Source organism: Mytilus californianus, unplaced genomic scaffold (assembly GCF_021869535.1).
Source record: "Mytilus californianus isolate M0D057914Y unplaced genomic scaffold, xbMytCali1.0.p SCAF_19, whole genome shotgun sequence".
Lineage (NCBI taxonomy): Eukaryota > Metazoa > Mollusca > Bivalvia > Mytilida > Mytilidae > Mytilus > Mytilus californianus.
In genome coordinates, this window is record NW_026262667.1 from 2,296,106 (window position 1) to 2,368,194 (window position 72,089).

General features: G+C 32.5%; 1 protein-coding gene and 1 long non-coding RNA gene across 6 annotated transcripts; both read left to right on the forward strand.

The window, feature by feature from the left end:
- Positions 1 to 6,068: 6,068 nt before the first annotated feature.
- Positions 6,069 to 44,886, forward strand: LOC127727058 (helicase with zinc finger domain 2-like). Of its 2 annotated transcripts, XM_052234471.1 has the most exons (18): positions 6,069 to 6,270; positions 14,714 to 15,048; positions 16,537 to 16,576; positions 16,821 to 16,927; positions 17,200 to 17,409; positions 18,751 to 18,787; positions 19,789 to 19,931; positions 20,824 to 20,958; positions 21,562 to 21,619; positions 23,233 to 26,869; positions 27,330 to 27,415; positions 32,113 to 32,250; positions 33,052 to 33,189; positions 33,348 to 33,946; positions 34,350 to 34,571; positions 38,677 to 38,836; positions 40,768 to 40,935; positions 41,813 to 44,886. In XM_052234471.1, exons 2-18 carry the CDS (start codon positions 14,746 to 14,748, stop codon positions 42,013 to 42,015), a joined length of 6,384 nt encoding a protein of 2,127 aa, XP_052090431.1. In that variant the 5' UTR covers positions 6,069 to 6,270; positions 14,714 to 14,745; the 3' UTR covers positions 42,016 to 44,886. The 2 variants fall into 2 exon arrangements, with proteins under 2 accessions (XP_052090431.1, XP_052090430.1); XM_052234470.1 differs by lacking the exon at positions 6,069 to 6,270 and having other exon boundaries at positions 14,441 to 15,048.
- Positions 44,887 to 68,497: 23,611 nt separating this feature from the next.
- On the forward strand, positions 68,498 to 70,268 carry LOC127727067 (uncharacterized). Of its 4 annotated transcripts, none has more exons than XR_007993751.1 (4): positions 68,498 to 68,514; positions 69,340 to 69,524; positions 69,693 to 70,028; positions 70,197 to 70,268. It is a non-coding gene; the product is annotated as an uncharacterized LOC127727067 (long non-coding RNA). The 4 variants fall into 4 exon arrangements; XR_007993752.1 differs by lacking the exon at positions 68,498 to 68,514 and adding an exon at positions 68,666 to 68,682; XR_007993753.1 differs by lacking the exon at positions 68,498 to 68,514 and adding an exon at positions 68,833 to 68,849.
- The last annotated feature ends 1,821 nt before the right edge of the window (positions 70,269 to 72,089 follow it).

The following is a 72,089-nucleotide window of genomic DNA, read 5'->3' on the forward strand; positions in this document are numbered from 1 at the left end:
GCTGCTGAAATTTTGCTACATAGAAATGGAAAGTTCACAAATGGGAAGCTGAAATCATCTCTTTTGTCGTAAAGTTTTGTTTTGAACCCACCCTCATTGTCAACTTATAGATGTAAGTCAAGATAGGAGGCATACTTATCTGTTGTATCATTTATCTTAAGTTCGATGGGATAGAACAAATTTTGAATTATGTAGTCAGAGAACATTATGTATATATTGGAGAGTGAGGTTAATGGATACTTCTAACCTTTTTTTTTCTTCATAAGAAGTTCCTGTTTAAAGTCACCCTTATATGAATAAAGGAACAATTTGCCAAGAAGAGGAGCACAGTTGGTTCCAAGGGGAATACCGATTGATTGTTGAAAAACACGTCTTCCGTAACACATATGATGTCAATCAAGAAATCAATCATCTAGATAATTTCAGTTTCAGAGAATTTTTTGTTTGAATGAGAGTGATTTTTTAGAAATTAAGATGTTTCCCTCACTAACACCAGATACTTGTATCTATGTTAGCCATTCTTTTTTATGAAACACAGCAGGACGAACTCTTTCAATTTATCTATGAGTTTGGAATGGACAATACTTGTGTAAAGTGTAGAAAGTCAATTGTTTGAAAACTATTGCATTCTTAGTCTTCGAATGTATGTACTCTAAAAAAATTCTTTGGATTTTTTTAGTATCCACATCTGATTCACGCCACCTCTAGAATAGATAGTTTCACAAAAACTTTGAAGCCTGACTTTGATTGCTGATAATATTTGATGGATCAGCATATAAAGATTTTGTTTTATATCGTTTGTTTAATAATTCATATTCTTTCTTCAACTTCATGAAAAAAAAACTATAAGCCAAGATTTATAAAAGAACATTCAGCTTCCAATGAGTTATACTTCCCTTCAAAGTAATGGTGTATCTTAAAATATGAATAAGTGTACAAAAGTTAATTAAAAACTATATGAAAGATTTTATTTACAAAAATCTGTTTTAACAAAATACATTTGATAAAGTTATTTGAAAAATATGATTTGGTAGGTTTTGACAAAACATCTGTTCAATTTTGTAACGAGATCTTTGATATCCTCAATACACAATTAAGGATGTTGTTTATTTATTTTCGTACAATGAGCAGCTATACAATTTATTTTTCTTATACTTTCTTTTTTCGAATATCTAATTTAATTTCAGATACATATTACAACTTCTATTTTGTTTATAATATGCTTAATGACAAGATGATGCAGATCTCTTATTTATTTGGCTAGTCTAGTCCAATATACTGATTTATTATTTTCGTGTCAAATCAAATATTTAAATTTAATACGAAATTATAATATTCCGATCATAACTATTTTATCTTATAACCTACCAAATGTTACCCGGTAAGTAAATCCATATATTACTTTATTTGGCTTCTTTTACTTTTTTTATTCGAGCGTCACTGATGAATCTTTTGCAGACGAAAAGCACGTCTGACGTAAACAACTTTTAATCCCGGTATCTATGATGAGGTTATTTGTAAAAGTGTTTTTTATTCTAATTATTTTACTCGGAATGATATTTAGTCAACGCAAATGTTCTTATGTTCCATATAGAAATTGCAAGCTTTTAATCAACAGATGTTTTCCATCAATTTGATGTGCATGAACTTTTGATTTTGCCATTCGATAAAGGACTTTTTATTTTAAATTTTCCTTGGAGTTCGTTTTTTTTTATATTTAATTTTTTTGTACCGATGTTTTTAATGAAAATTTTGTTTTTTTTATTTTCTTTAAGATATATTACGATTCTGGTAGAAAGAAGTCAAATTTGCTTTTTGATTTCAATACGAATGTGTTATATATTCATCAGATACTGTGCTATTAAAACTTATAGATAAAGATAATGGAATATAAGCACCCATGAAACTTTTCTAGTTTTTTTTTTATAAGAATAAATCAATAAGTTTTTGCCGTTTACTTAAATAGTAGGTAATTAGCTACTGATACTATAGGACCATTAAATAACTTCAGATCTTGACACTTCTACTTGAAAATAAATTTTTGCTAAACGGCCATAAAATTGTGCGGTACTTGAAAACTCAAGTCTACCATATTCAATGATTTAAAAAAGTATGTTAAGGTATTTTAATATTCTTGGCTTTCACATATTGGGGTTTGAGCGTCCATAATGAAGGTTAATCATTTTAAATTTAAATTGCAGCTTGAAGTTTTTGATCGATTGTCATCGTTAATCAAAAAACATGTCAGGCATACCCAATTTGGTGCGTTCCATACAATTTTCCACATCTAAAAGTATTTGTTGCAAAATGCACACTCTCCCTTTTAGACTTTGTAACTAGATGTTCCGATGTGTCACATTTCAGTTTATATGGATTATCAGTCAATCTAAGTACCATCATTGAAAAACAGTGTAATCCAGTAGAAATACAATTATTCTAAAATAAGACACATATTTCGATAGAAAAAGCTCAACATCATGTCGTAATCACCCCAAAGAGACGCACATTAATGTTGAAACCTTTCCAACTATACAACAAACACAATTAAAAAAAAAAGACATAAAAGAACAGTATCACATATGTGAATGTTTAAAAGTAAATTTTTAGTTTAGCCATCAGTAGTTTACTGATTTTTGAATAACTTAAATTGATTTGCACATCGAGGTTACAAATAAAAACAGAGGGTATTGCACATATCCAAAATGAAGCACATGGTTCGACGACGGGATGACCGTCACGTACTACACATAAATTATCTGCCATGTACAACCACCACACTAAGTCAAAATATAACAATCGGGAATAGGACACAATAGGTAAAATTTCAGATGAGATGAGATAAGATCGCAAAAATAACTCAGTCGAACTTCCCTAGAACTCTGCTGGAACAGTTTTTGTGTAAGAGGAACAGACTTTTAATGAAAATGTATTACTGAAACATACATGTGCATAGAGTATCTACTGAAAAATGTAAACGCCAAACGACGGGTCAAAGGGTTTGTTACTGCTGAGAAATGGAATGTTGGCAATTGGAAAATTGAAATATCACGTTTGTCATAGAATCTTTTTTTGAAGTCTGTCTGCTTCAATATCAGAGAAAGAATCAAGACAGGACGCAGACAGGCCTTCTAAATTCGGTAGTAGCCTTTATCTAAAGTTCACTGGTATATATGAGATGCAATCACTTACTGAAATAAGAGATATAGATTGACAAAACAAAATGAAAATTACAGAACTTTCAAAGATGCATTTTTTGTCGTTGAGAAAGTTCTATATGCACTGTGTCATATGCGTACATAAAAATAGACAGCCAGTAGGATTGCACAAAAAAATACCTTATTGTAATATAGAAGTTGCATTGAAATAGCAATTCCCCTAACTCAACAAATATGTCATCGAGTAAAACGTCCATCGCTTTAAATTTAATAATTGTCGGCGTTTTTGTTTTTACAATCTTTTGGTTCTTCACAAAGTAAGATTTTTTTATGAATCAAAGCAATCAATTTGTATCTACATTTCCCATTTTTGTAGAATAAGCTACTTTTGATAAGATGATGTAGTCGATCTTTCCAATTGAGCATTAGTAATAATAGTGTAAAGCGTAGAAAAATCAAATGTTTTGCTGTAAATTTTTAAAGATTGCGATTGAAGATTTTGGAGTAGATCTTTAGAATTTTTAAGGATTCACTTCTTATGAACACCGCTGCTTAATCATAAAAACAGAGACTATCAAAGCTCTGACGTCAATATACTTTTTCACTGTGGACAAAACATAATGATATAACCAGGACAAACCAGGGTATGATCATGCCATGGAAAGGCTGATGAACTATCGAAGAGTCAAAATAGTTTTAATGCGTTAAAACTGTTCCTTTATAATATCGATTAGTATTATAACAATGTTGAATACTAAAATAAAAATCAGATTAGAAAACTTACCTTAACTTGCTGCTACTGCTGCTGATGAATATGACCGTGATGGTGAGGATGATGATGATGGTGATGATGGTTATGGTGATGGTGGTAGTGATGGTGATGATGATGGCTGTAATAGGGTACTGAAGAATGATAATATTCCATATCTACGGATAGGAACGTATATCTAGAAGTTATCCTCGGTCTAAGTCTGAATTGAGAATTTATAGGGAAATTTCAGCTACAAAGTGTGATATGAAAGAAACGTTTTATTTTTATTATTTCAGAAAAGTTTTATTGCAAGTATGAAATTTGACTTATTTTAACGGGGTTTTGGTAAAACCTCACAAATAATTAGATATAAGTCTTTTTTTTTTAATCCAGAGACAGACAAACTAAAATAAAACATACCTAGTTCAGTACTCCCGTTCATTGACGACATGGTAGCCAAGTGATTCATTCATTAAAATAAATGCCAATGATCGGCATAATAGGATAAAAACGTTTGTGGATTACATATTTAATTACAGATATCATGGGTAATCTACAGAATTCAATGTTTCACTGGGAACAACCAAGGAACAATGAAAAACTTGCATGAGGATCCACGGGGTAGTAGGCAGCAACACCCGGGTATATGAGTTAACAAGACACGGGCCTTTGGGGTTTTTAACGCCGTTTTCATTAGCAAATCGAAATCCAAGAAATATACCAAGCCGGGGATAATATTATTTTTTGCAAATATTTCATGAAAATTAAATCCCATTTTACCGATCAAATTAAAGTGGGATATCTTCTCTATTGCGATAAGGTATAAATACACTCAACGGCTCAATTAGGTGCAATAATACTCATTAGTCTAGATATAAATGTTAGTAATCACTGTTCAATTACATTACAAAAACTGTCACTGTAAATGCATGAAGCAAGAAAAAAATAAATGTTTACGGTAAATTACAAATTCTAGTCACTTGGTAAGTAGTTTATTCTACAAACTTTATAAAAGGGGATGCTATAAAAATCAATAAAGTTTATTATCCCCTACCCCCTTGATTTACGTCGCTGTTCACTTTTAGAAACGAGAATAAAAAATCACGAAATGTCACAAAGAGCCCAAAATCGTACATTAAAAACGGGAAAACGGACATCCATAGGTCATAATACGATTTCCAAAAAAATGCGTATCAACAAGATTGTACACTTTTGATTTTTTTACTATACCGACACATAAATGATACAATTTGGCTTGTAATAAAAAGTGTTGTAAAAAGTTGTTCATTATTAAATTTATGTCACAAAACGTCTCGTCATTGTAGCGATGAATTATCAAACCTTCAGAATAATTGTTTCAAACATTAAACTCTGCGTTAACGACGTTTTTTTTTAATTTTGCATTTCGGTCTTACAAACGGAGGAAACATCTAAAGACTTTTAAAGACGGAAAATGGTACAGTAAAATTATAGTTGGAAACAACACCAATTACTTTGTTTGCATTTTAATCAATAAAAATATTGACTTACACAAGTCATTATTTTTTGTTTGCCTTGACGCTCGTTTCAGTGAAATTTGGTGTGGTCCGGGTTGATTATTTAAAAACAATGAGCTATCGTTCTGAAAGGTAATAGCTTCATACAGGTATATAATACATTATGATAAAAATGAAAAATAACCTATCTCAAAAATGCTGTTTTACTTAGATATTCTGCAATGATATTTATGCCCAAGACTCAATTTCCTTTTCCCAATGCATTAGAATAGAAAAAAAAAACAGTAGTGTAGATGATAGTGGCCGACGTCTAAAGGGATTTGACGACCGCAAATATTCGTTTTACAGAATCCACTACGCGTCGCCAGGAATACTGTATTTGGGGTACTAAAAAAATGGCGCCGATGGAATTTCCAGTAACCGCGAATTTCACAAACCATAATAAAACACATAACATCAAATAAATCACACTTTTATCGGTCATTTTAAATGACAAAATATATCTACTTTACGATAAAACTTAACAATTCATTTTGAAAATATGTGGTTAATTCATTGAGTAGTTTTCAGTCAGACGTTTCCAAAATAAATAAATCTCGCGAAGTTTCGTAAAGTTCGGGATTTAATCAATTTTATACTGAAAAGTCTATCAGATTCATTTCTTTTGATCTATACTACTATATAACGTGTTTCGTTTCATGTACAATATTTTTAAAGATTTCGTGGAAATCATTCTTATTTTAAAGATGACAATTACATAATTGACTAGTTGACACCGAGGGAATTCCCATATATTTATTTCTGAATAAATACATACAATGCATACTATTTTAAACAGAATGAAATATGCATTGAAGCAGGTAAGAAGGTATATATTTATTGATTTATGAAATACAAAATGTCCATATGAAGCTTTTGTTTTCGTCGTTTTTGTTCTTTAAACTAAAAAGAAGTTTTTAACTGAATGTGAATGGACATTTAAAGCATATTTGTTAAATGAAATAATCAGCACAGGTGATGCAGCAGAGTGGGTTATTTGTCCCTTTTTCAGAGGTCGGGAAGGACGTTTATGCTATACATTTACCACATTGATAACTATTTTAAATTTACAAGCCGTAATAAAAATTTGGATACTGTATATTGGGTTTGATATTCCCAGGAATCAAAACAAGTTGTTTTTCTTATAATCATGTCATTGTAAAAATTATGTAGCAGTAAATAAATCAATAAATAAATAAATAAATAAGTAAAAAGATAAATAAATGAATAAAAAAATAAATAAACAATAAATAAAAAAATAAATAAACAAACAAACAAACAAACAAACAAACAAACAAACAAACAAATAAATAGATAAATAAATAAATAAATAAATAAATAAATAAATAAATAAATAATAAATAAATTTGTGACATCTATGTTTCTTTTATTAAAGTGTGACTAAGTTATAACAATTATAATAAATGAGGGACCGAGGCCTACAATGCAATTTCCAAAAAACGAATGTATTGAACCAGATATATTACTGTTGGAAAAATGCCAAAACAGGTAGATACAGGTAGATATCAATATAGATATTTTATATATTGATATGTAAATTTAGAAAGTCAAACATAATCAATATGTTATAGTTTAAAAATGGAAAAATAATTGAACTCGTGTTTTCAGAAAACTAAAAGTGAAACTGATAGTGAAACTACCTAGGTTCAGGTCCACCCAAGAGCGTTGTATTGTTATAAAAACGGCTTCGTGTTAGAAATAAAGATATATATAAGAATACATGAATATCACAACTATATAAAAGACAATCGAACATAAAAGACATATAGTGGTTTAACAATTGTCTGTACCATATGTAGCGTTATAAATAAATTCATCATAGACACCAGGTTCGAAACCAGTACGCCAGATGCACGTCCTGTCCACAAAAGACCCATAGTGACGGTCGACACTCCCCCCTCCCCCTAAAAAAAAAGGCTAAAGAAAGTACAAAGTTGAAAAGCACTGAGGACCCAAAATTTTTAAAAGATATACTAAATATAGCTACGATAACATTTTCCTAGGGTAGAAATCCTTAGTATTTCGAAAAATTTAAAGTTTTGTTAACAGTTCATTTATAAATATGACCAAATCAATAATAATTCAATTTAACACAGAAGTAAATCTAGACAAGCCTTGAATGAATTTAACGGATACTACCATACATACAGACACTAACTGAAGATTACCTTTAATGTTGAAATGAAATATAAAAAAAACGTATTTCAAATACACATATGCTTATAACAATAACGGTACCAATTTTGCTGCACCAGATACTCATTTCGGCAATAAATGTCTCTTCGGTGATGCTAGAGGCTGAATATTAAAAAAATCCAAAAACTTATCCAAAAAGAACCTAAAGTGTCACAAAATTCGGACAAGACATCAGAGCTTTGCATGAAGGAGGTTTTATTTGAAAAAAAAATAACATAATTTCATAACAGCAAATTTCAATCAGACAATATCTGTACTTTTGCTGGGCTGATGATATCCTCAGGGGCTTACAGACCACTAGCACAGGCATCGAATGAGTGGTAGTAATAACATCAACAGTACATATTAACTGCACCAGAAGCTCATTTCGGCAGTAAATAATGTATTTATAAAAATACCGAACTCCATAGTAAATAAAAAGAATTGAAAAGTCCATTAAAAATTACAAAACCAAATGCTCAACTAAATCAAGAAACGGAACTAGTGGAAAACTGTCATAGACTTGGTTCAGGCATTTTCCGAAAAATAAAAACAGTTGGTTAAACTTGGTATAGTAAGATAAACCTTTCCACTTGAATGTCTCTTCAATATGACAGTTGTTATCCATTCGTTTGATGTGTTTGAGCTTTTGATTTTGCCATTTCATTAGGGACTTTCCGTTTTGAATTTTCCTCGGAGTTCAGTATTTTTGTGATTTTACTTTTTTCTGTGATGTTCGAGGCCGAAATATTCGAAAAAGCAAAAAACAGAAAACAATGATTACGGCATCCTCTAAACCAATTATATTACGTCTAATGAAGCATCTTCAATTGGACTATTTGAACAAAAATTTATCGTTTCTTTTAAAACAATGAAGTTGTTAGGTTGCATTGCAAATTTATAGTGCACACTTTTTGTACACACATTGATATTGAGTAATATTTAACGCAGAAAAACTGTTTTTTCTTCAAAAGATAGCCAAGTAGTGGAACATAATTCTAATTTAAAAGTTCCTGAATTTAGCAGAATGTAATACCAGGAACATAACAGGAACTACTTACAATTCCGGAGCACCATCACTTACCTCTGGTTTGGAGTAAATGTTGCTTAAATTATTAACTTCTGAGTACTGCTTTGATTCCACTTTTCTAGCTTCTCCTTGTTACTTATCAATCGGAAATTCTAACTATAATTCGTCTATTGGTAAGACGGATCGGTATATTTTCTACCAAATCAGTTTTTATTATGGCAGTTAAAAAAACTGATTAAAAAAAGATTTTATTTTGGAAAATCTTCACCTAAATACTAGCATTTACAATATATGAGTGGTTGGGATGATGAAATATGTCTTTATTATGCTTTATGAAGTATGATAAGGTTGGCAAAACTCATCAAAGATACCAAGCTTCTTAAAACTATGCAAGTAAAAGGGAGAGGAAATTTAAACATGTATAAATTTATTTATGATGCTAGGTAAAGTTTCAACAACAAATCATATCTATTTATACATCTGATATTGGTAGAATTCAATTCAATTATCTAGTTAGATTATTCCATTATATTGTCAATGGCTCTACGTTTGCTTTTTTGAAGAAATAAAAATAAGAAAACGATATTGTATACATTAAAATCTTTTTGTTTCATTCTTGATTATTCCTTTTTAATACGTACTACTGCTTGTCAGTGGTTTGTGTATATTCATGGGAGATCTTTTGTAATATATATCTTTTATAGTTATTCAAAAAGTCTGTACTGTAAAGGATAATGGCACAAAGTAACACTTGTCGATTGATGGAAACACTGAAGCTGCTTTCCGACAAAGCACTGTGTTTTCCCTCTTAATGTTTATATTTGTGTTTATCTTGACAAAAGTATCTATACACATAAAGTGATAAACCTATTTATTAATTTTACATTGTCTAATCAATTGTTCTTAGAAAAGTTTGTTCAAAATGGTGGTATCTAACCTGTCAGTTGTCTAACTGGTAAGAATTAAACATGTATATTGTTCTTTATTTTTTGTTTAAAAGAGAGGCAAACGATACAAAAGGGAAATTCAAACTCATAAGTCGAATACAAACTAACAACGCCATAGCAAAATACAAAAACAAACGACCAAAAGAAAAACAACAGAATACAAAGCACAACATACAAAACTAAAGACTGATCAAAACGAATCTCACTAAAAACCGGGAGTTATTTAATGTGCTTTGGAAGAGTAGGCAGATCCTGCTCCGCATGTTACAGTTACATTTATATTTTGCTGAAACAAGGCACTAAAACTAATTTTCAGACACATTGATCCTAGTTCTTCACTCAATTCTATAGGTTGAAAGGATTTTTTTAAATAAAGTTAGTGCTTTCCGCCGACTCAGATGTAAATCCCTTGGTTATTTTCATTCGAGAAATACATACAACTTGTTTTCAAAGGGCCTTAAATGAAAAGCTGACATTCAATAAAAAATTATGGTTCATTTTGAAATATTTTTTTTTATTATATACAAAGTTTAAAAAACGTCCAAAAAAGGGAAGCACGAGAATTGTTTCAAGTCACATGTACTGATTATTGTGCCGTCAGTTTTTTTTTTATAAATCCTTGCAAACTAACTGCGTTAATAATTTAGAACTTTTATAAGACACGTACCACTTCGGTTAATTTGGTTGGACATGTGTTTGAATTTCCCTAAACTGAAAAAGAAATGATTGCCATTGTTTTCACTGTAAATGCAGTAAAAGTAAGAAAGGTAATCCAAAATGCAATAAATAAGGCCCTATTTAGTCAACAAACAGCAAAAGTAATTAAATCAATAATGATCAGGAATTTTATTTAATTCAACAAGGACGCCAAAAAAAAATCAAGGCCTGTAAGGACCATGTGATTTATTTTTTGGCGTTTGTACCAGCACCGTACTGCAAAAACAAAAACAAGAAGTCAAAAGACAAAAAAGTAAAGATATCATAAATTTCATATTTTCATTATGTTCACATTTATTAAAAATTCTGAAATAAGAAATGATAGAACTATCCAGATACAATAAATTTATGCTTAAAACAATTGTTGAAACATTTTTACTTCTGATTTTTCGCGATGAGGGTAAGGTCGAATTCCATTGATATCAATCTATAGTCTGCAAAGAAATCAATAAATTCAGAGAGTCGATATGAGTTTCGTCACCTTACACTAAAAAACCACAATGCTTGACAAAACCAAACCATTCACTACATTGAAAGCAATCTTTATATTTGATTTGTTCTCGTTTGCTTATTTTTGTTAGTTTTATATAATATATATTTAAATTGTATTTCTTTTTCTGCTTTCATGGTATTTCAAAGCTAGGTTCGTGAATGGGAAATACTTTGACTTTGAATAATAGTACAGTTATGTGCGGGATGTATTAAATACACAATTCATCCTGAAAGAGTGCCATGCTGTTAGTATGCTGATAATACGAAAGCGACATCTCCATAATCATTTATACGTTTGATCCATATCATTTCCATTACCAGAAATACTCTTTTACTATACGCCGATTTCTCACGTCATTAGCATGATATGCTTACCCTTCCTTTTCGACTTATGAGTTTGAATGTCCCTCTGGTTTTTTTTGCCTCTCTTTTAAACGTTTTATGGACTAACTGGATCACTGCATCTTTGAACTGATAAAGTAAATGTGACTGCTTTACATTTTCAAACACCCGTCTTTAGTCTTATGTACATAATCCAACCCTGCCTAAATAAATATATTAATTCTATAATTTAAAAACAGTTATCGAAGCGGTCATAAGGAAGTTATCCCCATTAGAATATTCATCCTTTAGCTCAACGTACTCACGTAGATTTTATGCCCAACAAACGCACGAATGACGCACCTAAAACCAAACATTTTCACGGAGAGATAACGATTGGAATCAAGCGTATTGGAGGTAGACTTATTTGCGGCTATTGCTGAAACTAATCCTGTTAACCCTACACAGCTCGTCATGTGTGTTTTCATTATTTTGATTTTGTATTCACTTCCCAGTTTCATTTCATTTCGTGTTCATGTTCATTTCATTCATTGCATGTTCAGCGTTCTAAAATATGTTTCTTTAATATATCTTTTTCTTGTAAAATGTATTAAAATTATAATTCTTTATTTTGTAAACAAAAAACAATTTTGGTTATAGCAATACAGACACAAAACAAACATAAGAAAAACTCAGCAATAATTATATACATATTAAAACAGTTATTGGCCTCCTTTCTTCAGTTCTAACGACTCTTTAATAAACGAAAGAACTGTTTTTATATCACTGGGTGTTGATGGATTTAGTATAATCGCGAGTTTATCGGTTAAGTTAAGTGTATTGAAATTGACAAATTTTCAATATAATATTTTAAAAAGGTTTCTCTATTACTGTTATTCATTTTACATTAAAAGAAAAAATGGAATTCATTGTCTAAGATATTATATATTTTACATTTTCTTTCCTTTCTTGGTATTTTTATGCCCCACCTAGGGGCAATATGTTTTTCGTTCTGTGCGTCCGTTTGTCCGTTCGTCCGTCCGTCTGTCCCGCTTCAGGTAAAAGTTTTTGGTCAAGGTAGTTTTTGATGAAGTTGAAGTCCAATCAACTTGAAACTTAGTACACTTGTTCCCTATGATATGATCTTTCTAATTTTAATGCCAAATTAGAGTTTTGACCTCAATTTTACTGAACATAGAAAATGATAGTGCGAGTGGGGCATCCGTGTACTATGGACACATTCATGTTGTATATCTTCTAGTTTCTAAAAGACAAGGACCGCTTATTCTAAATTGGGTTAACATTTTTCTTGCTTTTTTGTTTGGGTGAGATAGGTAGTATTCCATTTGTTTATTTATGTTAGATTTATGATATTTATATAGATATATTATATTATTTTCATTCAGATAGTTTATGCTATGATTAATAAGAGTTTGATAATAGTTAGTAGAACATTTTTTTAATCGAGGTTTTAATTTTCTAGTCTGTTTTAAAGTGTTAGTTTCTTCAATAAGTTTGATGTCGATATTTATTTCATGTGACACATTGTTTGCAAAAGTATACCAAGAGTGTGTTCCTTCTAAATTTTAGTAAGGTTAAATGCTTCATTAAGAAGTGGGTTTAGATTTTCATTATTAAATCTAGATAAATTGTAGGTACATCAAAAGTTTCTAATGGCAGAAGTCCAAGTTAATTTCTAACAGCTATATTTGTTGAGCGTCTTTTTATTCCCAGTGCTTGTTTTCCGAAATGCAGCTGGGTTTTTTTCCTAAAATAGCTTTATCAATAAAACGAATGACTGGTGTTAAGTTACTTTTGTTAGCTCGCTGATTAGCTTTATAAAATTTAATATAAGTGTCCGAATAACATATTTCTCTATTATATGTTAGTAAAGGATTAACCAATGTTTAAAAAAGGTTGCAAGACACTCACCCATGAAGTTGTCGAAAACATGTTGAGTAAGAATTTATAGCAAATAAAACTATAAAAAAATAAAAGATCTGAACTACAACTAGTTAAACTGCCATTAGATGTTATAACACATCCAAGGTATTATTTTACTTTAAATTTAAAGAAGTATTTATTTTACTGTGGTTATTTAATCACAATATTCAGAGAGATTATTCAAGCTATTTTGCAGACCATTTTCGCTGTCTGATAATATAATCAAATCATCTTCAAATAGGAGACTTCCTATGTCTGAATTTATAAGTTTTACAGGATTACAGTTTTGTTTTTCAAATATCTGACTTAAGTCATTAATAAAAATATTAAAAAGTGCGGAGCTTAAAGAATCTCCTTGTCTTACACCTTTATCTGTAATAAAATGTCTAGACTCTGACTTTTTATGTTTAAACAAACCAAGAGTATGATTGAGTTGTGCTTTAATGATGTTGAAAATGTGTTTACCAACTCCTAGTTTACACAATTTATTAATTAGTCCTAGCCTCCAAAGAGAGTCGAAGGCTTTTTTTAAAGTCTATGAAGCAAATATATATTTTATTTTTATTTTTATGAAGGTATAAATTTGTGATAGATTTAAGGATAAATAAGCTATCAGAAGTTCTATGATTCTCTTGAATTCCAAACTGTGAGTGGTTATTTTTGGATTCCATAAGTTTATTGATTCTATTTTTCAACAATGCACTAAATTCTTTTTTAGACAAACAGCTCATTAATGCAATTCCTCAATAGTTATTTAAATCATATTTGCCTCCTGATTTATAAATTGGAATTATATATGATTTTTTTTCAAAATTTGGAATAGTATCAAGATTTTAGTATAGCATTGCAAAGTTTTGTAAAGAATTTAAGTGTAACAGGGCTACTGAATTTACTAATTTTATTTAAAATTTTATCAGGTCCTGAAGATTTACCTGTTTTTAATTTATCAATAACAATTTTAACTTCTGACAGTTTAAAAGGTTTGTCAGTGATTCTATATATAGCATTTTTTCTTCAATGTTTTTAAATTCTATTTCTATATGTTTTTGAAATTCTTTGTTGACAGTAGAGCAGTTTCCTTGGTTTTGAAAATGTTGTTATAGCTCTTCTAAGTTTTTAAATATTTCTCCAGAGTTATCTTCATGTTTTAAGGTCTTTTTCATTTCTTTAAGAATTTTCCAATATTCTTTGAATCATTTTTATAGCAGAAGCTTTATAGTTTTCAAGTTTTTTAAATTCTTAGCTTTTTTTTTGGTTTAACCATCTTTTTAAAAGTTTTTAGAAGATTAAAATATCTAGTTTTATATGATTTATTAATGGATTTGCTTTATCATTTCTCTCGATGGCATTTATTTGATGTTTTAAATCTGTTATTGCATTATCTGTCCATGGTTTAGCAAAAATAAATTAGATCATTCATTTTAGCCAACACATGTCTCCTTTTATTCATATAACTGCATGTATATATTCTTTAACACCTGACGAAAATTTGAACAGTTCAAGCTAGAGGGAACAGTAGTTTGTCGATGTTCAAATCTCATAAAACCATTGAAAAGATACAAATAAAAAAAAAGAAGAAAAAAATGAGTGAAAAGAAAAATAATCGGCGTACTATTTTTTTTAAGATTACAGTTGAGCCTTTAGTTACCGGTTCAACATGGAGAATATCGATGACGACTTTCCCCTACCTGGGATTGAAAACCACCCTGTTAATCAAGTAAATGAAGTTAAAGAGCACGATTCATTTTCGGACATCGATCCTTATTACAGTGATGATTCAGTCACAACTGATGAAAAGAGTAATACATCTATACCAGATAAAACAACAGAATTATACGACTCCATGCAAACAGAGCAAATGGAAGAATCTGAACACCTGAAAGAAGAATCTGATATCACACTTATTGAGGTTTATCCTGACAGAAGTATGGTCAATCTGAATTCAAACGGTTTAAAACAAGTGAGAACAATATCTGCGTATGATATAGATTTACTTATATATTGGACGGGTGATTGGAATAACTTTAATCTGATACAATCGAGACCATAAGATGGCGAAGCCAAACACAAAAAATAGCATAAAAATAATAGAATATCCAAAATCCGAGGATAATTTTGCAAAGGAAGTTGAAACCTTAGTTTTTGAGTACAGTTTTATGATTAAAACATATACATTTACACATATATACATCCTTGGTTTTCAAATATTTGGCTTTGAGCGTTCCGGATGAAAGGTAAATCAAGAAAAGCGTTTCGGACGCATGAAATTTATATCGTGTTGTTTTCATTTTTTACAATCATAATGTTTCCTGTAAACTGTTCCATGACCAAAGTTAACTATGATTGAATACTTTTCTAATTCTGTGATATTTACAGTCTCTATGTGTGCAAAAAAGGCTAAACCAGAATATAAACGGATGTTCAATCCTCTCAAAATGATTTAGAATATACAAATAAAGATAAAAAAAAAACCCTGAGTAAACCGCATGAACTTCAAACGGAGTAAGACCGGATGCGTCGACGGGGTATGCTCCTCTTGACGACCATTCTTGTATCTAAATATCAATGACCGTTAAACCATTTCTTCTGTGAGTTGGCAACTAGATGTGTATTTGGTTTATATCGTTGGGTTTATGTTTTATTGATGTCTTCTTCAATATTCATTTTATTCATATAGAGTCATATTCCACGAGATGCAAGAAAAGAAAAGACTACACACAAATTGGCTAAAAAACAGATAATGACAACAAATGTATAACAATATTTGAGCTGAATATTCTAATACCATTTTATTGTAAATTATTTTTGATAGGCTACTATCTACTGTCAAATCCACAATTGACATATCGTAATCAAGAACTGTACCGCAATATTGTATTTCTGAAATCAATAGATTCTCGAATTATACAACATAATCGAAAATAAAATAAAGCCTACCTCAGAACGTCGTTTAATAAGATCTTGTCCGAATTTGAATCGAACCAATTATGGAAAAACATTCAGCTGAAATTTACATACGTATGCTTATTCACAAAAAAAAAAAAAAGAAATGAAAGTTTGCAGTATTTCATTTTATCCTAGTTTTAAGCCTTTTAAAGCTCTAGTGCATTATTTCGTTTTGTTATGTATCAGAATAGGAATAATAGTGCTGTAGTTGAACAGTTTTTGCCATCAATATAGGATTTGTCGGTCGCAATTATTACTTTTGGTTTTTTTCCAGTGCGCATTGCCAGTAATTTGCATTTGTGACCACCTAATTGTCGGCATCAACTCTTCAATCACAGATTTTTTATTCCTTAAATAATTAAAAAAAAAAAAACCGCGTTTTGATAAATGCTGCGATTAGATACAAGAAATCTTGACAACTATGGTATTTGTTTTTATGCTACAAAAACATTTGAATGAATTTATATAAAATAATTTGTTATTTCATCTTTCTTTTCTTTAGTGCGGAAATAAAGCGTTGGCATTGGAGCGTTATTACAAAGGTATGTATTCTGTCAGGTGAGTGAAATTAGGAAACTAAAAATTAAAAGGAAAAAAAAAAAAATCACCGGATTATCTAGTAGGTTTTTCTTACTCTATGCAAAATATCAAAACTTACATGACAGCCTTTTCCAAGAAACTCAAAGGTGTTTTATAAGTGTAAATTTCAATCATATTGAAAACTTTTTCATGAAATGAAGGAAATTTAAAGATGATGTAATTATGATTATTTTATAATTTGTATAGAGTATTTGCGGAGGGAGACGATAGAACCATACCCTTTACACCATTTAGAGGTCAGCGTACTTTGGATTCCTGTCATTGAAGAAATGTCGGCTACTGGTGACTATAGAGTATGATCTATTTAAGATTAAAAGATTAAAGCTGGTTTTTAAAAACGAGACTACTTTACAAAAAAGTAAAGATTTCAAAAAAGGTTGATCATATGTTTACATCAATGAACACATTTTTGGTAGGTTGTTATCTTTTAATGCAAGATGGAGAGATGACAAATTTGAGATAAATCAAACTTTATGTTTTAGCCTAAACATGTATGAAAACGGCTGGTAAAAAAGGTTATTTTGAGTAAATCTCATTTCTTGCATTGGCTTGTATTTTTTTTTAGCGGCTTATACAATTAATAAGAAGTATAAAAGATTCAGCTGATGAATTATTGGAAGCAGATCCTATAGTTTACTGTACAAAGGCTTTCCATGTGTATATTGACTTAAACATTTCCTTGATCAAGATGAAGGAGTGTCTGAGTGATCCAGGCTGTATCTTTGAAGATTCAAGAAACATCTCTATGCAGATATCAAGATGTTTTCTTTTCATGGTATGTATTACAGATTTGTGGTATTAATTGAACAGCACAGGGTATTTCATTAAAGATAAATGCAGGCTCCATTGAATTGAAGAGTAACTCAATAACAAACCCGCATAGGTGGTACTATTGTATTGTTAACAATGCAAACGCAATAAAACAATAATGAAAACTCTTCAATGTTTTAGAATCTACAACTGAAACTTCAACTGAAAAATACAAAAGTTTGGTAAATGAATAAAATATAACTATGTATCTATTATGTCTGTTTGTTTTGCTCACACAGTGTTGTCATTATAATTAGGAGATAACTGTATTGTATTTTAAGCTTGGCCTTTGTAAAACGTAGATTTTACTGTTGCAAATTGAGTTTACCTAGCGACGCATAGCGGAGCGGAGCTAGGTAAACGGATATTTGCGACAGTAAAATCAAGTTTTACGAAGGCCAAGCGTAAAGTACAATACAGATATCTCCATTGAAAGCCACATATTAGAATGAATTCCATTTTAATAAATATTTTGGCTCAAAAATGCCATAAATGAAAAGTCCGCGTAACTGTCACATCAAATTTGGCTTCTAAACAATGTGATGTTATAGATATACCCCCGATATCAAACATAAACACTAAACGTATTTATACTGTTCGTACGCTTCTGAATGGTTAAAATATTGACAAAATGAAGATTTTGAGGTAAAAAATGTGACTTTTATAGAAATTACATACCAAAAAATGCGGAATTCAAAATGGTGGCCTTTCCTTAGTTACGGACTGATAGAAAGTAGAATCTTACCCTTCAAAATATTTGTCAACGTCCAATGAAAATTATCGTTACAAACGAATTGCATTAGAATGGTATTTTACGCGACTGTCATACAAGTGAGAGGTTTAGCTAGCTAAAAAACCAGGTTAAAGCCATCATTTTCTACATAAGGAAATGTCTATACCAAGTCAGAAATATGACAATTGATGTATCCGAGCTTTATATTTTGCCATTTGTTAAGTCACCATCCGTTTTGAAATTTTTCTCGGAGTTCGGTTTTTCTGTTATTTTACTTTTTCTCTAACAACATACTGTTAGCTGTAGACTGTAACACAAATTTTAAGGTAGAATGTGACATGCGGCCTCTTTATTATCTAGTTTATATTGCATTTTTTGTTATAAAATTGCACTACATAAGATTAAAATATTGCTAAAAGAGAAAACCAGTACCAGGTTTTACGTAGGCATATAACTGGTACGTAAATGCTGAAAATAAGGTAAGAACATATTGGTATATATACGCATTGTGAATTGCATTGTTACCACTTGAACTAAACATTTTTTGATACATGTTACATTTTTATATTTCAGGGACAATATCGGGACGTGTGCCATATTTGCAAAAAAAGTAAGCAACCATATTTGCACATATGTTTTGTAACATTGTGGTTTTTTTTAACAATTAACAGTATTGAAACTTAAAAATCGTTCTTGTAAAAATTCATGCAATCGTTGTCATTCACCAATTACATGTAATGCAATCTATATGATTTAAGAATTTTTACGTAAAGTTTTCATTGAACAACTAATTATAAATCACGTTAGTTGATTTTCAAATATTTCACAGAAAAAATGAAACAATGACGTAATACTAATTTCATGTTGCTTATACTTTATTTTTTTCAGTGTAATAAAATGATAAGTCATTGTTGATTATCTTTTTGTCGTTTTTATCTTTAAAAATGGTTCTGTCTGTTTTACATGTTTTATTAGACTTTTTGTAGTGCGCGCTTGGTATATTTTCTCTCCATGTTTGTACTTTGAGGTTAAACCAATATACTAGTAATTGCTTTTTTTTAAAGCAAATCTTCAAAGTATAAACGTTAAAAGGTAGCAAAAAAATGCATTTTGATAGATTTTGGAAAATTTTGAGTATTTATCCCAAAAATTCAAAAGAAGGATAATCTTAACCAAAACAAAATTTTATTGACAATAAAGACATATTTTCTTAATTATATATAGTGTACTTCCTTCCCGTTCTTTAAATTACCTATAATGTTTTTTTCTCATTTTAAAACCATGCAAACATGGTCTTTTACAAACAGGTATAAATTTATAAGAAGCCAGTCAACACTGAGGTTTTGAGTTCGAATCCTGCTCGTAACAAAGTGTGTTCGACTCCGATTTTAAATGGCAAGAATTGCCAGTTTTCCTGCTGAAGGTCGGTTGGAGTACACAATTCTAATCCTGGTATTTATGATGAGTTAGTATAGTTTTCTTAAGGCACACCGGATTTCTCAATCCACTAATTAAATGTTGTCGAAAGGATATATATATCATAGAGGTAACTTTAAGTGTAGCTCAAACAACACACACTAGTAATCAAGTACGGATCTTTATTTTTTACAGTTGATGCACACTCTCCTATAAAACCAGGAAATTCAGCGTTCAAAGAATTCTTTCTTGTATGGATTGAAGCCCTCATCAAGCTGAAAAATACAGATATTGCGAAAAAAAAAATTGAACATTACCTCGAATTGACAACAACTAAGGTAATGGACATGTAATACCTATTTGAAGGACAAAATATATAAGAACATTTATTATTTAGATGTAAGAAGATGTGGTATGAGTGCCAATGAGACAACTCTCCATCCAAGTCACAATTTGTAAAAGTAAACCATTATAAGTCAAAGTACGGTCTTCAATACGGAGCCTTGGCTCAAACCGAACCGTAAGCTATAAAGGGCCCCAAAATTACTAGTGTAAAACCATTCAAACGGGAAAACCAACGGTCTAATCTATATAAAAAACGAGAAACGAGAAACACTTATGAACCACATCAACAAACGACAACTATTGAACATCAGATTCCTGACTTAGGACAGGTACCAACCTTCACCTTTATCTGAAACAATAGTGTAACATCACAACATAGAAAGGCACACTATAAAATATCAATTGAAATGGCTTAACTCAATCAAAAGATATTTACATTAGTATTATATCATTATATTATCAAATTGTTCTGCATGTCCGAAAGCTGGTATAGTTTTGGAAATTTTAGTTGTAAAGAAAGCTTAATAGGGAATACGAATTAAAATATCTCTAACCATATCAACAACTGTGATATATATACTGCCAAGTTATGATCAAACAAACAAAAACTGACCTGTGGCCTTGAGAAATAGAAATACTTGAGAAGCGATTTTCCAACAAAATACATTTTTAACTCTTTGAGTCATAATAGATTGCTAGTACCTTAGCTGTATTTGTCAATACCTTTCGGAATTTTGGTTCTCAAAGCTCTTTAACTTCGTACTTTATTTTGACCCTTTTTAACTTTTTTATTAAAGCGTCACTGATGTGTCTATTGTAGACGAAACGCGCTTCTCGCGTACAATTATGGAATCTATGATGAGTTTATTGATCTTTTACATGCAGGAAGACCAGGTAGCTGTTACTCCAATGTTCGATCAGATATACAAATTAGAAGAAGAAAGAAGGAAGATAAAGGACGAAGTTGTGGATAGCGACAATGAATATGTTAAGGATTCTAATTATACTGGTATAAAACAGGTGTGTACATTGGTAATAGTGTATCCCCATACCTTTTAATCAACTGTAATAAATTTTTCTAATTTTTTGGAACAGCTTCATTGCTTTTTCATGCAATATAAAAACGTTTTCAAAAATTTGAAATAGTTCTATAATAGCGATTATCCCTACTGTGCCTAGTTAACTCTACAGATTTACATACAATACTTTAAAAAAATGTATCACTTGTACTGAATGATTGTTAACAGAAAAGAAAGTGTCAGGCAAATACAAGGATTTTTTCGTAAAGTGGATCTCGCAACCAAAGATCACTGTCAAATTTTATATATGTAATTCAAGTTATGAAGTTAACATTATACAGAATTACTTTTAGGTACACTTACTGTAGTATTTGAATCATGTCAATATCAGAGCAAAGGCTTCATGGCAGATGGAACCCTAGGGGACGGATTTACATTCGTTTCGACCTACGGATGACGAAAGCTTAAACAAACCAGTATTTGTTTATTATGTATATTGCCCTTTGTTACTAAGCATATATAAAAAACGACGTGTATAACCATTTGTTCTGAGCTGCCGTAGATAATTTGATTGTTTTTATTGTACACTTGATAATCATTACAGCAAAAAATGAAAGTGGAAGAAATAAAGGAAAAACATCAGAAAAAGAAACGGTATCGTCGTAAGTAATGTTAAAAGTCTTTATGCTCTCCTTTTAATTGAAATACATCTTAACGGTTTTATTGATTCATTGGCTATAATTGTATAAGTGTATGAACCAAATAACACTTAGTTAACGAATGATCTTTCACGACTAGGTAATAAATGGGTTACAATAGCACTCCACGTTCTTTCATTATACTCACATCTCCCAATACCAACATTTGCATTTGATCTACTAGTATAGGCAATTTGACAGATGTCACATGTACAGCAAGTTTGCTAATAATCCCTCATTTTCTTCGGAAAATGCCTTTACTAAGTCAGGAATATGGCAGTTGTTTATCACCTGTTCCGTTGATTGATAGATTTTGATTTTGTCAGTTTAAATGGACTTCATCTTTTTTGAATTTGCCTTGGAGTTCAATATTTTTGTTATATTTTTTCAGGCACACGATATGGTTTTTAATTTTCGATTTTGAAGGCAATTTGTTTGATAAAGATGTTTTGTTAACATTGCCATATAAGCGGGAGGTTTGGGTAGCCATAATCCAGGTTCAACCCACCATTTTTTCTTAAAATGTCCTGTATCAAGTCAGAAATATGGCAGTTGTTATCAAATAGTCCGTTTCTATGTACTTTTGCGTTTTTTTTTGTAGCAGTTCAGTGTTTCTGTTGTTCGATTGTTTTCCTCTTATAGTTGATGTGTTTCCCTCAGTTTTGGTTTGTGACCCGGATTTGTTTCAGTTAAATCGATTTATGACTATTGAACAGCGATATACTACTATTGCCTTTATTTAAATTCCTCATTATTAGTTTGTCTGTACACACGTCTTGTTGATTTTTGTATGTGTCTCTTTCATGACATTTGGAGTGCACATTTCAATTGCACTTTTTTTCATTCAAAAAATAAATTGCTGATTTGTAAATGCCAAAAGGTTTAACGTCTTGGAGTATTTTCAAGCATATTTGTATGTTATGTTTTTCTGTTCCAACACTATGAATACATTAGTTATACAATCCATGTCTTATAAAAGTACATGTAGTCTGATTATTGGCAAAACATTGTTAATAAAGATAATAATAGAGGTATCAACAGTTTTCGGCCAACAAATTCGTAATGGAGATCGGAAAACTGATGTAGTTTTGATCTCACTGTTGTTCCACATAACTCTATCAGAGTAGTTTTTTAAGTAGTATACCCATGTTTACTTCATGAAAGCCAGATACTGTGAAAATTATCTAGCGTATGCGTTCAACCAAGATATGTATGCATCTATATCAGTGAATGGTACTTCCATTTAAATCATTTGTAATTTAAAATATTGAATTGACAACAAAAAAAATTAATTATTAACAGAGGTGAAAAGTATGTAGGATTAATTATTGCTTCGGACATATTTTATATTTGTATTTTTACCAGCTATATTAAAGTTCCAATTTAGGTTTTTTTTATTATCAAACAATTGTTTCGTCGTCTCTGCTCCCAGCTTTATGACTGACTAGATTTAATATGCATACCTATTCGATGCTTATCTTATAACGTTTTAGGGGTTTTATTTGCAATTTGGAACTTTTTTCATTATATATGTTTTAACTTAAATCATAATAAGGTGCAAAAATTACTTTTTTAAGCAAAAAGAGAACACGAACCGTTGGAATTTTTTACGATGCCAACTTCATGGAACGGTTTCCAAGGTAAATGGCCTAAGATTTTAAAAGAACTCCCACGTTCTAATGAATGTATCAGCTCACCGAAGGAAGACGAAACATTACACATTCCAAAAGGTCACGAAATTTCTGATGTCGAAAGCGACGATGAATTTGACAAAATGGCTAGAGACAACTGGATTGGTTCTGATTATACAACCAGTGATGACGAAGCAGACGGTGACAATGAACCTATTGATTACTACGAACAGAGTGTTAAGATGTACGAAAACAATCACGACAACGAGTTAAATGAACATGATGTCTTAACAAATGGTATTATATTATCTGAGAAATTTTTAGACCAACATTCAAGGTCAAAACATAAGAAACACTACTTTCAATACGAAGAATTCTACGAGAAAGAAAAAATGAAAGAACTTTGTAAAAGATATCCAAACAAATTTAAGATATGCACAGTTAAACTTGAGGCTGCTCATAGAGCAATATGCAAAAACACAGACCATTCTGGCAAAATATCCGAAATTGAAATATCTGGAAGGTCGAAAATAGGAAAGGTTTTTAACGACGATGAAGTTTGTGTTGAAATACTAAAGGATGAGATAGATGAATACAAAAGATACAATCATATTGGTCCCAGACTTAACGTTACTGTAGATACATCCACACTTAATTTGAAAGTTTATGGTCAGATAAGAGGAATTATGAAAAGAAATCATCATGCACATGTTAAACATCCGGTATTTGTTAGTATGTTGGATGAAGCAGAATATCATTTAATGAGACCAGTATCAAAAGCAATACCAAAACTTCATATAATGAATAGAAATTGTACAAACGATTATCAAATTGATGTATACAATTATGATAAAGAGAAGGGAGAACTTGAACACAAAGAACTATTCAATATCAAGCCAGGAGAAGTAGGGAACTACATATTTTTGGTAGCTTTGATCTGTTGGCATGAAATATACCCACGCGGTGCAGTTATAAAAGTATTGAATGCAAAGAGTGGTATGAATACAGGAATGGAAATATTGAAACTACAACACCAGGTGCCTACTACGTACAAAAAGGAGACCATAGAAAATCTGAATTGGTTGCTAGAATTAGATGAACCTCTTGTATGTAAAAAAGATAGAGTTGACTTAACAGGTATGGAAGTTGTAACGATTGATCCATCAAATGCTAGAGACTTGGATGATGCTTTAAGCATCGAAGAGCTAAATGACATATATAGAGTTGGTGTGCACATTGCAGATGTCACTTCATACATTGAAAAGGGTAGCCACATTGACGTTGAAGCTTATCAGCGTGCCACAACGTTTTATCCCGGCCAAGGTATCAATCCATACCACATGTTGCCTAAACCATTGAGTACGAAATTATGCAGCTTAATTCCTGGAGAAACGAGACCTACAATATCCATATTTTTTACCTTTGACAAAAAGGAAGGTCTCCAAAAGCATTTAACTGAAATTAAAAGAAGTCAAATAAAATCAATTAAACAGCTGTCATATAAAGAAGCTCAAGACATTATTCTTAAGGTTGATACAACGATTTCAGATTCATTATGTAAGCAAGTTAATTGCTTGTTTAAACTTGCTAAAAACCAAAGGATTACCAGATTGGGCAGTGGAATGTTTTACTTTCCGATGGCAGTAGACGGTGAGGATGACGATTTCACGGATACACTGGAGGCTCATTATTTGGTAGAAGAATTTATGATACTTGCAAATCACACAATAGGGAAATTTCTCATAGAGAAATTTAAAGACTGCATTCCACTCAGAGTACAGCAGCCACCGAACCCGGAACAAGTAAGAACATGGCTGGAATCCCATGAATTTTATGCTGATTTGATAGTGAAGTTACAGGAAATTCGGCCGTCTCCAACATTATGGCATGATCGAAAGCTAACAATTGATAATACTCCGACAGCAAGATATACTAAGCTTCTTATGTATCAACATTGGGTTTGGAAAAAACTACTGTTAACAATCGAAAGAAAGGATTACACAGCCGCTAGTCAACTCATAGGTTGTGATGACTTACATCCATTCTCATGTTTGGCACTTGACGAGTGGTATGAATACCAAGAAAGAGCTGAATACAAATGTTCAGGTGAAGTACGTACAAGACAAGATGGTTCTCATTTTACCCTAGGAATGTTCCCATATACTCAGTTTACATCACCAATTCGACGTTATTTAGATATCATTGTTCATCGGTTATTGCATTGTGCTTTAGATAAGAAGGGTCCTTGCTACACAAAACATGAGGTTTCCGAACTGTGTTGTTACTTAAATGAAGTGACAAGGCGAGCAAAGAATTACCAAAAACAATGCAGGGCGTTGACATGGGGATACAAATTGATGAAAGAACCTCAAATTTTACATGGATTTCTTAAAACTGTTTCAGATAAAGAGGTATCAGTGGTTTTCCCAGGTCATAGATATCTACCAAAAAGTTCGAAAACTCTTCAACTAAATTATCTAAATGCTGCAAAGAAACCAGAATTTAAGACAGATAGGTTAAATGGTCGAAAAATTTTAGAACTGACTTGGAAAAAGAGATTATACTCCTTCAACGGGTATACGCCTATCAAGAAGAAGGAAATAAAGGAGGATGGTTACAGATTAAATCCTCATAACAGGGGATTTTTCCAGCAACAAAGGAAATGGAAACAAATACTGGAGAGATTTACAGCAGCAAAAAGTCCAAAGGATAAAATGAAAAAGTTACTAGAAACCATCAACGATGATGGATTAGGAGATTCGAAGGAAAACGTAGACAAACTTGTCGAAAACGTACCATCATGTTTTAAGACAGTAAAAGATGTTAGTTCTGAGGTACGAGAAGGATCAATCACATTACAAAGTTGTCAGTTTACAATGACCTTTAATCACCAACAAATAATTCCTCTTCAGCTGTCTGCCGAATCTGTAAAAGGTGTACTCATTCCACAAATCGAGATCTTCGATATGACAAAAAATGTCAAACATTGTTTCCTACATGTCAAAGACCCTATAAAATATCTAGAACAATACGCAACTTCTCCATCCAAAGAGCGGTACTTTAGTGCAGTCGATTATCTTAGAACATGGAAACCACTAGTAGAAATGGAATCAGCTTCAAACTCAGTCAAAAGTAGCACTGCGACAATAAATGATGTTCCTGTCAAATTTCTCTCACAGTATGAAGGTAAATTTTCATTAAGCAAAGGATTTTGTGACCAAAGAAATATTGAGATAAACAAGACACCTTTGAGTGTGTTTCTTACTGATAATGAAGAAGCCATAGATGAAGAAAATGAGGAAGGGATAAAGGAAATTGCTAGCCCAGATTATATATGTATTAAGTGTCCGATTTTTAAATCGCAAATAGACAAATGGGATCTGATCAAAGGAAATATTGCACCCAGTGATTATATCATTTGGATAGCACATGCAAAAATAGATAGAGCCCAGGTTCGAAAAGGAAAAACAGATTTTATATTCCGACTTCACAGAAATAGCAAACCGGTTCCTCTTGAACTAATGAAGGAAGATAACAGACATAGGCACAGCATCGAAATCATTTTCAAATCCAGTGCAGATCAGTGAGTACACATATTTTAGATAAAGAATGTGAAAGTCATTCAAAAGTACTTATTTAAGATTATTTCTTTAAATTTTCAGTTTAAATTATTTTGTCGTTTAAAATGACATATGAGATGATACAAAACTATCCATAATGAGAAATAAACAAATCGTTGGTTCATGTCTGTCAATTTTGTAAATTTTTATGTTATAAATTAGACCGTTAGTTTTCTCAGTTGAATTGTTTCATATTTTTATTATCGGGGCCTTTTATAGTCGACTATACGGTATGGGTTTTTCTCACTGTTAAAGGCCGTGCGATTTCCTATAATTGCTTACATCCACTTCATTTGAACTTTGGTGAATAGTTGTCTCATTGGCAATCATACCACATATCCTTATTTTTATATATTGACATTTGTTAAGAATATAGTTTCAATGGTCAATGTTATCCCCTCATTTATAATTTCATTTTTTAAGGAGAATAGATGCGGTTCTACAATGCCTCAACAAGGCTACCGCTTTAGCTAAAGCTATAGCCTTGGGAACTTCTATGCCAAAACTTGGTAAGTTGAATATATATATATATATACCACCACCACATTTGTAAAAAACGGGGTCATGACAACTGATCACCACACAAAGAAAACTGATAAACACCAGTTCCTTTCTCCAAAAAGTTGTCACCCGAAACACTGTTCCATCCCGATTTGACAAATATTTCATCTACTATCCGCAAGCACTGGCGTCTTATCAAAAATGACTCTTCCTTAAAAGAAATTGTCCATCACCTCCTGTTATTGCCTATCGCAGACCCAAAAATCTCAAAGACATACAAAGGAGAAAACAGAGAGAAAGGTTCTGGATGCATCAGCTACGTACTCTTGAACCTGATGGACTTAATGAGAGAGATGAAAAACAGTTCTACCCAAAACCAAAGGAATAAATCATGAACTTCATTTTATTTAACTAAATCAACTATTTGTTTTGATTTAAGATTTGCTATATACAATAAGCGGCAAAAATATTTTTCTAGACATTTAACATCGAGCTGCAAAAATTTCTTTACAGCCTCTAACTTTTACCTGGTTGGCTGCACGCGCCTGATGAAGCTAATTTGTTTAGCGAAATATTGCGTTAATAATATAAAATATAACAACTAATTTTAAAACACTCATTAGTGTGTTAAAGTTACATTCTTAGGCACTTTTATAATTTAATGTAGTAACTGCATCAGTTTAATTACAAACTGATCCATGCCTAGATAGATTGAATGTTGATTGTTGCTATTTTTAGACACTATATACTATTTTCCCAGGCAACACGCATGACACATCTTATTTTGTGTAATCCGTTCATATCTATTTCCTCGCAAGATCATGGAAAATAAAACATATTTCAATAAATTGAGAAATTTAACGAAAAAGAAAATACAGCTTGAACATCATGCTTCAAATCTTAAATCGTACATAGATAACAACACAATTCCAACAGGTTTAAATATCAAATTGACGCCTCAAACACCGGGTGTCAAGTCCACCAGATTTATGAAACGTTGGGACGATATTTTATTCAATTGTTCTTTCCGACTTCTTCAACTTTTACTCTCCTTTTCTATTTACGGCTACAAACAAATTAATTCGGAAATAAATGAAACGTTTATAAAAACACCACTGTCTGTTACTCCAGAAGACATGGAAGTAATTCAAAGAAGACTATCCGACATCCAAAGAATAGAGAAACAAAATTTCAAAGCCAAACAGAATAAAAAATTCAAACGAGACCGTTTAAACCTTTTGGAAGAAGATCCAATTTAAACATGTTAAAAGAAAGTAAATCAAAACAACCACTGCACTGCCTTTGTCTGCAGGTTTAATAACGATATTGTCGTTAGATCGTAAGTTTTTCAGTGCAGTTCGTTCTTCATTGGTAAGATTGTCAAAAGGTTTATTGTTATTTCTAGTATTTCTAATAATGTCCGACTTAAAATTGTCAATAAATGATTCCAAGGTGGCATTTTTGCTCGGTTTAGGGATCCAAGTACTCTTTTTTATAAATTTGTAGTTGTTCTCGTCTTCTGAAATTTCTGAGTCGCTATCCGTGCTTCTGTTGTTATTCTCCTTCGACGCGAAATAATCCTTAATGCGTAGACTTCTGGCAAAATTCCTGAATGCCTGGTCAAAATGCTCACGCTGGTACTAAAAAACAACAACTTCACTTTTGATGGAGATCATTATCTGCAAGTTAATGGAACTGCTATGGGCACCAAAATGGCTCCATCATATGCCAACATATTTATGGGCAAATTAGAAAAACAACTCCTTGAATCTTCCATCGAAAAACCGCTTTCCTGGTTTAGATTTATAGATGATGTGGATATGAAATGGAATAAAAGTGACGAGGATTTAGATACATTCATCACTCATGCCAACAACATACATCCAAGTATCAAATTTACTCATGAGAAATCTAAATCCAAAATCACCTTCCTCGATACCTCCAGCTCGCTCACAGATGGCATCATATCCACTGATCTATATTTTAAGCCTACTGACAATCACCAATATCTGTCCCCTAAAAGTTGCAATTCTGCTCATTGTACTAAGAGCATCCCGTACAGTCAGACACTCAGAGTCAAGCGAATATGTTCCAACACAGAAACAATTAAAAAACAACTACGTCAACTCGAAACCCGCTTGAAGAGAAGGGGCTACAAACACAGAACTATCCAAAAAGGTTTTCAGAAAGCGGAAACTATTCCAAGGAGTAAACTGTTAGAATACAAATATAAAAATAAAAATAAAAGGACTCCATGTGTTCTTACTTACCACCCATCTCTCAAAAACAGCTTCGGTGTCATTCGTGAGCATTGGAAAACAGTTGAAAAGAATTCCAAACTATCCAAGATATTTCCAGAGCCTCCCATGATAGCTTTTAGTCTGCGGAACCTGCTGGTTCGGGCTGAAGTGTCTGATAATAGAAGTACTTCTGGAGAATGTCGTTCGTGTGATGAAAAACGCTGCAAATGCTGCCTACAGATGCATCACTCATCAACTTTTCACAGTAAGGCAACCGAAAATAACTATAGGATATTTTGCAATGTTAACTGCAAAAGTATGAATGTTATTTACATTCTAGAATGTTCGGTTTGTGGCCTCCAATACGTTGGTGAGTCAAAGCAGCCTTTCCACAAACGCCTCAATGGCCATAGGAGTGATATCTCTAAGAAGCCACTTCTCCCAGTTTCTCAGCATTTCAGACAGTCTGGTCACAAACTTTAACCGCATAAGACCCTAGTGATTGAACAGAACAGAACATTCACTGGAGTGATGCCCAGCGACAGGTTCGGGAAAGCTTTTGGATAAAGGAACTAAGTGTACATCATCCAAACGGCATCAATAAAAAATACTAAGTTTTATTTTTCACTCATTTTGGGATGTAAATATACACAGTCACGTATATTTGAGTATTGAGTTTTGTTTTATATTATGATGTTCAGGATTTTGGATTAAATTAATAGACCAAAACTTACCTGTATAACTGAGCTATTTTTATACACATAATCAGTATTGCTAAAATTATTGACACCGAAGAAGGCTATTTGTTAAGCCGAAATATTTGTCAACACGATTTAATAACAACATCTTCGTATAATACCATCTTATATTAGTATCGTTGTGCAAATCTCTAGACTTATATAATTTTTTCCTTATCTGCACAGTATCGTCTATTCTAGACGATCCGGTACATAGTAAATTTGCTGGTTGGTCTTTTTTATAGACTTCTATATATATATATATATATATATATATATATAAATGTTGTTTGTGCTGTATTTAGACCCCTCTACCAAGAAATTTGTTTTGCATGCACACGTATAAAAATTGCTGTTTTTATCCAACGCAAACATAGGTTTGAACGTTGTTTTCAATTTAGACTTGTATATATATATATATTCAAGAGTCTATCCTAAATTGAGATAAATTATATAGCCTTCCAAATACCGTTTCGATTCCTAACATCACTGAAGAGACATTAATTGTCGAAATCCGGATATGGTGTACAAATTTTTGCACCTCATGTTTGCGGTTTACCATTTTTCCGCAAGTTTTTTGTTTTCTGTTTGGTATTAAATTAATAACTAAGATCCATTTTGTTACATCTGGTGATCCGTTTATTTGGCAATCACCATAACAGTCAGCAGAGTTTAAGAACATCCTTTGTTCGACCTGCTAGTCAAATGCGTTTTGTTAAAATATACTTTTTCACTTTTTTGGTCTTTTGGAAAATGTTGTTTGTGCTGTATTTATACCCCTCTACAAAGAAATTTGTTTTGCATGCACACGTATAAAAATTGCGGTTTATATCCAACGCAATCATAGGTTGGAACGTTGTTTTCAATTTAGACTTGTATATATATATATATATATATATATATATATGTATGTATAATAACTCTAAATATCAGCACAACAATGTTAAATCTGCAAATTTGCGGAAGCAAATTGTTGTTCCTCCCTCGCCGGGATTCGAACTCATGCTATTGGGATATCGAAATAACACCGCCTGCACTGTGTCCAGGGCTCTAGACCACTCGGCCACCTAAACTGAAATAATTCAGCTTTCGGTGGCCTAGTGCTACCTTTCCTCGTCAGTAGAATCTAGAGTTGTAACACAGTACATGATATATTACGCATGAAGATGGAATTGATTGAAGATTTGTTAAATATCTATCGTAAAAGATCGTACGATACAGTCATAGAAATAATTATTTTAAGTACATCTAAACATGTGACAACTCTACGACAGATCCATCTATTGGATCACCAGTGAATGTGATACACGGATATATATATATATATACAAGTCTAAATTGAAAACAACGTTCAAACCTATGATTGCGTTGGATAAAAACCGCAATTTTTATACGTGTGCATGCAAAACAAATTTCTTGGTAGAGTGGTCTAAATACAGCACAAACAACATTTTCCAAAAGACCAAAAAGTGAAAAAGTATATTGTAACAATATATATATATATATATATATATATATATATATATATATATATATATACGTTAAAAAGAGTACAGCAACACAAAACAATAGTGATAATAAAAACATGAAACAGTAACTTAATACAAAATTCAATAATATTTTGCACAACAAAAAGCCTGGTATAAAATAATGTTATAAATATTGTTTGTTTCGAACAATATTTAACATCATACAAATTAAACACCTTCATGACAATTTATTCTTTAGATAAAGGCCATCTTAAACTAGGCAGGGACACCGAACCAGATGTTATGAATATAGGATTGGTTGGCAATAACAAACAACAGTATAATGCTATACAGAGAGCGTTGACAACTTCATTCAGTTTAATACAGGGTCCACCAGGTAATATCATATAGCTGTTAATTTTATATTTGCTATGATATGTAATGTATGTAATCATCAGGAATTTTCATGAATTGACATAGTAGAATTTCAAGTTTTTAGCAATTGCATCAATGTCAAATATTATGTTAAAAAAATTGCTTAGGACAAGGAAGGTTCCGCTGAAGGTTCCTATTTTGTGATATACCATTAGCCAGAAATTAAGTTTGAACAATAAGATAAAGGACAATGACTTTTGCTTAGAATCTTTTAAAGGCCTATCTTTTTATCAAGTGGACATTATGGCTGTTCTGTTTAGATCCGTTTTGCTTTTATCCTGGCTTTCAAAAGATTTTAATGGATCTTACCTTTTGAATGTTTATCCGGAATAATTGCCGAGTTCATGGAAATATATACCATACACCTTGGTATGTAAATCTAATTTGTCAGATATAATAATCTTTAAACCGATAAATTTTGGGAACACGTTTCTACATTTCAAATTATTTTTTTCATTCAAATTTGAATTTAATATTGCTTAACACTCAAATATGTACACCATTTGGAATATCATTGTATACTCTGTTGGTCTTAAAGATACTTAATTGCTCTGTCTTTATTTTTTTTTTACATGCATTTAGGATTTGGTTATTACACTTCAATGGTTCCTATCATTTTGAATTACAAATCAACCGCGCTATTAAAAAAAGCAAACTCATTTAACGTTCAGACGTTCTAAGTTGCAAAACTTGTGTCTGATCCTATTGTCATTGTTTTTGGACAATAAAATATGTTTAAACTAAACTCATTTATACATTCTAGGTACTGGAAAGACCTATACAGGTATCAAGCTGGTTTACCTGTTTGATCAAATTAACATGAAATGGAAGGAGATGGGCAATGAGAAGAAACAGATTATTTTCTGTGGTCCATCAAACAAATCTGTAGATCTAGTGGCAAGTAAGTGTTGTTGTAAACATGAATATTACAAACTGACACAATTAAGCAATTACTAAAGTCAAGTCTTACAAAACAGATAAATGATAACTATATAAAGAATATTTCAACAAAACTGTTTGTCTCTCGGTCATAATATCTAAATATATCTCACTTTTTAGGTTGGATGAAGAGAAGATTAGGCGATAACTGTCCACAAATGGTTCGATGGTATGGGAGTTCTATTGAGGATCAGGAATATCCTATTCCTGGAAAAACGCCTCCAAATACACGTGGAGAAAGAGCAAAGGCTGACGAAAACTTGCGTAAAGTATCCATGCATATATTAATAAGGCAGGTGGGAAAGCCTTACCAGGAAGACATTTCAGCTTATGACAGGCAGTTTAAACAACATCCTGATGGAGTTGATTATAAAGTTGTAACAAAGTACAGAAGCATAATCTCTAAAGCTGTCATTGAAGAGGTCAAGCTATATGACGTTATTTTTTGTACCACAGCTATGGCGACGAATCCTAAACTACTGAAAGGAACAAGGGGTCGGATTTTCCAAATTATCATTGACGAATGTGGCATGTGTACCGAACCCGAAAGTATAACCGCCATTATAGCAACAAGAGCTGAACAAGTAGTACTTATTGGTGATCACAGACAACTACGACCAATTGTTAAGTCTACCTACGCCGCCAAACTAGGACTAGAGAAGTCTTTGTTTGAAAGATATGCCAATAAAGCAACTCTTTTGACTTCACAGTACAGAATGGTATGTTTCATATAAATAATCCCTTATAACCATTTAGAACCACATTATGTATTATAATCTTTAGAACCACATTATGTATTATAATCTTTAGAACCACATTATGTATTATAATCAGATATATATTGCGATACTCCTGATACTTAAAAAAAAGGAGTGAATAGGCAATTAATAATTAAAAATCCTTCAAAGACAACACTTGAATTCAAAATATTGAACATATTGGTCTTTAGCTTTTAAATTCCTCGGTGATCGGTATTTCAAACATTAGAGGTGCATCCTTTCAGTGTCATTTCAAAGTTACTCAAATTTATAACACAATGTATTTCGATCATCTCAACTGTATATTTTGACGTCTGTGTTGTATCTATAATATATACTTCAAGTGAGTTTATTCTATTTGTAGAATCCTCAAATATGTGCATTTGCTTCGCAGCAGTTTTATAACAATAAATTGAAAACAAAGCCTTCATATATGTGGATGACCGATATTCCATTGAGATCTTGGATAAATAAAGATATTCCCGTAATATTCTGCAATGTTGCGGGCAAGGAGGATTATCTTCCTTTTGACACAGATGAAGGAAATGAACAGTCCTGTTCTAACCAAGAAGAAGTGGAACATGTGGTATGTCAATTAAAAAAGTATATTTGAAAAGTTATTCTAATTACCACTAAAAAAACTATACATCATGTCCTTACAGGAGACCTCAACATCGTCGAAGACCGTGAGGTCATAAATTTTCTTAAGAAAGGACCGAAATATCGTCTTTAATCTAAAATAGATTGGAAACAGTGTCGTCAGGTCATTAAAGACGCTCTGTCTGTCTACTGTAAAAATTGGTGTAAACGTGAAAAATCTGATAAAAAATCTCTAGACAGTTATTTGAATAAAATTATGAATACTGTTAATATTCGTATATCTCATTTTGAAAATAATTCTGAAATTAGTAATAGGGTCCATGATATTCCCATTTCTAGAATAAAAAAATAAACTCCAAGTACTCGCAAAGCGGTTTGTGTTCGTACCGGCAGACAAAGCAACAAATAATGTAGTGGTGGTGTGACGCATATACTACACGGATGTTCTCCAAAACGAAATTACAAATTCTTCTACATTCAGGTCCGTACGCTCCACAGAGAGTCAAATTGTAAACAAGCATATCACTGCCACTACCCAGCTTAAAGCCTCTTCCGAACATTTGAAAGTCCCTACTATGTACTGGTTACCTAAATTGCACAAAAAACTATTTAAATTCCGTTTCATCTCCGCATCTAGTGAGTGTTCTACTACCAATCTATCAGTGCTTCTAACTACCTCCCTTACTACTATCAAAGAACTTGTTATTAACTTTTGTAATAAAGCTTATGAAAATAATGGTACTAATTATTTTTGGAGTGTTAAAAATTCTTTAGAGGTTTTAGATAAAATACATGCTTTTGATGGTCCTTTTAATTCTGTTGATACTCTCTATACTACACTTCCACACAATCTTATCAAGAAAAAGTTTTCATATTTAATTAAATGGTCTTTTGGAAAATCTCATTACAATTTTATTTGCTGTAACTCGTTTAAAGCCTTTTTCTGTAACGAAAAAGGAAAGTATGCTAGATACACTTACTGGAAATCTGAAGATATGATTGAAGCTTTAAATTTTCTCCTGGACAACATATATGTACGTTTCGGCGATAAAGTGTATCGACAAGTAGTAGGTATTCCTACTGGCACTAACTGCGCCCCTTTAATAGCAGATTTATTCCTGTATTGCTAGGAATCTCAGTTTATGACCAAACTCAGTAAAGACACGTCATTGTTACATTTGGTTGATACATTCAACTATACCTTCCGTTATCTGGATGATATTTTTGCGTTAAATAATCCAGAGTTCTCTAAATATACTACCGAAATTTATCCAAAAGAACTTACTTTAACTAAATCTAACATAAACAGCAGTAGTTGTCCTTTTCTAGATTTGGACATTTCAGTCTCTAAAGGAAAACTCCATACTAAAATTTACGACAAAAGAGACGACTTTTCATTCCCTGTTGTTAATTTTCCTTTTTTAGACGGCGATGTTCCTTTGGCTCCATCATAAGGTGTTTATATATCCCAACTCGTTCGTTATGCCCGTGTGTGTAGTGATGTCATAGATTTTTACGAACGTAATCAATGCATCACTGGTAAATTATTAAGTCAGGGATTTCGTTACCATAAATTACGTAAAACATTTACTAAATTCTTTCATAGATACAAAGATTTGATTAGTAAATTTGGCTGTACCTGTAGAAAACTGATTAAAAACGGTATTCCATATCCTAGATTTCACGGTAATATTGTACTTAAAGCGCGGAAAACACTATGTGCTCCGTGTAAACTCATCGAACCTTTAAACAAACTTATTAGTAAAGGTTATCTTACCAATGTTGTAATTAGATCTTTGAATATAGTTTACATTGGCACTAATATCGATTTTTTCATCAGCAAATTAAAACATAACTAAATTTGTATTCTTTTCAAACGGGATGATAAAGACACACCCACGTTCATTTTGATCTATAAAGAGGTTAACTCCTAACTATCCTACTGCCTGTCGATACATTTATTTTTTGCATTGCACAAGTCATGTCTTCTTTGACTGTTCATGACGTTAAAATACTAAATCCCTGGGATGTGTTTTAGTTGATTTTAGTTTCTGATGCATGATTTTTTTTATTATTAATTGTTTTTGGCTTTTAACTAGCTGTCAATAATTGCGAGTACTCTCAAATCGTACTTTCTTGTTTATTTGACCTGTTGATACTAATTGTAATTTTTTTTTATTTGATGTTATTTATTTGGGTTATATCTGGTCTATATACCAACTTTGATAAGTGTTTGGTATTACTATAAATTTTCACTTCTTCGTACTATGAACATCAAAATTATTTATTTTCTAAAAATATTTCTTTTCTCCATTTGAACTGTACACGTTTACCTAACAACAAAATTATTTGCATTTACCTGTGTTTAAAGTAATTGCAAATGGCTGATATTTTTGTTCAAGCATATTGTTTTTCTTAAATTGTTTAACATTTCACAGCGGTATAACATGTTACTTTAATTATTCTTCCCTTAGTTTATTTATTTTGTATTTACATTGTATCATAGATCAAATTTATTTGTTCAGTGTATGTTCACTGATGTTAATATGTCTTTCGATTGAGTTAAACCATTTCAATTAATATTTTATAGTGTGTCTTTCCATGTTGTGATTTCACACTATTGTTTCAGATAAGGGTGATGGGTTGGTACCATTAAAACGTTTAAACCCGCTGTAATTGTTTGCACCTGTCCTAAGTCAGGAATCTGATGTTCAGTAGTTGTCGTTTGTTTATGTGGTTCATAAGAGTTTCTCGTTTCTCGTTTTTATATATATTAGACCAATGGTTTTCCCGTTTGAATGGTTTTACACTAGTAATTTTTGGGGCCCTTTATAGCTTGCTGTTCGGTGTGAGCCAAGGCTCCGTGTTGAAGACCGTACTTTGACCTATAATGGTTTACTTTTATAAATTTTGACTAAGATGGAGAGTTGTCTCATTGGCACTCATACCACATCTTCTTATATCTATAAGTTTTTGGAACTGATCATGCATATACTTGTATGGCTAAGGTGTACAACAAAGGCAAAGTTGATTGCAGAAGGATTAAGCTTTTATGTAAAGTATGTTGATTTTAATTTTTTACTCTTGAACCTTCATGTTCAATGCTTATAAAATTTCTGGTTTCGAACATGTGTGATAAACTTTATTTTAGTTGTTATCGTTGATATCGGTTTCATACTATTATAGTTATATCATCACCACTGTGTTGGTACCGCTGCTCGACTGTCAGTCTTGAGGGTAGAATTCTTCCAATATTCTTTGACTCATAATTTTACATGGTTGGTATTAAACAGTTTAGATGTGAATAATGTTATTCTACAATAACTAATATTACAGGCATTTTTTTTTAGATCAATTGGCTGTCCTGAATAGTTCATTTTTATACTCCAAACGTATTTAAATAGTTTTCTTCATACAATCTCATGCGAATAGAAGAGAAGACAACACAAGCCATAACTTATACATTATGTATACTTAACGTAATTAGTATCAGAAGTATGATACATTTGTAATAGTCTCGGTGGCCAAATGGTCTAAGTTGTCGAAAGTTCGAATCCGGCACGTAGAAAGTGTGTTCGACTCCAATCTTATTTGACTAGGACTGTCAGTTTTCTTACTGAAGGTTGGTGGTTCACTCCGGGCACTCCGGCTTTATCCCCAATAAAAAGTGATTGCCACGAAATAGCGCAATAACAGTAATCAATAAATAAATCGTTTGTAATAGGAGATGGAACATGCATGGTTCAAATTGAATTACCTCCTATTTATTGAAAAGAAACTGAATATTACAATGCATTATATTTACATGCAATGCTGGATACATTACATACTTAAGTTAACTTCACGTTCCACCATGTAGATGGTGTCCTTTTAAAGTTTGGTGACTTGTTGAACGCATCTATCCCATCGAACTTGAAACAAAGGTTACCAAAAACACAGTTAAGTCTTCCTCATAACTAATTTTATAGCTAGCTTAACCTTCCTACTTGTATAACAGTTGTTTATGGTTCCAATAATAGTTCTAAAGGAAAATATTTAAAAGAGAAGTACAAACCATGAGATAAAAAAAAAGATAATTTTGTTTTGTAAAGGTAAAGATCTTTAAACATCTGGTTGATGAAGAATTGATAGATCCAGAATACAACATCAATATCATGAGCCAGTATAATGCCCAGTGTACAGCAATCAGGAAAGCACTGAAAGCAGCAAACTTTATAAAGTTTAACGTGAATACAGTTGTAGCCAGTCAAGGTTTGTCACCTTGTTTTATTATAACATATATTTCAATGTTTTTTTAATGTCTATATTTTCAATTTCAAAATGAGATACAAGTGATAGTAGCATCTATCAAGGAACCTCTTGTTAAATAATTCAATATATTACATATGGTTTGATTTTTCTTGTTTTTCATTTTTTTATTTGGTCACTTGTTTTCCAATATATATTTTGTATTTTTTTCACTATTTTGACATATTGACTCGATGTTACTATTTTTAGAAAAAATATTGACTCCATGTTACTAAGAATAGTAACATCGAGTCAATATCATTTCCAAAAATAGTTAAATCGAGTCAATATCATTTTTAGACTTACACTCTTTACATATGTAATATATAAATTAAGGACTTTCACTCAGTCAATACGTTATATTTTGACCTGTTAGATTATATTGAACCTCGGACATCGTCCTCGGCCAATATAATCCGAACATAATCATATACGATCCTTTAAAATTTGTTTCTGTGAGCAGAAACTATATCGACCTTCACGTCTTGTTGGGTGTCATGAGGGTTTAAGATTGATAATCAAACATATTTCATTTAAAAAAAATAGCTATATTTATCAATTATGGACTTTTTGGCGAGGTCAATACGTTATATATTGATATATCAATATATAACGTATTGACCTCGCCAAAAAGTCCATAATTGATAAATATAGCTATTTTTTTTAAATGAAATATGTTTGATTATCAATCTTAAACCCTCATGACACCCAACAAGACGTGAAGGTCGATATAGTTTCTGCTCACAGAAACAAATTTTAAAGGATCGTATATGATTATGTACGTTTGCAACATTAATTACAAAAATTGGAAGTCAAGTTTATTTTTGATGGTTACTGCAATTGCAAATCAAATGTTATTCTCCCAATTATCTTTTAAAGGTAACAGATTTTCACATGAAATATTAAGCTCAATGATCAGAACGTTATGACATTACTATCGTCCATGAAATACCCATCACGTATGGTTTTTACTTTTGTCATCATTCTAGATTAAATTTTATGCCCATTGGATTATATAAAATGATCAAACCGTTTTTTATATATTTACCAAACTTCGCTTTGATTTAGAGCCTTATAACTTTGCTATAGTAGCATGTTCCAATAAGATACTGACGAAATGTTTACTATTGTCAAATTAACCGTTCAGCAATTTGTTTTGCAACAGGAAAAACGGATGCTTTGGAGGACAACTTAAGTTCGATATGGAATGGAAGATTGTAATTATGTAACTTGTTTACCTACCACTTAATGAAGTTGAAAAAGGAACAAATTACCAATGGGCTATACAAACGCCTTCAGTCAGAGAATGACGGGCATCACCATGACAAAAATATTAAAAAAATAATTTGAATAGAAAAAAGTTTCTTCCATAAAACTCAAAAGAATAAACTTTAAATTGTGTTAAAAAAAACATGCCACCCAAATTAAACCACCAAGTTCCTCCAATATTCGTGACAAATATCGTGTTACCCTTGTTAAAGCTAACTCGATCACAAATGGATTAAAATTCGTATAAATCATCGGTAGATTTACATACTCTATCTCTTATTGATTACCGAATGTAAAAATTTAAAAACAAAGTATTTGGAGATTTGGGACAAAGGTAAATCATATAAGGAACCAACACATACAATGAAAAAGAGAACAGAAAAAAAGTGAAATCAACGAATTTTTTTTTAAAAAGAACTACATACATAGTTGGTGCTTTTTCTCTTTGTCTGGGTGCCGTTTAGAGAGTGTTTGTTGGCTTAGTTAAAAATGTGTTTGTAAGGTTAATGTGGACAGTCATTTCATACCTCTTTTAATTCATTAAAGTTTAATAAACTTTCACACGTGAGTTTTCTCAGATTTTAAATATTGTAACCTCTTAATATTATGTTGATATATATATATAGGTGGTGAATGGGACTATGTTATCATGAGCCTGGTAAGATCTTTACCACATTACAGAATAGAACCAAACCCTACGTTGGGCTGGTGTAAACAAAACCTAGGTTTTATCACTGACGAACACCAAACAAATGTGGCCTTGACAAGAGCTCGTAAAGGACTTATAGTTGTAGGTAAGTTGACAGGATATTTGATTTGAATATTTATAATCAAAACTAGTTAAAACAAATGAAAAATGAAAGATGGAAATGACCATTACTGCTAAAAATTTTCAATGTTAATGTCGTATATTTGAAGAAAAAAAATCAACAATACACATGTGATGTTTCGGTACATGAAATATTAGTTGCTTTTGAATTTATGAAAGGAATTATCCTTTATAAGGTCAAAGTAAGAAAGTATAAATCCAATTAAAGTTTGCAAGTAAGTACTGCCAAGCAGGCCTTTTATAATACTTCTAACTACTGTTTCTTTAAGCTTTAAAAGTATCATATTGTCCATTTTTAGCTATATAACTTGCTTAGATGAAGTCTTTTTGTCTATTACAATCTGAAAAAACAATAACCAAACCCTTCCATCTAATAGATTTGTTATAAAAAGGTGTATATCGAGAAACATTCTGACAAAAAAATGTGGGTTGAATTCATCCATAAATACAAGTGTTCTAGCAAAATGTAGAAAAAATAGTCAAAATAATCTTTCGTCAGAATGTACAACATAATGACAAAATAAAATGAAATTAAAAGACCTGGGATTGAACATAAAAAGGAACGAGTTATTTACTGACACAAGAATTATTGAAAAATGGGTTGAAAGATTGAAATTTGACCTTGTGTAGAAACGACACAAGCCCCTCCTTTTCGAAATAAATAAAAGGATTTTTGATATGCATAAAACGTAGATCTCTCAACACACTTCATTCATTATAGTAAAAATTCAGACTTTCTATATGATAACCTGACTTAGGAACATACCTAGAACAAGGTATCCTCCATCTTCGTATCCTACGGTGTTTTTAAGAATCAAGATTTTTATATATATGCTTTGTAGGACATAAGGAGTTGTTAACGTGTAATGAAGTATGGGGAAGTTTTATTAACCATTATGGCAGACGGGGTTGTGTGGTTGATAGAGAAGAATTTCCACCAAAACCAGTTCCAAAAAGAATCAAGAAAAAGTCAAAGAATAAAGGAAAGCAAACGTTTGAAGAGCAAACCGAGAATCTTCAGCAGGTCAATAATGGCCACGCATAGTCCTGAATGATTTGTAAGAAGCCCCTACATACGCTTTCAATTCAAATGAGTACATATTCTTTAAACCTCGTACCTTCTTTATCTACCATAAATACAATTGTGAAGTAAGTTTTTTTTAAATACAAAAATGCAGAGATGTGAAATGGTTGTCACTGAGACAGCTATCCATCAAAGATCATAGACAAGGATGAAAACAACTACTACTCACCGTATAACCTTCAACATGATCACAATTAATACCATATAGTAAATATAAAAATAAAAAGATGTGGTATGATTGCCAATGTAACAACTCTCCATCAAATACCAAATGACGTAGAAGCTTTCAAATATAAAAAGAAGATGTGGTATGATTGCCAATGACACGACTATCCACAATAGACCAAATGACACAGAAATTAACAACTATAGGTCACCGAATGGCCTTCGACAATGAGCAAAGCCCATACCGCATAGTCAGCTATAAAAGGCCCCGAAATGACAAATGTAAAACAATTCAAACGAGAAAACTAACGGCCTAATTTATGTACAAAATAATGAACGAAAAACAAATATGAAACACAGAAAGACTGCAAGATATAAAAATGTGAAATCATTAAAAACAGAATCCTATGGTCTGAAATTAAACTATAACAAATTTTGGTAGACAGAAACCAACGACAACCACTGGAATTCACGCTATCATAGTTGGGGTTATTAACGTGTTGAATGTGACAGTTTTAACATGTTTGTGAGCGCTCAACAATGTCCCTAAACTGGCACATTTATGAAACAGTTGGAACAAGCATAAAAATGAGAAAGTCTTGAGTCACCAGATCGGTATTAAGCACAAACATGTCAATTATCTAGCCTGAAAAAAAGTCTTTTTGGTCTTTGTAAAGATAAAATTTACTTTCGAGGGATCTTTTCGGTTTCTGAAATTGAAACATCCATTGATAGTTTCACACGTATATTAAACAAAATCACCTTTATCTTAGGTGCAAAATATACTCATATTACTTCATAAGTTATCAGGATAAAAGCGATTGATATAACGGAAGTATTTATCCAATAGCAAATTAGAACAATTGATATGTTTTTGTAGATACAAGTTCTGTTTCGTCGTCTGATAGTACATTCTATTACTGTTTTGTGTGTTTCTGGAGACGATTTATATCTTACAAGTAAATTGAAACGCTTAACAGTTATTTTATTGTGAAAACCATATGTGATTATCACAATTTGCTTTCTTATTTGCAGTTTTTATGTACATGTATGTATGATGTAAGAAAAACATATCTTTCGATGCAGTTTAAATCCTTTCGAACAAAGCTTATCTTACACAATCTTATAGTGTTTTAATAAAATAATACTATATGAAAGTTTTTTTTTCCACTAGTAATTTTTATAGTTCTTTTGACGAATATGTATATAGTAACCAAATTCTTGAAATCATATGTAAAACAACATTTATTTGACCTTAAAGCGAGGAGAAGTGGGACGTAGTCAAAAGGAAAATTAAAGGTTATTTTGAATGCATCTTTGTAAGATGACCAGTAATACAACTTGAGAAATTATTTTTGTTGAATATTCCATTTGATTTTTATACGTAAATATCATCCGACATCCATCTTCAGAACATACTTTATAATTACATGATGATCCAGAATAATTTTTATATGGCTACTTTAGTGCTATATACTGAATTGTATTTTGTAATAAGAAAATACATTTTAATGTATTCTTCACGCAAAAGCATCCCAATAAAGCATGGAAGTAAATGATAAATAAAATATTGAAATTCATTGCAGCAATAATATTTGTGGTGTATTATGATAATCTGATCATTATTTATGTTTCTATTATATTACCAACTATGATATGAACATTGACTGCGAAAAACAATTATTATTTCTTTTTTTGTAAATGTTTTATTTATTTTAAATTATTTGATTATGTTTGTTCTTCAGCAATGCTTTATTCTTTATATTCTACTTGGAAATTGCAAAATATGAATTTCATTGATGATTTTTTTTCTTCATGAAAGTATCTTTTTTTTCTTTGTTTCTGTAAGAAATATTGACAATCCAAAATAAAGCTGTAAAATCACCTAAAAGAATTCAATACAAATCTGATTTAAGTTCATCAGATTCTGTCCTAGCAAATCTTAATTCGTAATTTAAGAGATGTAAATATAAGCGCCCTAAACAAAACCACAAAACTATTGACAAATGATGACGATGAGCCTAAGGTTTGAATATAAAGTCCTTTGTTACGATTTTGCTAATAAGAATAAATCAATCAAATCTCGTCGTATACTTCAACACTAGCTAATTTGTTGATGATACTACTGGGCTACGGTCCTGGCATTTGAATAGCCAGGTATTGACCAATATATAACTTTAGATCTTCACACTTATTTTACTCTAATATATAATCAATGTCGAAACGATAAAAAAGTCTACAATGGTTTGTCTGTCCACTAATTATTGAATATAGTTAATCATTTAAGAATAATGCATAAAAAGGGATAACAACACAGTATAATGGTCGCACCAAACATCATGAAGAATTGACAAATATATATTATTTTCCTTATATGAAGGTCTGGAGAGGTGTCCAGATTCCTGTTTCCTTTATTTCTAAATATTAAGATCTCTTTTTTATTTTCTTTATTTGGTTATATTATTTTGCTAATTATTCTCTTTTCCGGAAACCCATTGAGATCCACGTATTATGGCCGTTTATTTTTTTTTTTATTTTTTGAAGTCTTTGCTACCAATGTTGAATTTTCTTCTTCATATGCATATCAATTATTTAATACGTTAGGTCTTTCATTATTCTTAAGTTTGAAAAAAAATGAAATAAATTGAGTTTTGCAATTTGTGTTAAGCATGTGTTCATATTTTAAGTAGCATAATCACTAGCGGTAGAAAATCATAGGAGATAGATGAGTGAATTATATTAAAAATCCATACAACAGGAAAATAATTTTCGGCTTTGAAAAAGAAAGTCGAAAGATACCTAAGAGATATTCACACTTAAAAGTCAAAGACTAACTGACAACACCATGGTAAAAAATGAAAAACGACCAAAACAGTTTTTAAAACACAAAATAGAAAGTTTACTACTGAGCCCAACCACAAACTGGGTTGATCTCATGTGCACCTGTAAGCAGATCCTATTTCGCATATGGCAGCCGTCGTGTTTTATAATGTGTACGCCAGACGCGATTTTCGTCTACAAAAGACTCATCAGAGACCAACAGATCCAAGAACGTGAAAATATGCTCTTGTAAATTGAGATACATGCATATCATTAATACCAGACACTACTGTATGGTGACCATAATAATAGATAGTGTCGATATTTGTCGTTTTTCCTTTTAATTCTAATAGAGCAATCTTGTGTAAGGTGCACGCCACATTTGATGAATTCCGTAAATTGCTAGCAAACACGAACGTAAAGTTTAATTCGGATATGTGAGCGCAGATAGTATTTTACAGCCGAGAAAGGGATGTTGATATTTGAAATGTAATCTTCACGTCGATCATAAACTTCAGTCTGAAGTCTATCAAAATCGAGAAAAAGATCAAGATGTGAAGCAGAATTTCTAGTTCGGAAGCATTTGAAAAACCCGTATTCAATTGACCTCTTTTTGAATATATATCATCTTAATATTTCTGAAGACCATCTTTTACTGAAGAAAGTGTGTTAGTTGGAACTTAGGGTTCCAGTTGAAAGACGTAATATTTTTATAGTTTTTTCATAATAAAAACGTAGGAGATAAGGACGAATATGTCCTTTTATAAAGTATCCTCTTTCGTTCTCTCATGAATTATGTAGGATTTCCATATTTGCTGCGAATTTCATGTTCTTATAAGTTAAAAGTAATGATCAAAACTATTGTTTATCTACCACAATATTTCACAAATGCTTGAGCATTTCATTTACATCATCTTCTTGTGTGTTGAATAAACCGTAGAGTCCGAGAAAGTGTTGCTCAGCTATTCATCTGCAAAAACTAAATGACCACATCTGGTTTGTAACAGTCATTCTAAATAAATGTACTAGATACAGATTCCTCAATTGTCTGGAAATTTCAATATTCAATATATATAAGGCATATTAAGAACAGCAGAATAAAGACTTTGATGCAATAACTATTTGTTCATCTTCTATCCGAGAATCGATATAAATTTTACTAGGTAAAACGGGTCAAACTGTTTAATGGCAACAAGTGACAACGCATTTTGTCTACAAAAGAGTCATTCGTAACGCTTGATTCAAAAAAAATAAAAGGCAAAATAAAGTTCGAAGTTGAGCGTCGAGGACTCAACATTCCGACTTGTTTAAGTAAATAATCAAACGAACAAACTTAAAGTTGTTGACTATTTCTTTTTGGGAGATATTTGATATTCATAGATATTTTGTTTTCTTTACCTACTGGTTCCCAGATATGATCTCAATGTTTCATATCGTAAATACACAATTGGGGATTTTTACCAGTTTAAAAACTGATTGATAGCGGACAAATTAATTTTCAGGAAGACTCAAAGTAAAGGAGGGGTAGTACAGAATTGTAGATTAAGTATAAACTCTTAGAAGTTCAAGGCATATGAATGTTGAAAATATGCCTCACAACCCTATATCTAAACATACATTATTTGTTGCATGATGCTATGCATCAATACATCAATCAATTAATCTTTGTAGTAAAATTTGTCCCTTTTTGTAAATGAATGGAAGTGTTTAAAGGAGGAAATATAACAAATATCATCTCCCGTTATCAAACAAAGATTGTTCCCCTTTATCATTATTACTAAAATAAAGACAACAGTAGTATACCGCTGTTCAATAGTCATAAATCGATTAAGCGAAAACAAATTCGGGTCACAAACCAAAACCGAGGGAAACACATCAATTATATAACATACACATAAACAACGGAACAACAGAAGTACTGAACTTCAACAAAAACAAACGCCAACATACATAGAAACGAACTATTTGATAACAACTGCCAAATTCCTGACTTGGTACAGGATATTTTAAGAAAACATGGTAGGTTGAATCTGGTTTTATGGCTAACCAAACCTCCCGCTTATATGGCAATGTTAAAAATACCGCTAAAATGACAACATTACGTAACAGGACAGAGAAATTCATAATAAAATAATATAATATAATAATAAAAGACACAAAATGAAAGAAATATACTATCTAGCAATTCGAAAGTGACTTTAAAAATAAATCATTGACACAACCATGATAGATGATTGATAATTCTCTTGGAAAGAGTTTAATTTGTTTTAAGCTGATAATTCAGCCAACTATTATTCATTGGTTTGACGTAAGTACTGAACCGAAATACTCAACACTGTGGTTTCAATTATTGCCCGTGGATAACTTTTCTTTCACATACTTTTTGAATACGCCAGTTACGATATATGGTAATTAGTTGTATCTGTCATGTGACTTTCATCACCACGTGACCATAATGTAGGCATCGTCACTTCCAACACATATTGAGTAAATAGGTGAACAATTTTGATGCTAAAGGTTTCAGACCACCAATTCAAAATCCCCATCTATTCCATCAATTTTTTTCGATTTGCACAGCTTTCGAAATATTTTACCTTAGGTTTAACTTCATAGAAACCGATATATTCTGAATTGTTCATCTATCACCTTTCTACATGCCAAATTTTAGCCCATGTTAAAGTCTTGTAGTGAAATACCAATGTTCCGAAGGTTACTACTACTAACAACAACCCCTGGTTTTCTGGAAATTTTAAATAAGTATACTTTGGAGTGCATTATCCTGAATTTGTAAGTAAACAATGATATTAAAAGCACTATTTTCTGTCAGGGAAGGGCTTCTTTTACATATGTTCTAACTTGGAATGAATGAATTGGTGGTCTGACACATATACTGCACGAAATATTCGGGAAATAAAAATCTGATTAGTTGGTCACTGTCCTTTCAGTCGTAATGGGGCATTGAGATTAAGTACCTACGGAACATAAATTATTTCTGGACTATCCTGCAGAATGACGAACCTGAAGAATCTTGAAACTTTAATAAGTGCAAGAATACAGGCGCGCCTTCTATCTGGTAAATGACGTCATAAAGGAGTGCGTAATTGACGATCTTTTCAGATAAAAGACATGAATTGAGTTATAGCCTTTTAAGATATAAAGGAACACATTTTGGCAAAACATACTACAACACGCAACAATTTTTATAACTATGTGCATATTGGTTTGTTAGAATACACAAGACACCGTAAAAAGTTTCTTTCAAATTAAATTTTTCTTCAAGTAAATATTTCTGTTCTCAGAACATTTAAGGAACCCGTAATAAAACATTGTAAACAAAACTAAAGTGATTTAAACTATTTCTCCGTTGATAAGTATGATTTCTCGTCTTTATAGGTTACAGTTTGTAAATACATCTGTTCCACAACTCACGCCTCTTTTTGGGGAGATATATAGTATTCATAGATATTTTGTTTTGTTTACCTGTTTCATCTCGTAGAGACATAACTTGGAAATGTTACCAGATACACATGGATAGCAGTGAAATTGCATTCTGAGGAAGACCCAAAGTGAAGGGAGGTGTAGTACAGAATTTTAGTATAAGTTTAAACTCTTAGAAGTTCGGGGCATATAAATGTTGAAAATATGCTGCACAGCTCTATATTTAACCTTTGAAAAAAAATAGTAGTGCATATGAACTTTACATTCTTGGATACAATCTTTTACGAAACTTCATAGCAAAAGTGGTACAGTTTTAGCCGTAAAAGGAGTTCCAATGGGAAATTGCATTTTCTATATTTACAGAAGTGCAGCCTATAGCTAGATGACAATATTGTCACGATATAAGTATAATGGTTTTGGAAATCCTTGTGTTTGGCATTGTTTGGAGATAATATCAATTCGATGAATTACAAAGATAATTCAGTTTCAGCAAGTAAACTATAAAAAAATCTGATAAAATGGAGCATTCAGGTTCTGTTCATTAGACTGCTGTATTTTTTTTCAATTCTCTTAATTTTGTATTTGATTTGGTGAGGCTTCACTAATTGGTCTATTATAGACTAAAAGCACGTTTGACATACCTAATGAAAAGTTTGCAGTTTGAAATATATGCACTGCAATAAGGGGTATGAGGCAACATGATTTATAAATCTCATTACTCTCAGCTTGCTTTCGCAATTTTGCAATACCGTACACCTGTTTTTTTATTTGTTTTTTATACACTGGTAAACTGAAATTATAGAATTAAAGATTGAAGGGACACACGCAAAACCCATTGGACACATGAATTCTTCCCTTTTATGTATAGTGTTTTACAGTCAGTCGTTTTTCTTTTGCTTTAAAATATTTAAATTCTAATAAATCAATTGAATTATTATCCAAAAAAATATATATTAATGGATTCCAAAACAAACCATGAATAACCTCATCAAAGATAGAATACTTATAATTTGGTACGCAGAAGCGCCTTTGTCTACATGAGATTCGTCAGTGGCATTCGACAGTAAGGTAGATGGCTTAATCAAGCACGAAATTTGAGAGCTTATCAAACCAAAAGGTAGGCGGTACTAAGAACATTTTATTCAATTCCTCTGCCAACATCATTAGGTTGGATATGTACGATGGCTCGTTTTGGAACGTTTAGAAACCGCGAAATTTTAGATAGAGGGTTGCTGACCACAAGGAAGCTATTAAAACAAGATTTCCATGTGGTAAAGTTGAAATCATCCTTTCGTAAATTTTACGGACGCCCTTACGAGTTGGTTAACCGTTATACAATATCTGTTTCACAGATGACGACGGATATGTTCCAATTGTCTTAACTACAATCCCGTCGCCTTTTCCCCGAATGTGACATACCAAATTAGACCTATCACCGGGTTTGTACATACATGAGCAACACAATGGGTGGCACATATTAAATCAGGATCTGTTTACCCGTCAGGAGCACATGAAATTTTGGTAGGGTTAGTGTTGCTCAGTCTTTAGTTTTCTATGTCGTGGTTTGTGTACTGTTAATTTTCTGTTGTTCTTTTTGTTTTTTGGCCATGGCGTTTTCAGTTTATTTTTGACTGAATTTGAATATCTCTTTGGCTTCTTTCGTCTCTCTTTCACTTCTGAGGTAAAATTTTCTGGATATGAAAGGTGATTCAATTTCGCGCAATTTTTCAAACCGTAAATGCACCTTTGTGATGTGTATTCTCAAGGTGAAAATAATAATTTTTTCACACAAGTAATTATCTGAAAATACAGTTAAAAACTTTATTGTTGTTTTCACCTTTATTCTAAGGTAATCATTTTTTTAAAAACTGCACCATGGTTAAACTCATACACTTGAAAAAAGCAATATTTCCAATATGACTGCACAAAGTTTTTTTTGTTTACATATAATTGAGGTCAACCACACCTGGAGTAGAGAATCCGTCGTATTTCGAATGTGTCATCATTTGCAGAACCCCTAATTTGGCCCAAATACGAATGCAATTTGAAAGTTACCATACATAGTCTTTACCTTGTTTAAACTACACTCAATTACAAGTTGTTTTTTTATATAAAAAAGTAGATGTGGTATGATTGCCAATGAGACAACTCTCCACAAGAGACCAAATGACACAGAAATTAACGACTATAGGTTACTGTCCGACCTTCAACAATGAGCAAAGCCCATAAGTATATATTAGATTGAAAATTGAAAAAGTATGTGCACACACAAGAAACAACTTTGTATTTGGTTAGAATATATCACTGGTTATAATAACATATTTCTTAAATTAGTTTGTTGTTTCTTGCCTGCGAACGTTGTCTCCACAAAGGAAATATTGACTGAAAACTGCTTAAAGTAAGAAACCTTCTTCGTTTTCATGAAAACGGTGCATTTTATGACGTAATTGTGACGTTGGTACACACATTTCTCTTTTAATGATATAAAATAATCATAGGGTCACCAACTTCGTTTTAGTGGTATTAACTAATCTGTCACCTAATTGGGGTAATATGCGTAATAGATTTTCCATAGGCAGTAATGGTAACGTTTTCCTCTGTAGCACAGTCCAAATCGTAAACTTGGATATGCATGATGGCTCATTTCGAAGCTGAGACATTTTCACATATGTAGTTACATTTTCGGGGTACAAAGTGTGATTCATTTTTCCTTATATTAGCACACCCCGAAAATCCTTTCGTGATGCGGCTCCTGGTGTTAAAAAATCCCATTTTTCACACAATAAGTTCTTTGAAAATTTAATACTTTGCATACATTTAATAACTCCATAGTTTTTACACATTTATTCTATGGTCCTATACTTTTTCAAATCAACACAAATGGTTAAGCTCAGTCACTTGTTAAAAATAGAAACATGTCCAATATCACTACACAGAGATTTTTTGTTTACGCACAACTTTTGTGTTCCTCAAGTTGAGGCGCATTAGGGATATTGACCCAATGGGTGGTGAAAAACGTCAAAAATGGACGATTTACAGCCTACAACAATATGACTTTACGATTATTTTGACGTTTTGGTATATTTTTTTTCACATAGAACACCTCTTTGAACGATGTCCGTTAAAACAAAGTCGGTGACCCTATGAATATTTAACATCATTAAAACGGAAATTCAAGTACCAACAACATATAGTTTTTACAGAAAAATCTAAGTATTTGAAATTGGACGATTTTATGAATTATAGACAAATTAAAATCGTTTTTTGCCGATTTTAGGTGCTTTCTGTACTAATTTTGAGACATTCAATCACTAATAATTCAGAAAATATAAGAGATAAATGCATTATTTTTCGATTTTCAGATATGATTCAATGAGCCAAAGTCGTTTGCAAAATTTTACCGAAATCTGTGACATAGCCTATTTAATGTTTTTTTTAACCCTAATGCTCCTACACCTTTCAAAAAAAAAAATAACCATATCAATTAAATTTCGTAATAACACAGAAGTGCTCACATCTGGAGTGGTGATACCATCGGTGGTGAACCGTTTAACCGCATAAGCATCGATTCAGTAGTTGTAAAAAGTCATCAAATATACCAGGCTTATCATTTGGTGCGCCAGACGCGTGTTTCGTCTGAATAGAGATTTCCAATAAAATGACTTTACTCGACATAACCGACCTAACTCAACGTATTTCGTCCTATTGCATTGAAGCATGACGGAGGGGAGCATACACTAAATGCATGTTTTGCTCTTTCGACACGCATTTTTTGCTGATACAGACTAAATGTAAAAATCATCCCCAACTACTTTTTTTAATCTTTAAATATTTTGTTATTAAATTTTGAATGGTTTTATTGACAAAACTATTTTAATGGAATAAGCAAGCTAGCAACTTGTAATCAAATACACCCATCATTTCTTGTCATTTCACTTGACCCATATTTCAGTTCTTCTCAAAATATGAATTTTAAAAATTACCAAGTAAAAATTTAGCATGAAAATATTAAAATAATGAAATCCGAAGCGAGAAGGTTATCTCTTTTTTTTGTTTTTATAAGTTTTAACGCTTAAAAAGTAGATTCAAACACACCCAAATGTAAAAGGTGTACGCAACTAACTTTTAAAAAAAATTATTTTTCTTTAATTTAATTCAAGATAATTTGACGTGAGCAGAAATTCATATCATTGATACATTTATCAAATAGTACTTTTTAGTCTTTAACTATAATGCATGGGACGAAGTTTTTGTCCATGTATACATAAACGTGCATTCGCAGATACAGGGGGAGAGGGCGTACTCCCCCCTTTCGATCGCCAAATAATTTTGAAAATCTCACGTTTTCCACGTTATCTATACAAATGTTTAGTATAAAATCGTCCAAATTTTTTTTCGCGTTGCTCCGCTAGGCAGTATAAATTCAATTATCGGGAACTACGCCCTTTTTTCAAATATCTTGGATCTGGCCATAATCACAAATTGTATAGCACAAAAAAAAAATTAAATGATTGTCGTTTGACTTTGATAAATACGTTTTAAAAACGACAATGTTTGAATATTAGACATCTCGCAAGGGGTTTAAAAGTTTAAGGCTACATACTGAATTGGATTTTTACCTGGATTTAGAGCTCACTTAACACGAAAATGTGATACTGGCGTGTAATCTAATGGACACATATTCTTGTTTCTGATGTTTCTTTTAATATAAATATTCATTTATTAAGTTATATATAATTCCACTAACAAATACTCATGTATCTTTTACTGATGAATTATCATTATATTTTATAGAAACTACATATAATCTACTATACAGTTATGAACACTAATGGTCCTACCGACACTCTGTGCTTTTGACACGACACAAGGTCTTGCTTTTCTAGAGTGTTTATGTATTTTTTTACTTAATTTGTGATATGTACAAAAAAGATGTAGTATGATTGCCAATGAGACATCTCTTCACAAGAAACCAAATGACACAGCAATTAACAACTATAGGCCACCGTACGACCTTCAACAATGAGTAAAGCCCATACCGAATATTCATCAATAAGAGGGCACAAATGACAAATGTAAAACAACTATAACGATAAAACTAACGGCCTAACTAATGTACAAAATAAATGTGGATAGTGTCCACATGTGGACACAGATGATGTCCCCGCTTGCATATCATATAGTTATAAAGGGACATACATAACTGAAGAACGGTAAAAGTGACGCTACCCAAATTTGAACTTGATCTGAGTGTTGTGGTAATAAGCATTGTGTGTAAGTCTCATAACATTTGGTTGAGGCTAACTTAAGAAGAGAACAGAAACTAAAAATTCAGCAATTTTTCTATTTGTAAACACGCATAACTCTAGAACGGTTGTGTATAAGTTTTATAACATTTGGTTGAGACAAACTAAAGTGTTGCCACCAAATTTCGTACTTAATCTGTATTATGTAGTAATAAGCATTGCGTATAAGTTTCATAACATTTGGTTGAGGCAAACTAAAGTTAGAAAACGGAAACAAAAAATGTGTACTTGATCTTAGTTTTGTGGTAATGAATATTGTGTATAGGTTTCATAATGTTTGGTTGGGGCAAACTTAAGTTACAGAATGGAAGCTAAAAATTTTGCAATCTTTCGATTTATAAAGGGGCATAACTCAATAATGGTTAAAGTGACACTACCCAAATTCAACTTGATCTGTGTTTTATCAGTGGAAGTCAAAATTAAACATTGCATTGTATAAAGCATTGATTGTAGTTGATTCAACTATAATCATGGACAAAGGAAGATAATTCCAATTTTAAAAATAACTTTGATATTTAGAAGAAAATAAAAATTTTGCAATTTTTCCATTTATAAAGGGGCATAATTCTAGAACGGTTAAAGTGACGCCACCAAAATTCGAACTTGATCTGTGTTTTGTGTTAATAAGCCTTGTGTATAATTTTCAAAACATTTGGTTGAGGCAAACTCAAGTTAGAGAACGGAAACCAATTTTGGGACGTATGTACGTACAGACGGACAAGGGTAAAACTTAATGTAGCGGTGGAGCATAAAAATGAACGAAAGCACAGCAACAAACGATAAACATTGAATTACAGGCTCCTTACTTAGGACAGTCACATCCATACATAATGTGGCGGGGTTAACAATGTTAACGGGCCCTCTTACCTGGGACAGTCGTGTAACAGTACGAAATAATTGATTAATATTCTAGACTGGATAACTATTCTGTATTTATTAGTTGTAGTTGTTTTTAAGATAGTGTTCAGTAGCTGTGAATACTCTTAGATCGGTACATGGAGTTTATTTGGTAATACTAGTAATTGCTGTTTTTGTGCTTCGTTTTAGTCGGACGAGTCAGTCCCTTTCTTACTGTTTTAATTGTGAGTAGACATGATCATTTGATAAACCCATTTCTATGATCTCTATTGCTTTTAACTTGGACATTTATAAAACTTGAACTATGTAGCAAAGAGATGCATGCGTAAAATAAGTACTCGACATCCACTGAATTGAAAGCTTCTGACTTGGGAAAGCCAATATAGAATTTGGCCTGATTAAACGCGTTTACCAGCGTTCAACACTCTGGTGTAACAGCACAATATAAGAAATAAAACCGGTAAAATTCAGTTGGAAATAGCTCAACTAATCAATATTGAATAAAGCCCAAAACAATTACATTTTTATGATGAAAGACACAGAGTACCGATCTTAAAGTACCCCCAGGTACTGAAAGCTGATTCTTACATGTTAAATTACATGAGAATATTAAACGTATTTAGTTAAATTAATAAAAAATAAGGAGATATGATATGATTGCCAATAAGAAATGAAGTGGATGTAAGCAATGATAGGCAATCGTACGGCCTTCATCAATGAGAAAAATCCATACCGTATAGTCGACTATAAAAGGAACCAACTTGAAAAATATGAAACAATTCAACCAGACTCAAGCTAGCAGCCACTCGCTAGCAACCACTACGCTAGCAGCCAGTTTTCGGATATGTCTATGAACCCAAAAGTTGCATAAGATTCAAACGTACTCAAAATGTTTTTATTAATATATAACTACTATACTATTAGTTTTTAATATATAATTAAGCAGTCGAAGACACTATTCAATGAATTTATAAAATTCATTTCCTGTTCATTAACTTAAAGACAATATTAATCGTTTTAAATATACCGAACAGCGTACTGCACGCTTTAAATTTTTAATAGTCAACAGTTTTGAGTGTATATAGAATCGTAAATAATTATGAAATTATTTAAATGCTTGCAAAATTGCTTGTAACATGGAATCGACTAAGACATCAGAAATTATTTTTGTGATATTGTGTCAAATGGCTTTCCATATTCTCGGCATCCTGTCAAATAGTTCCTGAAAAGTTAAAATTGTTCTGCATTACAAGAATAGAAAGTTGCGCTCGTGCTTTAATATTTTTTTAATCAGACAAATATGTTTTAACGAAACTTTCTATTTGTAAACCAGTAGATTTCGTTTACTTTTGATTAGACGAAAGGTTTATTTTTTGTACACAAAGTATGGTGGGCAAGGAAATTATTTATTATCTATTTTAAAAATAGATCTGTGCTATTATTGAATACCCCGATTTTGAATTTTGGTCAAGCAGGCCCTAGGTCACAAGCTTCACTTTGCACCTAGTGCGGAAAAAAGTATTGCCGTAGGGAATTTTTTATTAACTTTTCCGTATGGGTGGGGTTGGGTGTCCGACCCCAACTTTGGACCTGATTTAAAAAAAAACTAAGCCGAACCACACCCTGGATTTTTTCTCAAGTAAACCTCAGCTACTCAGCTTCACTTTGCACCTAGTGCGGAAAAAAGTATTGCCGTAGGGAATTTTTTATTAACTTTTCCGTATGGGTGGGATAGACTAAAACTAGCATTATAAGACTCAAATGTTTTAAACTATATATACATAGCTTTTTATTTTAACATTCGAAAGCGTCAATGGCATAAGTACTATGAGCCGTTTTAGAGGCAATATCTATGAGGAGGAAAGATTAAAAATGACACTCCGTAAACTGTATGGACACCATCACGAATTGGGTGATCTAAACGATGTGTCTGTGTCTAAACTATCTAACGACATTTTTACCACGTCTTAGATTGTGGTTTATCATCTACGTCGTCTGGTTTGACCGAACATGACCTATTCCCGAATATGACTGTTTTGACGTGTGTGAATTCGCATTGCTATAAGACGTGTCTCGGTATATATATATTCAACATTCGTGTATTTAAGGATGTTCACTCCTCTTGTTTTTGAATTTTTGCCAGATATTCGGAATCCTCTGGTAGTGCCATTAAAACGTTTTCCCCGCTTACACCTACTTTTATTTTCATAATTTTATTATATATAGTTTAAATAGCAATATTTGAAAGTACAATAAAATCCTTGTTATTTTTTTCATATTTTTTGAAAGAAAAAGGGTGCCAATGTTAAATGTATGAAAAGTCTAGAGAGAAATATTTCCCGCCAAATTTTCAAAGGCTTATATTATCTCCAAAACAAGCACACGGACCCTTCATTTTTTTTCTGCTATTTTGGTTCCTTTATTTATATACTATCAATTTATAACAGTCTTTTAAAGAGCTTGTTATTTTGAAACAGAGTAGCAAACATCCTTAATTATGATGTTTCTTTTGTATGTTTGGTTGGATATTGTGTTATGTCTTATCGTTTATGGTTTGAATTCTATTTTTATTATCTATATGTATGAAACAGTTAAGATAATTAATTAGCTAGTTCATTTCTAAAGTTTTTTTGTTTAAAACAGCTATATGCACAGGATTTATATGTTTTAAACATTTTTGATTTAAGTAGCAATATACAGTAAGGAAAAAAATTAAAATTTACTCTTCTAATTTTTACCATCCCCTTTTCCTTGCTTTCTTACAAATTAAGCTACTGTTTGTGTCATATATGTGCATATTTATGTAATCAGTATCTTTCATAGATTTGATATCTAGTAGTTGAAATGGTTAAAAGTAATTTCTCTTTGATGTATCCATGGCAACAACCTGCATTTATTTGCTATAAAATATTGCAAAAAGGAGGGCCGGGGGTAGGGGGAGTAAAGATGTCACATATTTCCCAAAAATTTAGACACAAGTAGAATTTCCATCCATTGGAGTGATACCTTTTCAGCAATTGTTTACATGTATCTATCAAGAGATCAAATAAAAATCATATGTCTTTCGTCTCATTTTTTCTTAATTGCGTCAAACAGTTCGTGTGAAAAACGTCTTGGTAAACAGTTCACAAATTTCTGGACCTGTGGTTGGTCTGGCTATGAAAATACGGACAGTCAAACAGAAAATAGCCCATAAAACATGTAAAAATGATCTTGATATTCTTATAAACCCACTTTGAAGGCTAAATTAGTCATCAGCTGTCTAGAATTGATTTTTTTTGCACAATATCTTTCATATTTAGAAAATACACCGGGCCTAAAATGCTAAACTATACTCCTAGCTGTGTATTTCTACCTTAAAAGAAAAAACCGACATGGTTAAAAAATACAAATTATTACACCATTAATAATACAATCCCATATTTATATTCTATTTTTAGAAATTTACTTGTGATAAAATAAACGTCACAAAAAATACGTCACGTTTTATGGCGTTGATACATTCGTGTGACGAACAGTTCATAATTCTATTGGGTGTTCTGGTGTACTGTCGTAAGTTAATGGAAGGTGGTGTCCGTTGTTATTGTGTGGTTTACATGCTGTAATGTACTATTATATTATTTATGTATGTATTTCTCTGTCCTGAGTGTTCTTTCGTTTATTTTTACTGTATTCCTGTCACGTAATGTAATTTTATCGGTATTTTTAACATTGCCATATAAGCGGGAGGTTTGGCTAGCCATAAAACCAGGTTCAACCCGCCATTTTTTTCTTAAAATGTCCTGTACCAAGCCAGGAATATGGCAGTTATTATCAAATAATCCGTTTCTATGTATGTTGGTGTTTGTTTTGGTAGCAGTTCAGTGTTTTTGTTGTTCCGTTGCTTTCCTCTTATAGTTAATGTGTTTCACTCGGTTTTGGTTTGTGACCCGGATTTGTTTTGCTTAATCGATTTATGGTAGCAATAAACAGTTAGGAAAAAAACTTAAAAATGACACCCATTATTTTTAAACACCCTCTTTCCATTGCTTTCTAACAAATAAGGCCATTAATGTGTGGGTTATGCATGTGCATATATATGGAAACAGCATTTTCCATAGATTTGATTTCCAATTGTTAAAATGGTGAAACATAATATCTTTTTGGTGTAACCATGGCAACAATCTGCATTTATTTGATACAAAATATTACAAAAAGGGGGGTGAAAATGTCACAAAAGTCCCCAAAATTCGGTACAAAGGAAAATTTCAATCCATTAGAGTGATACTTTTTCTGAGACCATAAACATTTATCTACCAAGATGTAAAAAAATAAATCATATGCATTTCAGTTCATTTTCCCATGAAATTGAATTGAAAAGTTCGACGGTCAAATCTTTGTTGAAAACACTGCAATTATTTCTGGACCTATGGGCGGTACGGATGTGAAAATACGGACTGTCAAACAAAACAAATGGCATATAAAACATGCAAAAAATAACCTTTATATTTACATGAACCCACTTTGAAGGCTATATATTATTCTTCAGCTATCTAAAAATCAATTTTATTGTACAAAAACTTTCAAATTTAAAAAATTCACTATGGCCAAAATGCGAAACTAAACATCTAACGGTGTATTGCTACCTATGACCATTGAACAGCGGTACTACTGTTTACATACCAAATACCCCCCCCCCCCCCCCCAATTACTCACAACTCGTACGGGTTTAGGCATTACCGCTATGTCTCGCTCTACCTCTGTTCAATTGGTCAATGTAGAGAATCTCTTAGTTAGGCCAGTCGCCAATAGTTATTGGATTATATGACATACCAGGTACCCATCACCCCATACTGAAAAAATTGTACGGGCCTGTAACACAAATAGTATTGGCCTTTTTAGTGAAAATGTCTACCTCTACGTCAGGTACCAAGGATTCGTTGAGTGATTTTTTCAACTTTTTCTAGACTTTGGATCTTAGTTATTTTCAGCAATATTTATGAAACTTTTGTGTAATCAACTCCTCCTTAAGTTTTCCACCTATATCCTATACACTTCACTGGAAGATTGTACATATGTTGGAATTGTGAAAAGCATTGTCGTGTGGATTTTTATACGAATCAAATATAACGGTGGTTGTCTGGACATTATGGTCCAGGAAATAAAAGGTTACTGCCTTTGATTTGCATCTAGTGCGTACAAAATAACTCTACAGATATTTCTTTTTTCTTATTAAATTTACAACGAGTGACAGGAGCCAGTAATGTAAGACCCCGATATTGGGCCTGCCTTGAAGAGCTTTTTTTAGTTTTCTCACCTGGGCCTTTTATCCAGGAAATCTTATGCCACTCGTTTGCATTTAAAGCTTATGCAGATCAAATTAAAAGCATGGCCAATAGGATTGGTTTATGTTTTAGATTTAAGTTGCATACGTCAGTACCGATATTGGACTCATTGTATAGACCTTCCGTGAAATGTCCACTTGAGGCTTTTGGTCCAGGAAATATTTGCTCTCTGATTTTCATATACACCTAGTGCAGATAAAATTTTCGACGCAGGAATTGTTTTACAAAATAAATTTAGGTTGTATAAATAATAAAATTGAGAATGGAAATTGCGAGTATGTCAAAGAGACAACAACCCGACCAAAGAGCAGACAACAGCCGAAGGCCACCAATGGGCCTTCAACGAGCGAGAAAATCCCGCACCCGGAGGTGGTCCTCGGCTGGCCCCTAAATAAAATTGTGTACTAGTTCAGTCAAAATTGACGTCACACTAAACTCCAAAACATATAAAACAACTAGAATTAAAAAACATACAAGACTAACAAAGGCCAGAGGCTCATCATAGATACCAGGATTTAAATTATGTACGCCAGACGCGCTTTTTGACTACAAAAGACTCTTCAGTGATGCTTGAATCATCAAGTCTAAAAAGACCAAATAAAGCTGAAGAGCATTGAGAACCAAAAAATTCCGAAATGGTTTATCAATACAGCTAAAGGAGGCTATTCCTGGTGTAGAAAATCCATAGTATTTCGAAAAATGTAAAGTTTTGTAAACAGTCAATTTATAATGATGACCATATCAATGATAATTCTTGTCAACACAGAGGGCAGTAATGTCAGATACCAATATTGGAAAATGTGGTTTAGACCTTTCTAAGAGTAGTCATAAACTGGGCATTTGACTAAAAAAAACGTAGGACACAGGTTTGATTTTTTTATTAGTGGGAATAAAAGCATTGACGTATGGAGTTAAATTTAGAGTGGATAAAGGTTCAGTTATATCAGATCTTTATATTTAACCTATAATGTAGACCTTCCGTTAGTCCTCCCACCTGGATCTTTTGGTCCAAGAGATCTGAGGTCACTGTCTTAAATTTGCATCATGTGTGGATCAAAATGGTGTCGAAGAAAACTTTTTAATTAAGTGATGGTAAGGGGTAGGTAATCTCAGACCCCGATTTGGATCCTATGATGTAAATCTTCTGTTGTTTAACCCATCTGGGCTTTTTGTCGATAAAACCTTATAGTCTACCTTTCATATGCATGTAGTCCGGATACAAGTATTGCCATTGGAAATATTTTCGAATTAAATTTAGGCCGTAGGAAGGAGATGAGTATTATCAGACCCCAATATTGGATATGTGGTGAGATCTATCTTAGGTTTCCCCTTGTGTCTTTTGGTCAAGAGAACATTAGGCCTGTAGTATAGAATTGACAGTTCGGCCGCACTAAAACATAGCACCGGTTTTTAAAACATAAACCCGTAACCCTCACCCTAAACCCTTAACAGCCAAGTTGGAAAAAAACAATTGACCTGACAGGAGAATGATAAAATGAAAAATACAATATGGAAATGACATCAACATATAAAGTTGAAAGCGAGGAAAGATTGAATATATACAGATGATATGAACGGAAATGTCTCATGAGGCTATGAAATGTGCACTGTGATATCTCAGAAATTACAGAAGTGGATGGAAAATTTTGAAATAGTAAATTGTTAATTCTTAGAAATAGAAGAAATGGAAATCACTAAAGTCTCAGCTTACAATATACTACACAAAAAAATTAAATAAATTGGTGGGAACTTGTGTCAAAAGTAACGGTTTACAAATAGACCTACATTTTGATCTGTAAATAGTATCAGGGTTGGATTAAAAACTTTAAATAAACTTTAAAATGATAAAAAAAACTTTTTTGAAGAGAGGGGATAAAAAGATATACAATTACGACATGGTATTAACAAATACAATGGTGTTTGCTGTTGAAACAAAAAACCGTAGAAAGCTTTTGCTAGGAATCAACTGCTTTAAAAAATTAAAATATAGGGAAAGTTCAGACAATTGAACCAATTCAATCTAAAACTGACATAATGCTGGCGGAAAGAAACAGACATTTGTGGAACTTTTTTGTAAGTAGTCAAACCTAGAAAAAACTCAAAGTCTAGATGGATCCAGAGACATTTTAAAATACCACACGTTTCAAAAGAATGGAAATTATAAATGGGGGTACTACGAAAATTGGCAAAAGTATATGTGATTTTAAATTGCATGTTTGAAAAGATGGTTGGTGATAAGAAGGAAGAAGAAGAAGCTTGTATTCATTGCTGAACAAACATGACAAAGGCGATCAACTTTGAAGAGATGTTGAAAATGATGTAAAATAGATTTGGAGAGAAATTTGTAAGTCGGACATCAGACAAAAGTGGTTAGGCACTGACTGAGGAGATTAAAATAAAATTTGATATCGATAGATAAAGATCCATTATCGGATGTCAATACTAGGTCTTACCTAAGTGGCTGGCAGACAAGAAAGCCATCATTGATGTGAACCAGGACGAGCAATGTTTTATTTGGGCGATTTTGGTGTCGATACATTACGAATGGGTAGAACATAAAAGTGCTGACCGGGTAAACTAGTACCATCGATGGGCAGAAGAGTTCACGTTTGAAGTGATTGACTTCCCAGTGAATCTCAAGTTTGAGAAAACAATCCAATATATCAACTAGCGTGTATGGTTTAGAAAAGAAAAATACCTACTCACTCAGGATGTATGATACTGACAAAAGAGAACTGAATGTGGACTTGTTGGAGATTGAGAAAGAAGGATTGACACACCGCTATTATCTGATACCTAATCACTTGATCTAAAGTATCAACATATTTTATAGATCACCCCCGGTTTTTTGTCAGTCTGATTTCGACTTATGAGTTTAACATTTTAAAATATCTCTTTGGTTTATTTCGCCTCTGTTTTAATCACTCTCAAAGTGAGCAGACCCTATCCAAGCAAAAAGAGAACAGTAATAACAAGATGATTGTTAAGTTACGATGACGGATCAAGGGGCCTACGATGATTTTGAAAACCATTTGAAATCAATGAAGGTTCCATTAATTCGATGTGTACGCAGGATTTGAGTGCTTTACTGATGACATGAAGTCGAAAACATTGTGAGGGATTGTAGTGAAAACAATGCAATTTTTTTTTAAATCAAGGAACAGAATAAGATTCCAACTGAAGAAATCATGAATCGCTGGTGCCGAATGGATAACTTCAAACCCTACCAGAAGCACACATCGTGCAGAATTTGCTATAGCATTAAGGGCTATGACGACAGGGTGTAATCTAGAGAACCAATTTGTTATACAACATGTTAAATGCAGAAAGAAAGGGACGATGTTACCAAGATCTTTGTGATTACTTGAATATGTACCAGAAAGATAATTATTGAATGTTCAAGGAGATGTCGGAGGAGAATGAATAAGCATTACAGCAGGCAACGATGTAACGGATCTGTTGAAAAACTAGGAGATGACAAAGTGATACATAACTGTCAATATACCGGGGATGCAGGGCGCAGCTCACTATGTGAAACCTAAAGAACAAGATACCCAAATTAATTCCGTTGATCTTCTACAATCAGACCGGGTACGACAATCATTACAAACATGGGAGTGAGTGGAGCACAGATTACTTACATACCCCAAAACGAAGAATTATACATTCACAAACATTGTTGCGGTTGGTGAATTTAAAGGGGAGGAGGGGAAGATGTAGACAATGTACCGGGACTCGCGCTTTATTGACAGCCTGGCATTGATAAAAGCAATTGTTCTTGTACTTGTAGAGAATAACACAGCCGTCGCATTTCCAAACACACAGAAAGTGTTTGGAGAAATCAGGAATTCTAATGCAATTTTTATGTAACAATTTTTTCATTGGCTAAAAGTTACCATCAAATCCACAGTTTACATGGCGTAACTAAGGATGGAACCCGCCATTTTGAATTGCTTGGATCAATTACTATCAATAACTACAATATTATCGAAAATAAAACAACATCTACCTCAAAATCGCCGTTTTGATATGATTTTATCCAAAGTTTAATCGTAGAATTAACGTAATGACCTACAGTTTGTAAGTTTTCATTTGTATGACCATTTTCCGGATTTAGTTTTATTGTAAATTCCGGGTAACGGGAAATTTCTCCAAGCACTTTCTGTGTGTTTGGAAATACGACGGTTGGGTTATTTTCTGTAGACTTGCTTTCATAAATGACTGGCTGTTAATAAAGCGTTATGCCGGTACACTGTCTGCATCTTCCCCTCCTCATCCCCTTTTTGCTCTGCGACACTTTTTGTAAAACGAAATATATTTTTTGTTTGTTTTTGGGTATGTAAGTAATCTGTGATCTACTAACTCACATGTTTTCAATGAAGCGGTAGCTTTCGTACCCGGCCATGTTGTAGAAGATCACCAGAATGAATTCAGGTGCCTTGTATTTTAAGTTTCACTTAAAAAACTTTCACAGTGAACTGTGCCTTTGTAAACCCCGGTATGTTGACAGTTATCTTTCACTTTGTCATCTCCTAGTTTTTCTCAACATTCTTTGCCTGGTAAAACGCTTGTTTAATCTCTTTCGACATCTCCATGGACATTATTATTATTTTTCTGGTACAGAGCTCAAAAATCTTCTTTAAATATATTCATAAGGATCTCGGCCACATCATCCCTCTATTTCTACATTGTACATGTTGAATAACAAACTGATATCTAGTCAACACCCTGTCGTCACAGTAATTTATGCAATAGAAAAAGGACGGTGTGTGCTTTTGGTAGGGTTTGGGGTCTGGTTTGCAGTCATACATTCGTCACCAGTAACTCATAATGTCTTCGACCGGGATTTTACTCTTTCATTGACTTTTTTACAGTCTTGAATTTTTTTTTATCTACTAATCCTCACAATGTTTTCGACTTGACGTCTTCAGTATAGCACTCAAATTCTACGTACACTACGAAATAATTAAATCTTCATTGATCTCATACGGTTTTGAAAATCTTGGCATCGTTACTTTCGTTGTCATCTTTTTTATTTTTGCTGAGATAGGGTTTGTTTTCTTTGGAAGTGATTAAAAGAGAGGTGAAAAATACCAAAGGGATATATATACAAATAAGTCGAAAATAAACTGGCAATGCCATGGCAAAACACAAAATATGAGCAGGACACAATACACAACATAGAAAACTAAAGACTGATAAAAAAGAACCCGACCAAAAACGAGGGGAAATCTCGGGTGCTTTGGAAGGGTAAGCATCTCCTGCTCCACATTTAACATCCGTCGTGTTACTCCTATAAAATATTTTCATTGACTATATCAAGTGATTCTGTAGCACACGTTAGTTGATTCAATTTGGTAATTGACAGTTATCTAACCCTACGACAGCAACAAATTCATCAACCATCAACATTCATAAAGTGTTCTTTACATTTTTTATACAGAGAACTGGGGTTTTTAAGTAAGAATCACCTAGATTGTATGGCAGAGCAAAGTTTTTACCAACTTTACGGATATGCATATAGATATGCATATAAATATGAAATTTTCTAACTCACTTTTTCCCTTTAAGATACTCTTGTATGGTATTTGACTGAAGTAGATTTTACGCAACCACATGAGCATACAACTACTAGATACCTCACTTCTTCACGGGAATGAAGAGTAGAAAAATGATCAGAAGTATTAGATAAATGAGTGAAATACAGATATTTGATATAGTACTCCCCACAAATCAATGTCTTATATGGGATTCGAAAAATGAACGAAAGACTTAAAAATTATAAACGTCAGATAGGTCTTTTTGGTGTATAAATTACTATATGAACCACAGGATATATAGTGTTGTATTTTAATCAACATTCTTCCATAGGAACTGGAACACACTGGACATGGTGATTTAAAAACGGATCAAAATATATATATTGTGATTATTATGAACTTCAACACCCCGAGAAATCGATTGAGTATTTACAAATATAAATTGACTAAAACATAGATGAACTACAAAAACGCGACACAGTAGTGTGTGAAAATATTTGTTTGAACGTTTTGAAAATGCTTTCAGATAGTCAACCGTTTGATGAAGTGACGTTTTGATTAAAATTATGAAAAAGAAAGATGGTAAATTAGTTTATAATTGTTAAAGACGAGCGAGCATTGTTACTCTTTTCCTGAACATCGATGGTAAAACGAATGCAAACCGGATTATGCAGAACCACTCAATTAGTAATATCTCCGAGCAAAATAAGGAGATACACCGATGAAGAAAGGCTAATATACAAAGAATTTGCTCGAATTAGTCGTAAACATGAAAACAAAATAATTAAAAAATTGTTAAAAGCATGTTATCGATGATTTCAGAAATCAAGGAAAACCTCGATGTGATTGTTCAATTGAAACTTACGGATAAACCTAAACAATCACTTACAACCGAAGATGACAAGATAGAGGTAAAAAAAACCCATCAAAGTCCTTTTCTACATACCAGGTGCAAACAGAAGTTAGGGAACTAATACCTATCATTTCTTATACCTATACCAAACCAATTGCAACTAAAATTTTCAATTACAAACGCGTGTTGCAGGATCTCAATATTGACGACTTCAAGTCTAAACCTCCTGATTGCACCTGTGCTAGTTCCCCATTCATATATAATCCGGCTGACCATGTTATTACTGGTGACCTAAACATTGTCAATAACACTTCTCTGCGAAATGTGTTATCCAAAGGCCCGAAATATCGTGAGCCTAAATCCATCAATTGGAAACACAACTTCAAAATACTGTTGGATTCAGTCGAGAATTATGCCAGGCAATGGGTTACACGCGAGAAAGAAGAAGTAGATACTCTTTCCGAATGGATTAAGGTTGTGAGGTCGTTAAAACAAATCAGAATTAAGACACTGAATGGTCTATTAATACCCATGCTACATCAATCTTTAAAGACCCAAATGTTGCTATACACTTGTCCTACCTCCATGACAAATATGTTGTTGTCCCCGCAGATAAAGCCCCAAACAACATCGTTTTTGTGTTTAAATCACATAACATAAACTGCTTGATAAATGAATTAGGTATTGACAATTCACTTGGAAACTCAACATATACCCCCACGACACTTACTAAAGAGGAAATCCTGGATAATCATAGGTCTGTTCTATGTTCCTTTGGAATCTTCAACCGAAGGTGAAGAACTGGATCTTCCATCACTGTATTGGATACCTAAACTACATAAGTGTCCTTACAAACAACGGTATATTGCTGGGTCTTCCAAGTGCTCCACGAAACCTCTTTCTAAATTATTAACATCAATTTTATCAGCAATCAAAGCCGGGCTTCAAAGTTATTGTAAAACTACCTATTCAAGAGGTGGCGTGAATCATATGTGGATACTAAAAAATTCCAAAGATCTTTTAGAGTACATACAATCTAAGACTCTTTCATCTTGCAATAATATTATAACATTTGACTTTTCTACAATTTACACAAGTATTCCCCATTCCAAACTAAAAGACAAATTGAAAGAGTTGGTCCTGCTTTGTTTCATAAAAAAGAATGGCCAACGTTGATACAAGTATAATGTCTTAGGGAGGGATAAATCCGACTTTGTAAAAAATCACTCTGATTCTAACAGAAAGTTCTCTGATAATGACATTATCAGGATGCTTGATTTCTTGATTGACAACATATTTGTTACGTTTGGAGGGCGTGTTTTTCAACAAGCAATCGGCATTCTCATGGGAACCAACTGTGCCCCTCTTCTTGACACTTGTTCCTTATTCATATGAGGCTGACTTCATACAGGAACTTCTTAGGAAGAAAGAAAAGAAGTTAGCAGTATCCTTTAACTTTACTTTCCGCTACATAGATGATGTTCTCTCACTAAATAATTCAAAATTTGGTCACTATGTTGAACGCATCTATACCATCGAACTTGAGATAAAGGATACAACAGATACAGTTAAGTCTGCCTCATATCTTAACTTACATCTAGAAATTAATAATGAGGGTCGGTTGAAAACAAAACTTTATGACAAAAGAGATGATTTCAGCTTCCCCAGCTCCCCAATTGTGAACTTTCCATTTTTATGTAGCAACATTCCAGCAGTATCTGCATACGGAGTATATATCTCCCAGTTGATACGATACTCCAGGGCTTGTATTTTCTATCATGATTTCCTTGATAGAGGGTTGCTGCTCACAAGGAAGCTATTAAACGTGTTGCTCAGTCTTCAGTTTTCTATGTTGTGTTTAGTGTACTATTATTTGCCTGTTTGTCTTTTTCTTTTTTAGCCATGACGTTTTCAGTTTATTTTCGACTTATGAGTTTGAATGCCCCTTTGGTATCTTTCGCCCCTCTTCTACTTGAGAAAAAATCCAGGGTGTTGTTCGGTTTAGTTTTTTTTTTAAATCAGGTCACCCTACCCCACCCATACGGAAAAGTTAATAAAAAATTCCCTACGGCAATAATTTTTTCCGCACTAGGTGCAAAGTGAAGCTGAGTAGCTGAGGTTTACTTGAGAAAAAATCCAGGGTGTGGTTCGGCTTAGTTTTTTTTTAAATCAGGTCCAAAGTTGGGGTCGGACACCCTACCCCACCCATACGGAAAAGTTAATAAAAAATTCCCTACGGCAATACTTTTTTCCGCACTAGGTGCAAAGTGAAGCTGAGTAGCTGAGGTTTACTTCAGAAAAAATCCAGGGTGTGGTTCGGCTTAGTTTTTTTTAAATCAGGTCCAAAGTTGGGGTCGGACACCCTACCCCACCCATACGGAAAAGTTAATAAAAAATTCCCTACGGCAATACTTTTTTCCGCACTAGGTGCAAAGTGAAGCTGAGTAGCTGAGGTTTACTTCAGAAAAAATCCAGGGTGTGGTTCGGCTTAGTTTTTTTTTTAAGCAGGTCCAAAGTTGGGGTCGAACACCCTACCCCACCCATACGGAAAAGTTAATAAAAAATTTCCCTACGGCAATACTTTTTTCCGCACTAGGTGCAAAGTGAAGCTGAGTAGCTGAGGTTTACTTCAGAAAAAATCCAGGGTGTGGTTCGGTTTAGTTTTTTTTTTTAATCAGGTCCAAAGTTGGGATCGGACACCCTACCCCACCCATACGGAAAAGTTAATAAAAAATTCCCTACGGCAATACTTTTTTCCGCACTAGGTGCAAAGTGAAGCTGAGTAGCTGAGGTTTACTTCAGAAAAAATCCAGGGTGTGGTTCGGCTTAGTTTTTTTTTAAATCAGGTCACCCTACCCCACCCATACGGAAAAGTTAATAAAAAATTCCCTACGGCAATACTTTTTTCCGCACTAGGTGCAAAGTGAAGCTGAGTAGTTGAGGTTTACTTCAGAAAAAATCCAGGATGTGGTTCGGTTTAGTTTTTTTTTTTAATCAGGTCCAAAGTTGGGGTCGGACACCCTACCCCACCCATACGGAAAAGTTAATAAAAAATTCCCTACGGCAATACTTTTTTCCGCACTAGGTGCAAAGTGAAGCTGAGTAGCTGAGGTTTACTTCAGAAAAAATCCAGGGTGTGGTTCGGCTTAGTTTTTTTTTTAATCAGGTCCAAAGTTGGGGTCCGACACCCTACCCCACCCATACGGAAAAGTTAATAAAAAATTCCCTACGGCAATACTTTTTTCCGCACTAGGTGCAAAGTGAAGCTGAGTAGCTGAGGTTTACTTCAGAAAAAATCCAGGGTGTGGTTCGGTTTAGTTTTTTTTTTAATCAGGTCCAAAGTTGGGGTCGGACACCCTACCCCACCCATACGGAAAAGTTAATAAAAAATTCCCTACGGCAATACTTTTTTCCGCACTAGGTGCAAAGTAAAGCTGAGTAGCTGAGGTTTACTTCAGAAAAAATCCAGGGTGTGGTTCGGCTTAGTTTTTTTTTTAATCAGGTCCAAAGTTGGGGTCGGACACCCTACCCCACCCATACGGAAAAGTTAATAAAAAATTCCCTACGGCAATACTTTTTTCCGCACTAGGTGCAAAGTGAAGCTGAGTAGCTGAGGTTTACTTCAGAAAAAATCCAGGGTGTGGTTCGGTTTAGTTTTTTTTTTAATCAGGTCCAAAGTTGGGGTCGGACACCCTACCCCAACCATACGGAAAAGTTAATAAAAAATTCCCTACGGCAATACTTTTTTCCGCACTAGATGCAAAGTGAAGCTGAGTAGCTGAGGTTTACTTCAGAAAAAATCCAGGGTGTGGTTCGGCTTAGTTTTTTTTTTAATCAGGTCCAAAGTTGGGATCGGACACCCTACCCCACCCATACGGAAAAGTTAATAAAACATTCCCTACGGCAATACTTTTTTCCGCACTAGGTGCAAACGGAAGCTTGTGACCTAGGGCCTGCTTGACCAAAATTCAAAATCGGGGTATAGCACGGATCTATTTTTTAAATAGATAATAATTAATTTCCTTGCCCACCATACTTTGTGTACAAAAAATAAACCTTTTGTCTAATCAAAAGTAAACTGGTTTAGAAATAGAATGTTTCGTTAAAACATATTTGTCTGATTAAAAAAATATTAAAGCACGAGCGCAACTTTCTATTCTTGTAATGCAGAACAATTTTAACTTTTCAGGAACTATTTGACAGGATGCCGAGAATATGGAAAGCCATTTGACACAATATCACAAAAATAATTTCTGATGTCTTAGTCGATTCCATGTGACAAGCAATTTTGCAAGCATTTCAATAATTTCATAATCAGGAAATGAAATTTTTAAATTCATTGAATAGTGTCTTCGACTGCTTAATTATATATTAAAAACTAATAGTATAGTAGTTATATATTAATAAAAACATTTTGAGTACGTTTGAATCTTATGCAACTTTTGGGTTCATAGACATATCCGAAAACTGGCTGCTAGCGTAGTGGCTGCTAGCGAGTGGCTGCTAGCTTGAGCCTGGTAACAATTCAATTGAGAAAACTACCGGCCTGATTTAAAACAAAACAATTTACGAAAAACAAATATAACAGATATGAACCAACGACAACAAGTGAACCACATGCTCCTGACATGGGACAGGCACATAAAGAATGAGTGCTCAACCCCTCCCCCTAAGCCTGGGACAGTGGTGCAACAGCACGACATAAAAACAACCTGGAAAAACCTTCCTTCACAGAGCTAGGTTTACACATATATACATATTTAAAGTAATTATGAATATTAAATTTGTTTTCAGCCGTGTATTACCTTCACTGGTGATCCTATGCACGGATATGTCGTAGAGTTTAACTTTATATATAAATATATATCTTTAAGGCGAGACAAAAATTGAAACTAAAAATTTTTGCTTACCTCAATCAATATGTTATAGTTTAAGAATCCACTTCTAATTGGACTAGTAAGAGTTGTCTTAATCCAAAAACAACTATGTTTATATGCAGATTAGTCATCTATTGCTAAATAATCAAGTACACCTTCCAAATTACAATCTATATATAACGAATTGGTGTACACATTTATTTACATATATCATTTTTAATCACAAAATTCTTTTTTTAATGTTAGTTGACTTTCATTTGAAAGAAAAGTGTATGTCAACAATTAAAATTGAAAGAAGTACAAGACCTGTATTATTTGTTTTTTAAAATCTACACATCCCTTTGTCGAACGTTTTCTCTGGGAAAAAAATCGGAGATTGTAAATAAACAAGATTAACTGCAGAAGAAGAGAACGTTTGAAATGATGCTTAATAAAGTATGATGCAATCCCAGTTATCAACTTTAACAAAGACAAATTCTGACTAATACTTTGAATTCGATATTTCTGAAATTGCTAGAAAAATCTCTGTCTAATAATAAATACCCTCGGAAATTAAATATTATAAAACATTAAGAGACGAAAGGAAAAAGGGACACCAATCTGATAACTAAAAAATAAAAGCATGTCAAATATTGAATAATAAAAGGTTCATTTGCAAAGTATATCGAAATACAAAGTCATGGTCAAAATCATGATAGAAGACTCAAATCAATTGTATGATAGGTAAAGATACGTGTATATACGTGGTCTTATGACAGTGAAGTTTTGGCGGGAATCTCAATAATCACGTGATATATAAAAATCATGATTTCTTTCGTTTTTCATCATCTTAGAAATACTTGATATTGATAAAA

Coding starts and splice junctions, on each gene's coding strand:
- LOC127727058 (XM_052234471.1), top strand. CDS start 14,746: ATGGAGAATATCGATGACGACTTTCCCCTACCTGGGATTGAAAACCAC. Junction 15,049..16,536: donor ATTCAAACGGTTTAAAACAA/GTGAGAACAATA, acceptor TCTTTTCTTTAG/TGCGGAAATAAAGCGTTGGC. Junction 17,410..18,750: donor CAAGATGTTTTCTTTTCATG/GTATGTATTACA, acceptor TTTATATTTCAG/GGACAATATCGGGACGTGTG.